The sequence below is a fragment of the Phoenix dactylifera genome, chromosome 4 (assembly GCF_009389715.1).
Source record: "Phoenix dactylifera cultivar Barhee BC4 chromosome 4, palm_55x_up_171113_PBpolish2nd_filt_p, whole genome shotgun sequence".
In the NCBI taxonomy this organism is placed as follows: domain Eukaryota; kingdom Viridiplantae; phylum Streptophyta; class Magnoliopsida; order Arecales; family Arecaceae; genus Phoenix; species Phoenix dactylifera.
Window position 1 is genome coordinate 10,336,353 of NC_052395.1, and position 54,143 is coordinate 10,390,495.

The following is a 54,143-nucleotide window of genomic DNA, read 5'->3' on the forward strand; positions in this document are numbered from 1 at the left end:
GATTGCCACATTGTGAGAGAGAAACTTCAACTGGGAATAATTCGAACCCTTCATGTTTCAGGAAATCTACAGCTTGCTGATTTGTTAACAAAGGCGCTTGGAGCAAATCGGTTTCATGTTTTGATGCGCAAGATGGGTGTACACAGTCTATACACTCCATCTTGAGGGGGAATATTGAGAAACACTAGAACTTTGACTTACTTTCAGAACTTCGAGTTACTTCCGAAACTCAAGAACTTCAAGAACTCTACTGCTAACTACCTTATGAAGGATTTTAGCATGTTATAATGCGCAGCGGAAGCTAGGGATTTTAAAAATTTCTTAATAAAGTCCCTATGCATGAAACCCTTTTAAGCCTAGATCACCTTAATGATTACAATCAAATGATATAAAATAAATGCAGAATTAGTAGAATACCTCAAACGCTAATCCAAAGTGTACAATCTCCACGAGGCGTCCAAGTGTCCGCCCTCCAATGGTGATCCACACGAAAACTTGATCAAGACTTAGCTCCAAAGACTTTTGATCCTTAATGCAGAATTCTTCTAAAGAACTCTAATGGCTTGCTTTCCTTCCTTTCTATTTTCCTTTAGCTTTCTAAAATCACTTCTAATCCTTTTGTCCTAAAGAAGACCACCTTGTCTTGGCTTAGGACACACTAGAAGCAATGCTAGAAAGAAAAAACTAATGTAAGAAAGAAAGAAGAGAAGAAGTGGGGTGGAATTGGAATGATTGAAACCCATGGAGTGCTAACCTATTTATAATAGGTGTAGGGATGCATCTCAAGGGATGCATCCCATCCACACATCCTTTCATGAAAGGACATCATCTAAAGGGTCATATCAAATAAGAGGAGGTGCAGATCAAGTGAGGAGGTTGTATCAAATGATATGTCCTTTCATTGGTGCCATATTTTGACCAAGTCAACATCACATGCTAATCACATGTCCATCACGCCTCACCTCTTGATCTTTCATGATGATGATCCAAGGGCTCCAATGCAAGGCGCCATTTACTTGACCCATTATGTCTTCATCCAATGGTGGGATTAAGATCCCAATGGTCAATTATGATAGCCATCCTCTAACCCAATCCAATTGGGTTAAACCAACTCTCCATTATGTCTTCATCCAACGGTAGATCAAGATCTAACGGTCTAGATTGAATGATTTATTAAATCTAATCCAATTAGACTCAAACCAAGCCAATTAGGTGCCAACTCTTGGCTAACCCATATTAGAAGATGATCTAATCAAATTAGATCAATTAAGAATCAGATTCGAATCCAATTCGAATCAAGAGCTAAGGGTTTGCAACACCTGCTAGAATGTCTATCTTGCAAACATGATCTAATCCAATTAGACCCTTAATAAGTTTTTCTTGTGTGTGACCCATTGGGTTCCATACTTAGCCAGCAATAGGTGTGAGTGCAAGTTGAGCTAACTTGATTAGAACTCTTCTAATCGATTTAAGTCCAAACTGTGCGAACCCAAACTTAATAATTAGAATCCTTTCTAATTGGTGATCGAATTAAACTCTTTAATTCGATCAAACCTATAAGACAAGATTGACGTCTAGCAACGTGTCATGTCTACCCGAAAAATATGAAATTTGGTGGAAATACCAAAAATACCCTTCAGTGGCAAGTTACCGTGCAATTCAATCCTTTAATCAAACTGCATCCCAAATATGTATATGAGTATGAATATATGTCAAACTCAATTTCATATTCATATTTTTCTCAATCTTTTAATGATAATTCAAATAATGAAACATTAGAAACTCTTTCTAATTTTTATTCTGCTTTGATCAAAGGCTTCCTGAATTATCATATGATTAGAATAAATAGGATGCTATCTTCTCTTACTAGAAGTGATTAATTCCTTGTTGACCTACTCATAATCTTCGTACACAATTCACCATATCCAGAAGACCTCGTACATAACTTATTGTCATGAATGAGTGTAAACCAAAATATGGGTTCATGTGCACAAGATACCATGGTGATCTCAGGTCATAGAATCAGTTGCACAACTCCCACTAAGAGAATCATCTTTTGACATGTAAGTAAGACTTCATAAGATTCTCTTTGTAAGTCAATTCAGTGAACTCATTCCTCTAATGAGCACCCACATCTTTGTATTAGTATCTCCACACAAATGATTGTGAGATCAATCATCCTCTGCATCGAGCATACATAAGACATGCCAGTCTTTCCGGGTAATCATTTATCCCCGACTCAATGTACCAATGACTGGGAATATATAAGATTAGGATTTTAGGATTTTAAGTCTCACTAGTATGATCTCATCATAGTCTTAAAACCATTGCCCTAATCTAAGGAGTTTATCATAAATATAATCAACAGCATATGATAAAACATAACGCCTTTATTCATATTTAAATGTCATGTACATGATTTGGACAAATCAAAAGAAAAAACCTTTCGCAATACATATTGCGATTGGCTTGTAGGGCATCTACTCTTTCACCTTAACCATTCTAACTGATTTTAGTTAGTTCGTTATCTTCTCTGTTGGTCGGTTATTCAGTCAATGTAATGTTATAAATAAGGTGTCTCATGTAAGAAGAACTCAACGAGAATAAAGAGAGTTTTCTTCAAGCTTCCTCTGTTCTCTCAACAGTTCTCCTATTGTTTCTTTTATAATTACTCTAATTTTTTCCTCACTGACACCATGAATGCCTTCTTATTAGGTGGGTATCTTGGATGAGGATGGTTTGCATTCATCTGGATCTACAATGTTATCACCCACTTCCCTCTCGATCCCCATTCTCAAGTTTGTCATGCTCTACGCTTCAAGTGGCAAGACTTGGAAGAACTTCTCTAAAGCAAAGTCAAAATTCTTCTCTTCCGGCTAACCTTCCCTTGTTTGGTATTCTCCACCAGAACAACTTGCATCGTTGTTGAATTGTCTCACAGGCACCCTTTTACCTCAAAGAAGGATGGGAAAATGGCTCGGAGCTCCCTGCGCGGACCCCAGCCCCTGGACATCTCAAATTTTTTTTTTTTGGTACATTGGCTGCTCACATTAATCTCGTGTGAGCACAACCAGTAGAGATAAGAGAAAGAAGACAGCTCATTCATGGTGAAGGAACAAGACTTCATCTGCCCCAAAAGCTGAAGCCTCGGGCCTTTCAGTGACCAGAGAAGTCGTCTCCGTTGGTTCTCGTGAGTCCATTGCAAAGTTACCACCATCTAGGGTATCAGATCCGACTCCAACAAGAGAGGTGTTATAACATGTAAGGGGGAATAATGAAACAAAAAAAGAAAAAAAAAACACATAATATTTATGGGTTTAACACTCAATTATATATATATATGTATATATTGCTTTTCTAGAATTTGTAAATTCAAGGGGATCTGCAGCAAAGTTTCCATTTGGAGCCTATTTGCGATGCAAAGCTATCTTTAAGATTCAGGAATCTTATCACGTTATACAAACTTGAACGATATATGACACGGGCGATTTCCGAATTAGATAGGCTTCATCATATCGCAGGCAGGTCTCGAGTAGAATATTAGTTCACTTCGTGGCAATTCCTAAATCACAGTTTAAAATTGTAAGCGAACGTGACTTTTTCATGGAGTGGGCCAATCACTGCGTTGGCGCAAAGGTTACTACCATGGTTTTATAGAATCTTAGTCTGTTATCCACTCGGCATGGAATCTCTTCATTCATAAATTATAGAAAGGAAATTTCTTTGCCTATCAAATACTTCCCATTGGCTCAATCACTTCTCTCTCTTTTTTTTTTTGGTAAATCTCATTCACTTCTCTAATAGCAATGTCAAGAAATTCTCATGGTTCTCTTGGGTGTTGAAGAGTGGACATGTTCGAGTAGATAAATATGAGCTTACACAATATACACACAAAGGATATCGCTTTTCTCCGATAATCCTAAACCCCTTGTAAGTACCCTAGTCCATGGTGTGAAGACCCGATTTGATTCAAAGCCCTTGATATATACCAAAATTTGATTGGTTTTATTTGTTTTCTTTTTCCGTCTTAGATTTTGGTAGGTGAGCCTTCTTTTGGTTTTTGATTCACTGGGTTGTGGAATATTATATTGGAATTAGGTTAGTCAAAAAATAGGCCAAGGTAAATTTAAGTTGTGATTAGGTTAGGTAGGATTTTGATGGGTTTTTTTAATAAGCAAGCAATGAGCGACAAGGACTAGCCTTCCTCCAAGAACGCTTTGCTCTCAAAATCTTTTAGTGAAGGATATGCTGGACTTTATACAAAGTTGTGGCAAGAATACTGATGGAACGTATGAAGCCCTTCCTCTCTGGCGTTATCTGTCAGGAGCAAGGTGCTTTTGTGAGAGGTAGGGGGTATTTCCGATAACGTCATGGTGGCCCAAGAGATGATGTGGGATCTTCAATGGGCCTCGAAGCGGCAAAGCCTGATGGCTGTCAAGCTGGACATGGAACAAGCTTATGATAGAATCAGGTGGAGTTTTCTTAGGCTAGCTTTGGAGAGTCTGAGTTTTCATGAGACCTGGATTGGTTGGGTTCTGGGGTGTGTCCGGGGACCGAGGTTTTCTATCTTGGTCAACAGCTCTCCATCCCCATTTTTCAGATCTACTATGGGGCTTCGGCAGGGATGCCCGTTGTCTCCGTACTTGTTCATCATTTGTTCTAATGTCTTGTCTCGATCGTTGCGGGCTGCGTGCGCAGCCGGAGAGCTGGAGGCTTACATCCCAGATCCAAGGGCCTAGCCGATATCACATTTACTTTTTGTCGATGACAGCCTCCTCCTGACTCGGGCTCACGTAGCGGATGCTCAGGCTATCAGGAGGATTTTGGCCACCTACTGCACTGTATTCGGTCAGAGATTGAATACCCAGAAATCCGCCATCTCCTTCAGCCCGAGTACGTCACTCGGGGTTCGACGGAGGATTCGGAGGATTCTGGAGATGCTCGAGCAGGACGGGACCTGGACCTACCTAGGTGTTCTGATCTCAGGTAGGAGATTGCGAGTTTCCGAGTGTACCGGGCTGGTGCAACGGGTCCAGAGCAGGCTAGAGGGTTGGCAGGCAGCGTCTCTGTCTATGATGGGTAGAGTAACGCTGATTCGATATATATTGGGCTCATGCCCTTCTATCTCATGGCAAATAGGTGGTGCCAAGGTCAGTTCTACTGAAGATCAAGCGACTTCTTCGTGACTTCTTATGGGGCTCACATAAAGGGGGCCGTGGGGTGCACCTGGTGGCATGGAAGAGTATCTACCTCCCTCTCAGGGAGGGTGGTCTAGGGGTGTTGTCTCTCTTGGAGAGACGAAAGCTGCTCCTCGACCAGATCCAGGATCAGGATGGGCGATCTTTTCCGCATTCTTAGGCAGGAGTACGAGCCTGGTTCGGATTGTGCCTGGATCTGGCGATTGGTACTCCATCCAAAGGTCGCGTTGTTCCTCTGGAAGGTGGTCTGGGACCGTCTTCCTACGAGAGCTATACTTGGAGGTCAAGGAGTGAGGATCCCATTGGAGTGTGGGGTTTGCGGAGTGGTCGAGATGGTGGACCATGCCCTGTTTTGGTGCACATGGGCTAGGGGTACTTGGCGTCTGGCAGGGGTCCCACAGGTCGTGTGGAGTTGTAGGGACCTGTTCTTACAGGCCATGCATCAGGGCTCGGAGTCCCCAGTGCTTCATCAGGGGGCGGTTCGAGCGAGCTGCACTGCCTACCAGATCTGGCTAGCCGGGAATGCTCGTACTTTTGGCGAACGACGTATGTCGCCGAGACTTGTGGTTGAGAGTGCCCGCGTTCAGACGGCAGAGCTGTGTCACACCATCCCTGTCGGAGGGACCTTGATAGCTCGAGACATTTGGGGTTCCCGCTCTGCTTCGGCATTATTCCGTACGGTGTTTTTCACCTAAGAGCCCCCACCTCCGAGCTTTTTCAAGGTCAATTTTGATGGATCAGTCCTGGATGGTGGCACGAGGGGCGGCACGGGTTTTGTTATTTAGGACCCGTCTACCAGGGTTGTGGCTGCTGGTGGTAGTCAGTTATTTGACACTTCAGTTCCGAGTGCGGAGCTGAGAGCAGCTTGGGCGGGCCTTCGCCATGCCCGGTGCGTGTTACAGGCCAAGTCCATCATCCTGGAGGGAGATTCAGCCACCGTTATCAGTTGGATCCGGGGGGATCCAAGGGGTGGCGGTAGTGACCATCCCTTGTTCCGTGATATTTGGGCTATGGTGAGGGATGGATGGACCTTTCAGGCTAAGCATATTTACCGTGAAGCCAATGGTGCTGCGGATTGGGTGGCTGCGTATGTAGCTTGTCACTTCGGAGGCACCTTATGGACTGGTGATGGGGAGCTGCCCTTGGCGCTCCGAGGTATCCTATTTTTTGACTTTATTGGGTGTATCCGTACCCGTCAGGTATGATCCATCCGTATTAGCAAAAAAAAAAAAAAAGAGGATATGCTGGACTTTTGAATAGGGCTTTAATGCATGGACTGGATCTAATCTCTTGTCTCTTGTCCTCTTTTGCTTTTATCTCTTCCTTCTTCTTTTGTTTCTTGTATTTCCCTTTCTTATTTTATGCCCTTTCTTATGTCAGTTATCAATGAAATATGACTTGCCACTGGTTTGCTCACAAAAAACTTGCAACATAGGGCGGCTCGGTCAGATCAGATCATCAGAGAGGGGCGCAATCCAAATTTGATTTATATCTAAATTAGATTAAAATATCAAATCCAAATCTAACCTAATTCTGCTCAAGTTGGACAATTGGTAATAATACTAATTTTATCAAACCATCATATGTTTCGGATCAAATTGGATCAAAAGTAATCTAAACACAGCATTATATATATATACACACCAGTTATTTGATTATATCTTAATTATATTATGAAATAAATATTAGTATGCAGATACCATCAACAACATGATCTATATTTCATTTGATTGATAAATGTGTATAGTTATAACCAACAAGAAAAATTATTGTCGGTATATACTGCAAAAAAAGATTGAATTTTTATAGAGTTTTTTGTATGCATACCCTCCAAAATATATAAAATTATATGAATACTCTCGTAAAATTGCTGTTTGTACATATATCATGATAAAATACTTATTTTATATACATACCCTATTTTTTCTTTTCTATATATACTCATACCATCTAATGTTGTTAAAAAATAAACAATTTAAATTTGAAATGATTAAAATATTCATATAGGTAGACGCATAAAAAAAAACTTTATAAGGATGCACATGCAAATAGCAACTTTGTAAGGGTATTCATATAATTACGTATATTTAAGAGGATATACACTTAAAAAATATAATAAAAAATGATCAAAATTTAGTAAAGATAATTCGACTATTTTTAATAAAAAAAGGGTAAAAAATTAATATTGTCATGTCACATAATCTCATGTTAATATCAACTCTTATAGAATGAATTATGTTGCTTTTACGAAATTCTCGCCTAAAAAACAAACAACTCAACATTTACAAATCACTAAAAAATATTTTACTAATTTAAGCATCTATAATTAATTTAAATTTGATATACTTTAATCTTTTAAAAATAATGAAGGATATATAAATATCATAGATTCAATAATGATAATTATATCAAAATCAAATAGAGAGTAGGACTACCAAAATGATTACCTAATATTCCAACTTGGCCGAGTCATGTGGCTTAATCTTTTTTTGACTTGTCCATCTAACTGAATCATAAAAGACTTAGCAAGTTCTAGCCGAGTTTTTTTTAATGAATTTTTTAAATGTATGTCCTTCTAAATATGAAAAATTGCATAAATATTCTCATAAAATTGCTATTTGCGTATATATTTTATAACTCTTTTTTTTGCATATCTACTTATAAGGATATTTTAGTCATTTTAGTTTTAGGCTGTTTTTTTTTTAATGATATGAGCTGGTATTGGTATATATAAAAAAAGATATATATGTAAATAATAATTTATGATGATATTTATATAATTTTATATATGTAGAAGGATATACATAAATTATATATATATATATATATATATATATATATATATATATATATATATATATATAGTTTTAAGGTATATACGGTGCCGGTTTTAGATCTGTCCTAGTGGATCCGAGTTTGGGTATGGAATTTAGTTATCCACATTCAATTAATATTCAAAATGAGTTATGTCTCAATCTAAGCTTCATTCAAATAATTTCGGATGAGATTGTATCGCATCATCTTCAACTCGATTACAAATCAAAACCAGTCAATGTGGCTCTGTAAATATTTTTTTTTATAAAAAAAAATTTATAATCTGATCTGAATTTAAACTGGACTAGATAGCGCTTCCACCATGTGTGTCCAAGAGAGAAGCATTCGATCTACATATTTAATCGATGTCTGCATATTTTGAATCTAAACTGTGCCGATAGTAGCAAAGCCCCGTTCTAACTGTCCCGGCGTATCAACCTGTTTTTGGCCGACTCAAAAAGCAGTTCTCATAAGTAAACTCGGCAGACATTAACAACCCTTTCTCCTCCCGACCGCCCACACGCCGCCTACTCTCGCCTCTCGGCTCCATCCGACTTCGCTGCCTCCTCTCGGCTCCAACGCACTCGGCGAGCGAAGGCACGGAGGAAAGCAAGAAGCAAGAAGCAAGAACGAAGCAAAGAGGCCAAGTAGTTTTACAAGCCCTAATCCCTCGCAGCGATCCTCTCGTCCAAATTCCAAGTATATGATCTCTCTCCTCTCTCTCTCTCTCTCCTTATTTCAGTCCCTTTATAATCCGAGCGCATTGAATTCATCAAGTATGGACGATTTGCGTCTTTCCATTCTGAGTTGATGGTCGCGTATCTGAGAGTTTCTTGAATTGGATTGAATGCGTCGTCTAATTATTGGTATAGCAATTGGATTTGAATCCTAGGTTTTTGGAGTCCTAAATTTTGCATAAGTAGGTTGGCAGTTCTTTTACAATAAGAAGCTATTTTTCGAGTCTGTTCTGATGTTTCTTTTATATGTATTTGATGAATTATGTGAATTTCTGATCATAATTGTTGGGGCTATTTTTCACAATCTAGAAGGTTCATCATGACATCATCGATCAACTTAATAGGTCCACCATTGGGTAAGCAAATTGGTGCATGCAAGGAAAGATCATAATCATCCCGATCCAACTGTTGGAATGATTGAGACATCTATGTCTAATTTGTAGTATAATGGGTCAGCAAGAAGGAGATGATAGCTGTTAGTGGTGTGAAACGGATTTACAGATCTGACTTCCATGAGGATGAAATATTTAACAAAAATAGATTTGCTAAAGAGAGAGAACATGAGAGAGAGCGCGCGCGCACGCACAGAGAGAGAGAGAGAGAGAGAGAGAGAGAGGTTACATTTAAGACTTTTTGAAACATATCTATGAAACTAATTATGAAAATATATATTGAAGAAAAAAAATCATACTCCCATCTGGTAACCTACTTACATTGGTGGCATTATGGACCGGGAACAGTATGCAGGCTTAAATGAAAAAGCTGTTGCTTAAAATAGATCATCACTGAGTAGCGGGAATACACATAATCCTAAAACTCCATGCAAATTTTGGATGACAACATCAACCCACCAGGACCCATCCAATTAAAAGGTGACAAAGCAGAGCCTATTAGACGGTCTTTGATGGTCCCGTAGCCTATATAAAAAAGAAATGAGGCTGGTTTACGAAGAAGCAGAGGATGGAAACTGTAGGTGAAAAAAGATCAGTTAAGAAGGCATTTTCTTAGAGGTGCATCTGTGATGGACCATGAGAGAGTACTGCATGAAGGAGGGAAGATGCAGAAGAAAAGGCAGAACACTGGGATTTGAAAAGCAAGATAGTATGATACCCCTACTTGAGAAGGAGAGGATTGTGATCTAGCAAAGTATCGGTTATAATGTGGGGAGAGAGCTCAATCTGTGGGACCTCATCCACTTCAACAATAGTCAGCTTGTTGACATCGGTCCTGTTATTGTCCTCAGCCTTGTTGCCTTTGGCCTCTTCATCATACCCTCGGTATATTTGCTACATCAGGTTCACCACCGACTCCTGATTGCAGATAGCTTGTTCATTGGCAACCTCATCCATCACCATGCTGCAACTTGTCATAGATATAAACTGTTGTTTGCTGCCACTTAGCCTACTTAGCTGCCATGAATTGATTTATCAAACTTGCTGTTGTATGTGATCAGGCCATTGTTGCGCCATGGAAGGTTAACAATGTTGATACGATCACTTAAACTACTTGCTGATCATGCAGTGTGTGTGAATGCGGTAATATATTTTTTGCTCCATCAAAAGCTACATAGGATTATGATGTTTCCCCCCTGTGGTGTGCACTGCTGATTCCATCGCTAACCATGATGGGTATGGTTACCATCACTTCTCCACTCATCGTGCAAGGGTTCAGGTTGCTTTCTTGAACAAACAATACCATGCCATGTGATGCTTACACAACCATCAGCAATCTCTGATTGCACCATTGTGCTAATTGCTTCGCATATGTTTCATGTATGCATGCAACACCTGCATTGTTGTTATTCGAAAAATCATAGAAGTTCCAGTCAATTTGACCTTGTCATGCCATGCTATGTCAATATACTTGTTAATAATTACGTGTGCGTAGCTTGCATTACCTCCATGCTGCGCAAGTCACCCCAACTATAAACATGAGATAGATAACATGTAGCAAATCATTTTTTTACCTCACTTATTAAAATGAACTAAGAACCTCCTCATTTGTAGAGGGCTTTTGCACATCTAGTTGAGCCTCTTAGTAATGAGAGAGTTTCATATTAGCATATTCCTGAATATCAAGGAATAACTCTTCAAGAATCCTTGGTTCCGAAGAGGGTCTCCTCACAATGGCATTGATAAGAACTAGAGCAATTTAGTATTAAAAAAAATTCCATTAAAAGAATACCTTGATATTAAGGGATCAATCTTTCTGGACCATTAGTTCCTGCAGAATTGTGTCAAAGATCGTAACCTCTTAAGATCAATACAAATCCATACCCTCCCAACAGTGATAAATAAATGAATGAATGAATAAAAGCCAGAAATACTTCTGGGATACATAACTGCATCATTGAATAGCTCTCTGCTGAATACATTTGAGCTATGGCTATGTTTCATCTAGCTGAAAAGAAACACCATTATTCATCCCATAGTTTAGTATCCTTTGTATATCGGGGGAAGTTTGGAGGTTCTCCGACTTCACATTATGGTTTAACATGCTCCATGCAGTTGAGGGAAGTCACTATTTTCTAACCATGCATCTTAATTATCCATGCTCAATACTCTCATATCAACTACAATGTAGAGAGACTTGATTTATGCAATACTCGATACTCAGCTTCGAGGTAAAAAGAGGATAAGGACTCAGACTTTGATAAGCTCATAGACAGTGATAAGCTTACTTAACAAAATGGTATCCCTCACATGCGGTGGGAAAAACATTTAGGATTTGTTTGGTTCGCAGGAAAAGAAGAGGGAAAAGAGTGGTTAACGGGAAAACAAAGAAATGCTTCTTGTTTGGTTGGAGTTTTCAAAGGAGATAGATGGAAAAGTAACATTCCCATGGAAATAAAATTTTCATATTTCATGGAAAAAAAATCCATGGGGGACATGGAAAAGTTACTTTCCTACCAGTTAGAATTGAGGTCTTTTTTTTTCAAAAGTATCCTTAAGCCATCAAAATCTATGGACAAGTCTTTTTCTTTATCAAGGGTATAATAGGTATTTAATACAACTTTTTAAGGAAAGTAGATGCTCAACCAAATATAAGCCACTCTGGAATGTGCCACTTTCTCATGATCAACCAAATATGCCAAAACCATTTTCTCGGGCATCATATTCCCAGGAATCTTCTCAGAAAAAATATTCCAGTGAGTAAATATTCTTCTCGCGAACCCAATGGATCCTTATGGTTTATTTATCTTTGTATCTTTATGTCCATGACATCCTTGTGCAAGAATAGAGAGTGCTTTAAGTTTTTTATGTTTGCTAGGCATTTGTTGTTTGTGCACATACTGGCATGCCTTCTGTGTAGTTTAATTTATGAGATAGAGTTAGAGGATCTCAGCCATTTAATTGAAGGTATGTTTTAATTGAAGATGTAATTGATCAACTTCAATTGAAACCACAGGAGAGTCGTCACCCATAATTAGTAAACCTTGTATCGCCTTCTAGGCCTTGGATTACCATCTAAGAGTAATGTGCTTCATTCAATGCATTCTCAGTAAAAGAATTGACATTTGCATTTCACAAATATGAATAAATCATTTTCTATTTTGGTGGGCTGTGCCTATTTCTTTTTAGCCATCATCTTCTGTTTCCTTCTTATTTCTTTAGCATCTCCTATTAAAATTATTAAGTCATTGAGCTTGCCGTGCCTTAATGGTTTGCGCAGAAAGTTGAAAATTAGAGAATATATAAAAGTTAGAAATATTTCAAATAATTGAACTTTTGCTTTACTAGTCAAATTTATCGGCATTACAATGCCAGAATAGATGTTGCCTCTTTTCTTTCTTTCCTTTTTCCCACTTTTCTTGCAAAGGGTGTTGTTTGGGTTAGGCATGATTGTGTGTATGTGTTTTTTTCTTTTTGTGTGGGGGGTGGGGGGTGGAGTTGGGTTTCACATGTGCATATATGCACTTGTGTCTTGTCCAAGGTCTGCTGAACCGGCCCATACCAGCCGGTTCAGCCTGAACCGTACCGGTAACGGCTCCTACCGGTATGGTTCGGCTATACGAAATGGTTCCGGCCCAATAAGATCGGAACTACAGCGTTACTAGGCCGAAATCGGGTAGTACCAGCCGGAACCGGCCTGTACCGGCTGCGTACCGGACGGTTCCGTCTGGTTAGGCTAAGAACCAGTGCGAACCGATCGGTTCGCACCGATTTCATTTCCTATGGGCTTTTGGCGGCCCAAAGTCACAGCGCGCAGACGCTATGACTTTTTGAAAAGGCCATAGCGCGCACGCGCTGTGGTGCTGTGGCTATTTTGGCCACAGTGATTTCGTTCGGCTATAAAAGCCAAACGACCTCACAAGAAGGTCGAAGAAGGCCTTCCCAAAATTTATTCAGCAGAGGCGTACCAGAGGCAAAAGGTTGATTCAGATCTTGGAGAATATTCATTCAACAAAAGCCAGAGGCAAAAGGTTGATTCAGGCCAAGGCTAATTAAGGCGTGCTTTCTTTTTCCTATGTTCTTTCTTTCATTTTCTTTTAGAGGTTTAGAAAAAATAGCACCAAAATTGCAAAATAAGAGAAGATCATGCCAAATTGCAAATTAGATAAATTATATGTATTTTCTAAGGTAAAAAAAATTATCGTCCTCATAGAAATGGACTCATCAACGAAAAAGAACTCTGCAGAGCGTGATATTGGCTGGAAGCATGGGTGAATGCTCCAGAAAGGCACCAGTGGCAGTGCAACTATTAGCACCATAAGTTTAAGGGAGGAAGGGTAACCAGGTTGAAGCAGTACTTAGCTGGTAATTCTGGCGAAGTAGTTGCGTGCCCCACATGCCCAAAGAAGATTCGGCTGTTGATAAAGATGAACCTTGCTGATTACAAAGAAGCCAAATTGATGGCTGCCAGGAAACAGGCGGAGGTGGAACGCCGCAGAGCCATCTTCCTATCACGCCAGGGAGTCAGAAGAGGCCTCCTCTGAAGATGACGAGGAGGCACAGATCCAGGCTACCATGCAGGTGAGCCTGAATGATCAGTGGCAACAGGAGGTGATTAGGCATAGGGCTCGATTTGAGCCTTCGTTCTATGAGTTGGGCTCCGATTCTGCGAGAAGCAGGCCAGATCTAGGTTTACAGAGGACCTCTTCAGTCAGGAAGGGCGTCAGTAGAGGCGATGGCCAGATTGAATCTATCATGGGTGCTTTTGGTGGCCAAAAGAAGTCATTCAGAGGGATTCCACTAGAAGCTTCAATCCATGATTTAGATCCGCATGCCTTCTCCAGCAGAGAATCGAAGCAACGGAGGGTTGACTCAATACTGAAGAAAGATAAGAAGAAGAATATGTGGCGAGTTATTGGATCTTGGTTTCACTTCAATCACTTTCTAGCGAATGTGGCAGACAATACATACTACAGGTCTGCCATTTTCTCTATATAGATTGCCGGTCCTGGTATAGATTCTCCAGATCCGAAGGACATCTACGGTGAGCTTCTTGACAATAATAAGGAGGAGCTAGAGAATTGGATTGCCTCATATAAGAGCAAGTGGCCCACATATAGACTGAGTGTGATGTGTGATGGTTGGACCAGTCCTAGTAGGCGGAGGATCAACTTTCTGACATACTGTGATACAAATTTTTTTTTTGACAAATCGGTTAATGCTTTGGATCAGGTGCACGACTTCACGTACATCCTCAAACTTATGGAGGAGGTGATTGATCAAGTAGGAGAGAAGAATGTCGTACAAGTTGTCACTGATAATGGGTCGCAATATAAGGCTGCCGAAGAGATCTTGACGGAGCGGCGGCTTCATATTTTTTGGACTCCATGTGCTGCACATTGTATCGGCCTCATGTTGATGGACATTGAAAAAATTTGTAGGGTGCAGCATACGGTGGAGATTGCCTAAAGCATCACCAGGTATATTTATAACCATACTTGGGTTCTTTCATTGATGAGGAGGTTTGCGGGAGGAGAGATTTTGAGATTAGGAGTCACACGGTTTGCTACCAACTATGTTGCACTTGATAGCCTTCTCGATAAGAAAGCAACCATATGTCAGATGTTTGTCGGTATCGAGTGGCAGAATAGTAGATATTCATTTTACGGCACCGAAGAAAGCAGGATCGAAGACTTGGTGACGAGGCAGACATTCTAGCAGTGGGCCACTGCGATAATGAAGGCTATCAAACCATTATATGAAGTGCTGTGGACCATGGATAGCGAGAGATACCTTCAGATGGGCTTTCTATATCACATGATGGAGAGGGCAAAGGCTCAGATCATGGAGGCAGATGCCGCCCATGCCCATGAGTATATCCAGATCATTAAGCGGCGATGGGACTACCAAATGAGTAGAAACTTGAATCTAGCAGGTAAGCAATTACATTGAAAATTAGACTGCTCTTGTATTTGTATAATTTTACTAAGACGGATTTTTTTATGTGTAGCATACTATTGGAACCTCCGATTTCAGCACAACGTACCTAGAATTGGTATGGATGACGAACTTCTGGTGGCTCTGCGTAATGTCATTTACAAGATGGAGTCTGATCCAGAAATCGCGGCCCTATGTCTAGAAGAGGTAACTTAACTTTAGTGGTATATATAAGTATACCGGTATCTTCTATTATTAACATAGAGGAACGATGATTCTTTTTCACAGACCAAATTATTTAGAGAGGGCAGCCATATTTTAGACAACGAGCAGCTGTCGCGAGTAAGACAACTATGAATCCAGATATGTTACACATTTAGAGGACATTCATCTGGCGTTAGATGGTTACTAATATGGTACTACTATCTATTTTTTTCAATATTCTACAGCTGAATGGTGGATTCATTTTGGGATATCTGCGAAAAATCTTAAGCGGATAGCTATACGGATCCTCTCTTAGACGGTCGTCTTGAGTAGCTGTGAGCGCAATTGGTCCACTACAATCTACGGTTGAGGCTAAAGTGCATTCAGGAGGAAGTCGAGCTCAAGTATGCAGATCCGATCCATAGGGCTTTTGTTGATGATGACGATGATCCTATGATCGGCTAGCTTGTAGGCCAACTGTAAAAGTCGGAGCTTAACGAGCCAGAATCGCTTCGACGACCGGCCAGTTTCATAGCCAGCGAGGTTAGAGTCGATGCAGATCAATGGGCTGAGAGTAATACTCCACGCCTTCCCACAACTGATCAGCCGTAGCCATAGGGGAGCCTGTCACCTACTTTTTCCTCGTTCAAGAAATTCTCTCAGCGAGATGATTAAGAGAGGCTCACATGAGGACACTACGGTACCCGGTCGACTCAGTCAGGAGGGCGACAGAGCCAGGCAGAGAGGGACACGATGGGTAAGAAGGCAGTTGTCCAGCAAACCAAAAAAAAAAGAAAAGGGCCCAATGTAAAGCGTCGAGGAGGAGCATAGAAGGCTACAACGCCGCTTGGTTAGAGGGGTGGGTTGATATACCTTCTTATTATACTGATGATCCGGATATCTTTGAGAAGCATCGCCACTTGATCCGATTTTAGATATTCAAGAGTGATTTAAAAGTATATAATTGATTGTATCTTGATTTTAAAATATTTTATGTTTATTTCATGATTTGTATTATTTCAAAGAAATAAGATGCAGCATCTAGTTTAAACTGGGATCATAGAAACATTAGAAAGTATCCAAAAAATATCAAATTATACTTAAATTTGTAGAAAAAGTTTGAAAAGAGAGAAATCTCCCAAAAAAATAAAAAAAAGTTTGAAAAAGTTTGAAAAAAATTGCCAAACTGTACCGGTACCGGTTCGGCGATCCTTGGACTCTTGTCCACAAGTCTAGTAGAAAAACCTAAGTTATCATTTTGACTTCCTAACCTGAGATTCATGCATGATATTGCATGCAATGAATTGTTATTGATACATTAATTGAGAAGGAACTTGAGTCCTCGGAAGTCCGTCCCATTAGTTTTATAGTCATACTCTTATATATTGCAGCAAATTTGACACCAGATCTGAATACTGCTTTTATATATTATAGATGGATGCTTGACATTCAAGTTAACTTTGTAAAATTATAAAAGCTTCAGTTGTAAGTTCCAAGCGATCACATCACGATTTCCTTCACTTAAATTACTTGCTAAGTTGTGTTCTTGAATTTTAAAAAATGGGCAGCCTAGTGCACGAGGCTCCTACCACTGAGAGGTTTGGGGAGGGTTAGATATATGCAGCCTTACCCCCGTGTACGGCAAGATTTTTGTGTTTCAAACTCGGGACACTCATGTTATGTTATGATGGAACAACGTTACGGTCGCACCAAGGCTCACTCTCTGTTCTTTAAATTTGGGACTTCCAATTTCTTTTTGGATGTAGCACATATAGGTTCAATACTTTCAGCATCTGTTTTCCGAGCATAGGGGAAGGATAGAGCCACCCAAGGTAATTTATGCAGGTCCAAGAGATTGGGGAAGCACCATCAAGACTTGAACCCGAAACCCCCTTCCAAAGGTGAGGACAGGTGCACCACTAGAGTTCTGCTCAATCCACTGCTTTCAGCATGTAGTGTTTGGACTTCTTTAAAGTGTGCTAGGTAAACTATGTATTTTTAAAAATATTAAATGAGAGAACTTTGTGGTTCCTTTTCTATGATCATAATTTTAAAATTATCCATTTTCCATGTCATGACATGGTTTCATGCTCTTCATTTTTTGTAAAACATTTTTGGTAGAAATAAAAATATTATAGCAATAAAAGATGACTTGCTAAATTGAAGACTTCGAGAATATAAATGTTGCTGAAGATCTGGCAGAGACATGCTCTGAGATGCGTATTGTGACACTTGTCTTGCATGCGGAAAAGCTTACTTCTTCATTGCAATGAGCTATTTGTAAGATCACACAATTGTTGCTGTTGTAAGCGAGTGTATATTTATTTTTTGCTGCAAATCTTGCTGTAATTTGTCAAAGATTTCGCAATCCAGATGCTGGTGGTAAAAGATGTTTTGGGCATGAAAATAGTTAATGATTTTTTTGTTAAAAAAAAAAAGAAAAAAATGATTAAGCGCATTCTTTTGCACTCTGATAGTCTAATTTTCACTTGTATATAGAGAAGTTTCAAGAGTAAGCTTTAGAAATCGTCTGGTTCTTAGATGAGGTGCCAACTGGCTTGAGTTGGTAAACTCTCTTGTATTGATGCATGAGACGTGTTCAATCCCACTCTGACTCCGGTATTCAGCTAGGTTTCCACCCATCTTAGTTCTCAAAACAAAACAAATAAAAATAAGCAAAGGTGGACGTTTAGTTCTTTGACCAATATCACCACGATGCCACCTTAAGAAAGAAACATGAAGGAGGCTTTCTTTATGGGGTAAACATTTATCATTTTATCTGCTGGATAAGTTTGTTTTCTGTACAGAAGCTCGTCCATTCCCAGTTAATTGGTCAACAGAGTACTCCTAACACTCCCAATATACCGGGTTCCCTTTTGATGTTTGAGAAGACTCCAGTTAATAGCAATGCCAAAAATAATGACATTTTTATGATGCCAAGCTTATGTTATAAGATTTCTGGTATTAGCTCCCTATGGGACTTAAAGGGGTTCTTTCTACATGAATTTCTATTGACAGATATGGACTCTGAGCAATCAATTGCTTATAAATCTGTTGATGTTTCGGAGTACTGTATGTTGAAAGTCTCTTAAATTCCATCAGCAGTATTCAAACTTCCACTGACCACTGTTTATTTGTTTTTCTGTTATCTTATCTTTAATTAAACATGTTTCAGTTCATTTCGTAAGTTTATCTTCTAACGGGTGCAATTGATTAATGTGAATCAGGTAGAGGGTTATCGAACTACCCAAGTTTACAATTTAGTTACTATTTATGATAACATTAAAAACTATGGCATAGTTTTCCTTTACTCATCATACATTGCTCAAACCTTACATTCTTATGGATACAGCTATGCCATAGCCTTTGAACAATAGTTAGGTCGCATCACTGTTTGCAGTCTTCAGTTATTCTCAGATCTCAAGGAGAAATAAATGGTCCCCATCCCGAACTGTGCTAATGTCATCTATTTCTGCATTCTCATGGTTGACTACTTTTGTAGGATGGTAGCCGACAAACTTCTCACCTGCATATATAGCAAGATATGGATACAACCAATGGAGAATAAGACAACACAGAACAATTCGTGTTGGTGTACTCTAATCAATCCCAGTTCAAGGTTTAATATTATAGATTAGGTTTATTTTGTACTTTTTAATTCATGTAAATCAATATAGGCACCAAAATGGAAACTAACCAAACTTATCCAGTAGTATTTGCATATTTTCCAAGTTTCATCAAGTTTGTTTGTTAAAGTGAAAAATAAACGATACTTACCCCCAATTCTGAGGAGCTCCTCCAGAGAGTCAGGTAAATTTATTAGCTTTCCAATTGGTTCTCTTGCTGTTTTTGTGTTTTGAGAATGCATGTAAATGGTGACTCTTTTGTTGGTTGCTTTCATGGTATTTCTGTCAACTAAATGGTTGCCACTCTTTTCCCAAGAAATTGTCTTCATGTCAGCAACCTGCGAGTATCGAAAGCAGGGACACCATCCTCTGGTATCATGGTTGTTACCGATACTTCCATTTGTAGCTGCTCTCGTTTCAACAAATTCGATCTCGTGGTCTTTTGCAAGTCTTGTTCTGCTTTTTTCATTACTTGATAACAGGTCAATGGAACCGTTCTCTCCATGTTTCTCACCCAGAGCCTTTGGTGTCCACCTATTGGCATCAGGATTTTCCATAATAGCTCCCTGTTCAAGCAAGATTTTAATAATTTCACTATGGCCCTTCTGAACAGCTGCATGGAGGGCTGTTTGTCCATTTGCATCTGTTGAATGTGGATTAGCCCCAAGCCTTAGTAGTTCATGAATTGTGCCTGGATCATTGTTTTCTGCTGCCTTGCACATTATAGACCCTATATCCATCAGTTCAAGCATTGCTAGTTTGCTACCTTGATAATCATCTTGGTACCATGTAGAGGGATGCTCACTTCCTCTCACAGGCCCGCTGTCCTGCCATTTGTTGAAGGCTAGTCCTGGATCCCCACGCTGCACTCCAGTGCATAAGCTTTTGTGTAGTCTTAGCTTCTGTAAAATTGAGTGCAGAAGCATCAGCCTGATGTCTGCCAAAAATGAGAAAATTATTCGAGATCTTTACGTTGGTATAAACAGGTCAATTAAATCCTACATATACCTGGAAAAAATTGTTCATGATAACAGTTCCATCTTCCTTTTTTTCTCGAATAATATTCATGAATGCGGCCTTGTTAAGCCTTAGAATTTGTGAAAGTTCAGTGGTTTGAAAGGTGAATGGTTGTGGCCTCTCACATAGAACTCCTATCTCACCAAATATTTCCCCTGCAGTTGCCCTTCCATGAACCTGAGAAATACAAGTGCTGTAAGCCATATGCTGAGTACGTTGTGGTGCATATGCATGTTTATTGATGTATGAAGCTAAATAACTTACTTGTTCGGTTCCATCTATATATGATTTCATATCCTGCAGCAAATTCAATTATCAGCCATCTTAGTTGTCACTAATAAATATTGCAAAATTCTGTGTGAGAATCAGTTGTGATGTGATGGAAGAACCAGATTTGTACTAACCACTGCTCCTGATACCAGTATATAGAGATCTGATGGAGCTTCATTCTGCAGTATTACGTCTTCCTTGGGTGGAAAATACTCAGCTTGCATATCTGTAACCTATTTATTGGGGGATGGCAATTTTAGTGTACATACAATACTGGGATTGTGTCATATATTATTGGAATTGCTCAGTGCTGGATATTCTCAATCTTCAATCAGAGTTTAATGACTCACCAGTAGAGATATGAAGTCGAAGGAAACTCCATGGAAAAGATAGACCTTTTGAACAATGGGAAAGAATAGGTAGTGGGCTATGCTTGAACGAATAGCTTTTGGGAGACTATCCAGAGTCTCCTGTTGTTTCAACCCCTCTGTCTTGAACCTTAAGCATATGTGAGATAACATTTGTTCCTCTATGTGCTGGGGCAACTGATTTCTTGCTGCAAATTCAGAAGCAGCCTGGATTGTATCCCTCTGCAGCATCAAAATGAAGATTCAGAAATAGAGCTGAATGCTCTATTATATACATCATAGTAATGCAAAGTACTGTTTAATTTTGTAGCTCTACAAGATATCATTGTAAAGCAGTTAAAAAGAAAATGCGGCATTAATTCATTATCATACGAGAAGACTTATAAAAGTAGGTCTTCTGAGGAAGGAGTCACAAATAAAATAATGCTATTTCTTTTTCAACCATCCTAGGGAGGAGATACAGGTTTTCTATTAAAGTGATATTTGCACATCACATCTTAACGTTATGAATCCACTGACTCTATGTTATTTAGTAAATCAAAGAACTATTTCTTGTGGGTTGAGATGTCATAACCGTTTGTTGCTCATTTCTACTCTTAATCAGGTGAAAGGATATGTAAGAGAAGTAGAATATGAGACCTCTTGCAAAATGGGAGTGAAAATAGAACATACAAAGTTTCTGGTGCGGCTGGTCCAGTGAACAACAAGGTTCGTCATGTTTCCAATGAGGTAAGCTGTCAGTCCCAAATTGAACAGCATGTAGAAAATATCAAATAACATCTCTCTCGTGTTCTCAGCATGTAAGTCACCATAACCAGTTGTTGTTAGTGTTGTAATAGACCAGTATATTGCTGTTACATATCTAATCCACAGGCTTTCTTCCCTGAAGTCTGGCATCGCTGCACCTATCCAGGTTCTCTTTGGATCAGGATATCTATCAGCAATCATGTAGTTAAAACATCCAGCACAGTGAACCGCATAAAGTGTGACCTGCATCAAAAGACCATTATTATGCGATAAAATGATGTTTCTTTTAGAAAACAAGGGTAATGAAGAAAATGATGAAATCTTACGGAGACAAGTTTTGTGCACCGTGTCCAGAAGTAGTTGAACCGGATATCCTTCTCGAGTCTTGAGGATAAGAAAATTAGCCCTTTAAGTATTCTTCTTTCATAGAAAACATCTATTGTTTGAAAATACCCATATAGCAAGGTAAAGGACAAGATTCGGACCTTGCAAACAGTGAACTGACCCGACGGAGGCGCCAGAGTCGGAGCATATTGAGTAGCTTAAAAGCTAGGTCACTGCCATGTTTATTAAAGAGGAGGCTGATTGATTGAAATGGAACTGTCGAGCATACATCAAAGATGAACCATGATGATAGATACCTGTGGAGTTCAGATTGTGTGAAGCTAGTGTAGCTTCTAGAGTTTTGCACCATGCAGAATTCACATGGAATTTAGAGAGACCGGTAGGGTATCAATTATTAATATCGAAGCAGCAAGAGAATAGATGTAGTTCGAGTACTAACCTGACTGCAATTCTCTTGTGGTCATCAACGAGAAGATAAGTTTTGCGATCGAGGAAAGCAACAAAGAAGGTGAGGACAATATCGATTGCGAAAAAAATGTTTACTATGTTATCCACAAGACAGAGTGTGCCTGGCAAGTGTCTCAGAAATGCAAATTCAAACGGGCAGATCCAGGCCGAGTAGACAACCAGGAGAATCAGGAATATTTCCCAGACTCTGAAGAAAAGATGAAGGGAGAAAATGAAATAAGCTGGCTGGTTCTTCCATCCTTCATGTGTGAGAGATTTAGGAGTCATAGGGTGACTAACTTTTATATACCTGTAATGAGGATCATAAGGAGAAACAGTATATCTCCTCAGCTTGGTAGACTGGTTTATTGTCGCTCCAAGAGATGGCAGCAGATCACTGGAGAAGCTGTAGACACCATTTTCCATTTGGAATCCATCATGACAGAAGCGCTGTAAGCAGGACTTTACATAAGAGAGGGACATGGTTATAGTGTGATGCTTCTGAAGACTGATATGTATGGGTAAGGGGTTGTGGAGTTGTCTAATATATACTGAAGGTGGTGGAGTTGTCTAATATATGCTGAATGTGGCGGCGATTAGTATTTCTGTCTTATGAGCTGAATGTGATCAACTGGAGGCAGCAAAGTGCAGATAATGAGTTGAACAAAAGAAAAGTCTACAGCAAGAAAATAAATTAAAGGCAGGCCTTTGCTTTTGGCTGTGTCATAAGGAACAAGAAAGAATTCAGGCTGCATGTGTTCGATATGTGGAGGTACTGGAAGTGGCAGACATTCAATTTTTTCAGAAACAACTGCTGGTGATTTTGGACCGGCATTACTAGGAAGGTGGTGGTGGGAGTTCCATTAGTGCGTGTGGCTGGTGGGAGGGATTTTATCAATATGCCTCTGAAGCAAGAAGGGCATGTAATCTGAATTGACTGAAGTGTTGTCTTCAAAAGGGCAAAAGTAAACCAGGAGACCCCCTTATCAGGTTTAGCTATCTCAATTACATGCAATCGGCATGCACCGGTAGGAGTTCTTAGTGTTGAGGAGCAAGAGCATCCTGAAATAAACGGCAGAATTGGATCTTTTAGTCATGTACTTAAAATGCTAGCAGCGGATATGTGAATTCGAGCACGAAGCTGTGCTTTAGCAGTGATGTAACTACTGGTTGAATGAATGTGGCGACCTATTTCTAGTGGCTATTGGCTGGCTGTCTGATCTTTGATCAGACGGCTGAGATCATTATGCCGTATCATTCTCTGCCTTCCAAGAGAGGTATTTGATACTTCTCTGATGGATGTGCGTTGATTTTTCCCAAAGAATGAGTATAAGCTTGCCGAACTGACAGGTAAGAAGAGCTTTTCATGTAGATTACCACTTAATTTGCTTTTTAAGAGCATCACAGGGCCCTCGCCCTTGGGTCCTTATCTATTCCTGTGACTCGATGTTAGCCTAGGTGGGGGCTGAAAATGGATCATAAGAGTGATCTGGAAGACAATTCATCTTACTTGGAGCAATTCAGACTTCAAGTCCGTGGCCACCAACTTATTTATGTGAAGCCAGGTTGTGTCGGCAGATGATTGCAGCAGTGCCACCCGTGAGGACCCTCACTTGAGCTAGTACTGGAAGGTGGCTTCATCCATTATATGAGAGTTCAGATACTGTGGATGATTTGCAGCGCCAATTCTGGTAGTGGTGGGCGCCATGGATGCATGAATGGGTGTTTTCGAAAGATGGGATGTTGGCCTTCTGGGTCATGCTAAGGATGTAACGATTAGCAGCAAAAGCCGACCAAATGCAGCATAATTTGGGGCTCTTTTTCCACAGTCCACACGAGAGAAGCGGGATGACATTTTTAACTGTCGTTGGTTTCATGGAACTTTAGTCTTGTACTCTGTGACTAATCTCCCTCGCTGCATCAGCTTCCTGTGATTGGAAAGGGGCTAACTGAGGAGGGTTATTCTGAGGGTCTTGACTAAGTTTTGCTGTTTGACTTCATGGGATTATTAGCTTTCACGGGTGTTGGTGGTAACTGGGCTCCCCTGGTCCAGGAATTGGCTTGGCGTGGGGAAGGCTGAACCCCTGGCTTAGAAGGTTTCGCAGCTTTAATCATATGGCCTCACATGTCAATCCTGCAAAAAGCTAGTACCATTTCCCGTTGTTTTCGGGCGTTAGCATCACCACTGGTTGGGATTGGTTGGGAAGCTAATCCATAAACTGCAATAGCTGGTTGGAAAATGATTGAGCTCTTTCTTCCTGTCATCTAGTGTTAATTGACTAATATTGGGTGTGTTGAATCCACGTGAATTGTTCAAAAGAGAGAGAGAGCCTGGTCGAGATTTTTTGAAGATACATTTAATGTGCATATTTCCTTTTCATGTCCAATTGCTTGTATTCATTAATTCCTTCTTCTTTTTTGAGAAATATTCATTCTTTTCTTTGGTCAACTTAGAATTTTGAGAAAAATAGGTGAGAGTATAAAATTCAGAAAACAAGCTGTGGATGTCGAAGGAATCCACTCAAGACCAAATGCCTATGGATGGAGATTGAGGAAAAAAAAAAAAAGATTGGCGTGAAGATTATTGAGACCCCACTTTGGATGAGTTCAAGTTATGACCATAAAGATTTTTTTTTCCGCCATGTATGGCATTCTTTAAGTATTAAATTTGAGATTTTTGCACCATCTAAATATATGTTTCTTTTGTAAGGTAGCACTATCTAGAAAGAGAGACTTTGTTTAGTCAACCAGCTAGTTTATTCAAGCTATATATCACATTACTCAATGGGATATCGTGAACATGGTTTTCTTCTTAGTGACAATAAGGAGGGTGAGGATTTCAGGCCTGAGATAATAAATGTTAAGTTAATTCTCTTGCTGGGCAGCAAAAAGTCTTGAATGGTACATTTCCAAATTTTAGGACCCACATATTTAGAGTGCGTGGATTAGGTCTAGAGTGTTAGATGAAGCTATTACCCATTGGTCTCTCTGGATTTCTGAAAGCAGCAGGATGGTTTTTTCGTTTGATTTCAGCGACCCAAAGGATACCCGTGGCTGGTGATTGCTGAGACCGAGAGCACGGTGGTCCTGCGAATGAACTGGTACTGTGTCCATCACGTAAGTTCAGGTGGTCCCTTCTGTAGAAAAAGCCACATGGAACCTGCCCACATTTTCAAAGTCTCCATTAATGTTTGGATGTGGATTTATCTGGACCGGTGATTGGATGACATAGTGGCTCAGGATTCTCTTCAGTGCGCGAATTGCATCGTAAAGTGCTGTACTATATGGCCGTCATCAGAAGAGAAGATGGATAACTATCAGCAGCAGTATTTCATGTATGAGAGCAACCCTATCTCACTGTTTATGAAAGCTTACACTGCAGTGGACCCGTGCTCATGAATTAGCGTCTCAGCATAAAAATCAACGTGAAACATTCCACATTATGAAAGTCTCCATTGGTGTTGAGATGTGGATTTGTTTGGATAGGTGATTGGCCCTGGACACAAAGCTACAGTGATTCGGTTAATGTTCTGATGCTCCAAGGACTGCAGTCTGCCCCACAACGTTCAAACTCCAATCGCAGGAGCAATTTAAATACTCAAGATATAATATCATTTTTATCCCTTCGTTTATCTTGAGTATAATTTTCTTTTAAAAAAAAAAATTGTCCATGTCACTGTAATTTTCTATTTGTAGCTGAAAACCTTTTTATAGTTGGACTTTCAGGACCAAGTTGTCTTTCTATTGGCAATATCATTGGAAAAGGCAAAAAAAAAAAAAAAAATCGTTTTTATGTAGCACACATTACCTCTTTACTTGTCTTTCTTTTTTTTTTCCCTTTAATCACATATGCAATAATTCTATATGCATATACCCTCCTGAGGATGACGTCTGAGGCTGATTCCATATGCAATAATTAAGGATGACTTAGATGATTAGACTCAAAAATTAATAGCTTAAGCTTTTAAATGAAATTAGGTTCTGACAAGTATAACAAGTCCTATTATTAGGACTCTTCATATCCCAACGAGCGGTATCAGAGTTAACGACCATACTAGAATAATTTTTTATCTCAAAAATTAAAACCATATATATAATCTTATATGAATGAGTAGAGTATCATATATAGGGTCGAGCTGAAACACAAGAACGTGATCCATAAAATTAAGGTGAATTTCTATTTCTCAAGAAGCTAATAGTGTATGGTTGCATTTTTGCATATTCTATAATTTTTTTGACCTCTGTATTTTTGTAGGTAGGGTAGCCTTCACTCTCTATTTTTTATGGGGTAGGTGGTGTAAGCTGATCTTTTAGGTAACTCATTCTAGGTTCATTATTTGAAATAAGAAAAATGCTTCTGTGCACAGGAAAAGTTCATCACACCCACCCTGCTGACTTGGCTCCATAACCAACCAACCTCCTGCAATAATCCCCCTAGTTTTATCACTCCTATCTTGTCACATGGCAGGTGGATTGTTCTTGTACATCTAAGAGAAGCCTTTTTACAATAGTCTTTAACTGTTTGCAGAATCCCACTATATAAACTTTCTTGCATCTCTGTCTCTCTCTCTCTCTCTCTCTCTCTCTCTCTCACACACACACACACACACACACACACACACATACACACACGCACACGCACACGCACAACTTGTTAGGACCCATTGCGACCTAGCTTTCTGAGGCAGCCTAAGGATCAAAAGAGGAACCCAAAAGACTTGGAGAGAGCTGAAATAATTCCTCTGTAGATCCACCATGTCAAATTGCAATAACCACTTAATTGCAATAATCCGTCCTATATAGTCAATGCAATATTGAAAAGAGTGATAATAGTGATGTTAGGATCCAACACTGCAGAATCTACTGTTTTTGTATCAAAGTTATTTTTAAACGTTTGTCGCGAGATTTTTGGTTCAAATATTAGGTTGTGAACTTAAAAACTCCAGATCAAATTCAGATTAACATGAAACTTTGCGATATGAAGGAACCATGAAGGTAAATACTATACTAGTGCATGATCAAACGGATCGTTGTGTTAGGATATTTCATAATCCAAAATGATTTATTAGCGGGACTTTGTCTATCATTGTCCAATAAGAGAATTATGTTTATCAATGAAAAACTTGGGCTTACAAGTGTGATAATATTGCAAAGATGGAGGTAGATATGTATTAAATACAATCTGTTGAAGTTTTACCCTAGATCTTGTTGATAGGCCATAATGATATAAAGTTTTGGAATGAAGCGCTGCTTAGATAAATTTTACCAGATCAGTAACCATTTTTTTTTTTTGAAGATGTTTGAAATGTCAATGGAGAAATAGGAAAGTCGCACTTAAGCCCTACTAAAATTGCTTTCTTGTTCCATCTTAATTATTATTCGAGGACGGCTTACTCGATAGAAAAATATTTGGGTTCTTTGTGCTTGGAATAGCAAAGTTTTGAATTTTAGGAAGGATACATCGTATCATAGTTAGTGATTATCTTTGGTAACGAGATGACTAAATGACTGTGTTGATAATGTGATATGTCATTTATGGAGTAGATGAGGAAAGAATAATTAGCCAAGGTTGCATTTAGCATCATTATCACTTTTTCTTTTTAAAAAATCTTGAAATAGAAATTCTAGTTCTATTTTTTTTCATATTTATGGTAACAGAAAATATGTTTGATTTACTTTTTTTTTCCCTTTACAACAAGGACTGCCGACGAGAAAGAGGGAGGAGGGATGGGGCTAACGATATGGTCGAGCATAAGGTAGAGCTCAATGTCAAGCAGAGAGGTAGTCGAGGGAGCGGTTAAGAAAAAGAAAGTGGGGATGAGGTCGATGAGGCAGCAGTGATGAGGGATGACATTGAGCGAAGAGATAGCCGACGAGGCCAGAAAGCCAATATGGTTGGGTAGGGATGATGGGGCTGAGGGTGAGATTGGGTGGAAGACGAGAGACTAGGAGGTGAAGGATGAAAATCTATTTTTTAAAAAAAAATAGAAGTGAAAATTTTTCACTTTCATTTTTTAGAAATAGTGGAAGTTGTTTTTTTTAAAAAAAAATATTAACAGAAACAAGATAACCAAACATATTTTATGCATTAGATCCTGTATTTTTATATTTTTTTTAAAAAAAGGAAAACAAATAGCGCTAGACATGCCCTAACTTGCTAATTTTCAATGTACTTCCCTTCCTTTTGTTGCGGAGATTTGGTTATATTGTTTCTAACATTCTATCATCTCTTAAATGTATTAAGAAGATGATAAGTTTCAAAACACGCTGTTTTGAGTGGTTTTTATGTTTAAATGTGATAAAATTTCGCCCCTCTCTCCTTGTTTAGAAAAAATAAAGAAAATGTCCCATCTTTTTGCAGTAATATTCTCAGTTACATGGTGCCATCTTTTTGCAAGTAGGAAGTGGTCACATCCGCACTTATCCTTTCCTAGCGGAGCCAAAATCTTTCAAGATTTTGTAAACAGAAGGGTATAAACACCAAGATACAACACTTAGATCATTTATACAATACTATCTTTCTTGTTTTTTATTTTAAGGATGACTTGTAGAGTACTCTTTTAGATTGCATTCCATTATTCGAATCTCGGACGAAACAGAACAAGTCATCGGCATTCGCTTGGAGACCGTGGTTGGGAATTTCGGGGATCTCCACTGAGAAGAATTTATACGCGTCCAATTCCCTCTCCCACTAAGAAAATGCCAATGGAGAAATGGGGCTCGGATACTCTCACTCAACTTGGTAGGGTCTTCCCCCAGCAATGGTGGTCTTGATAGGACAAGACAAAAGGATGATGCCTGGATATCGGAAGGGGATCCTTGAATAAGTTTGGAGAGAAGTGGGGGACTTGACCCGCTTTTCCGAATTGGTCCCTGTCTCCCGTTCCTTCCAAAGGGAAGGGATGTTCCCCTGTGGGGGCAGCCAGGAGCCCTCTAAAATTGATTGATTTACCCGATAGCACGAGTCCATAATGTACGTGCGAAAGGATAAGCCGGAGCCGCAGACTAGATGACTTTTTATATAGCTTGTGGGCTGAAAATGCAAAGTCGCCTGTAAAGACAGAGACATGTTGTTTTCTGATTTTATTGGATGTATCTGTCCTCGCAATGTATGAAATGTGCGCTTTAGCCAAAAAAAATAAAAAAATAAACTAAAGCATGATAATAAAATTACTTTAGTTTTATTTAAAAATATAAATTTAAAATATAAAAATAATCATAATTGTCCTTGGATCGTCAAAAGGCAGGAGCTTGGGCCTGAACTTGTGCTATTTAACATCACTCTATCTCGCAGAAATGTGTCATGCTAACACATGTTAACCAAAATTTTATAGTATAAAGCTAGCTATGGTTTATAATTCATCAAAACATGCATCATGCTGTTACAATGAATTTTAAAGTCTAGCCAACTCTGACAGCTTGTGATAAATAAACGAGAAAAAAACAAAAAAAGAAGGGATGGAACCATTAACACTATCTCATTCTAATATTTAAAAAAATATTAGAAAATATATATTTAAAATATGAAAATAATCATAACTGTCATCGGATCGTCAAATGGCAGGAGGATTGAGCCTGAACTTGTGCTATCTAACATCACTCTATCTTGCAGAAATGTATCATGCTAACACATATTAACCGAAATTTTATGGCATAAAGCTAGCTATGATTTATAATTCATCAAAACATGCATCATGCTGTCACAATGAATTTTAAACTCTAGCCAACTCCAACAGCTTGTGAAGATTAAACGAAAAGAACAAAAACAAAGAAGGCATGGAGCCATTAACACTGTCTCATTCTAATATTTTAATAATGCTTCTGAAGTTGTAGATAAGCTATTCCACTACATAGTGTTATGGAGAGTCCATTGAAGCCTGCAATCGTTTGTGGAATGAAATCAATCAAAGTCTGATCCTCCTTTCCAGTTTCCATTCTGACCTTCCATCGACATTGTGTTTCCAAGTCTTACTGAGTGCCATCGTATAGAGCGAGCCGCGTCAAAGCTGCATCAACTCGGGCACGAGTGTAGTCCTACTCTGACTGCACTATTCTTCGTGCCTTCCCATTTTAGGTTTATCAGGCAGTAGAGGACATGGGAGGAGTCTTCAAAGGGGCTGAGAGGCCATTGTGGTGTCTTGATGGAGAGCCTTTTGTGAAAAAGCTTGATTCCTATCTTTTCATTTGTGTTCGAGCCACTAGCGAATGCAACCCATCTTATGTTGAATCGAGATATCGGTTTGCCATGACTGAAATGAAAGATCGAGGAATTGCCAGAAGGATGAAGGTAATACCAATATCTTGGCCAATGTACAACGACTGAAATCATCGATGCGCCGACCAAGAAAATTAAGCAAAATACGAACTATGATTCTGAGCATACTTAAATATCTGATAATTAATTAAATTTCTTGTGACAAAATTGTATTTAGAAGTTAGAAATATACCACACGGAGCACTTGCTTGCTTGGATAGTATCATCTAGGCAAGGGGTTAGAAATTTGATGAGGGTCAGAGCCAATCCTTAGGGCTGAAATTGGCTAAAGGGTAGAAAGTAGGAATTGGTCTTTCTTAAACTCAGAAAAATGGTGAAATAACAATGGCTAGGATGAGAACCAAAATATCAAAAAGAAACCAGAAATCTGAGAAAATTAAAATACAGCCTCGATGAAATAACGTGAGATATCAAAAAAAAAAAGAAAAGGGTTAGAACTTGTTTAGCATCATTTTTATCTACCATTTACTGCCACCATAGCCAGCCATCATCTCTACCACCACCATCGTCGCCACCATTTTTGTTTCCATTGCCACCATTGTTATGACTATCACCATTACTACTGCAAGGGCTGCCAGCGTCACAACCACCATGTCCGCCATATTGCTGCTGCCACCATGACCTCTGCCACACCATCACCACCACTAATATATCGCTAGCACCACTATATCAATAGAAGAATATTGTCTAAGCTATATATATATATATATATATATATATATATATATATATATATATATATATATATATATATATATATATATATATATTTGCACTTTTTTTGCTAAATTATATATCCGTTCAATTAGTTTCTCTTTAATGATGCATTGCGAGAGAGCTACGACTTTTTTTTCCTTTTCAGATAATCTGCGTCATTCTCATCTAATTTTATCCATTTATGCCCCATCTTCCTGCATCATGCTTTCGCTGCATTAGGTACAAGGTACAGAGTACATGATGGCCTTGCTATCACTTGGTCTTCCGGAAGTCTCGGTGGAGTTGGATTAAACAAGGTTATTGGCCCAGCAAGTAGGCATTTAGCTAGGTTTTGTTGGTTGTAGATGCAGGACTAGCAAGCTCATTGAACAACAACTATCATAACTTTGAAATTAAGCAACCTACCACATACGGGATGTCCTTAGATTTTATATGCCTGCTAGAACTCTGTGCTGATCATACAACTTAGGTGACAATTTTTGTAGTTTGCGAAGTCACGAAAGCTTGTTAGCCTAACGGTGCTTACTAATTTAGGCTCGAAAGCTGAATTAGATAGTTAATGGAGTGGAGCTCGGATTATGTTGATCAGTCTAGTGAATGATTGCAAGGTGTTTTATATCATGAAGACATTCTGAAGAACCCTTATAAATAGTCATTCTCCACTGAGTTGGATGCATCCAACTTGGGTGGATAATACTAATAACCAATTCTTTTCATAGACTACCTCCATCCTCTTTCATGCTTAACTGGATAAATCTCATTACTCTAGAATCCACAAAGCACAAACCAAAGAACAAAGTTAGCGGGGGAAAATAGTAAAAAGAAACGAGATAGTTGATAAATAACAAGGGACCGACTACCCACGGCTTAACCAAGCTATATCATATCCGCATATTACATATAAGAAGGACAAGACAGCCAAAATATATATTCATCGATAGCAGACTTCCTCTGCTACACACATCAAAAGATTAACTTGGTTTTGAAGTGAAGCAGATCATGACATACCACCTCAAACTTATCCTAGGAGGAGATCATTCATCGGCACTTAAAGAGCTAACGCAGACCTCTAAGCCAGAGCGAGGCCCAAAAGGACCACCATGCTGAGAAGAAGCCCAATGAAACCGGGCCCATTGGACCGAGCTGAACCAGACGCTCCCCAGACCCTCACGTCGTCCACCACCGGCCCGCACAGGGAGGTCCGGTCGGTACTCCTCGTGTTGTAGTAGACGCTGTAGAATGCAATGCGAGTCCTTTCGGCACGGGCTGTGAAAGTGAGGTTGGCAGGCTGATGCTTGGCATGGCCCGTTGGGGAGTAGTGGAAGTTCTGGGCCTGATCACCTGCAAAGGCCATTACAGCCAAGGGGGCTTGACAAGAGTCCCCGGCGTGTCCAAATGTGAAGCTGAGGTTGTATTGCTTCTGAGGGGTGGTCTCTACCATCTGGGAGATGATGCCTTCCTTACCCGAGAGGAGCTCGATGGCACGCTTACCCTGCGGGACGTCGAAGTGGTAGGAGTCGATGTAGCGGACGGCCCGGTTGGACTCGACGATCCAGCCGGGGAGGGAGGTGGTCTCCTCATCGAGGTTGGTGGGGAGGAGGACGCCGAGGGTGGCATTAGGGAACATCCATGGGCCTTCTTCGAAGTCACCATTGATTACAGCATTGTCTGAGGTGGGGTAAAAACAGGCCACACATTAGATTCCAAAGCCTCACCAGCAAAATGTTGTTAGCCAGGTCATGACCTACTCATCTGTTTAACTAACTCCGACCCATTTCGTTTCGAACTTTTTTTATCACAGCAGCGAACCATCGAATGGCAAACTGAAGTGCTTATTAGAGGGTCATTCTTTGCTTCGAAATATTTGGGCTATGATGAGTGATGGTATAACCTTTCAAGCGGAACATATTCTCAGAAAGACAAATGAGCTGTGGACTGGGTGGCTTCGTATGTGGCCAGTCACTCCAGAAGTATTTTATGGGTTAGAGAAAAAAAATTGTCTAAAGCACTCTAAATTTTGTTGTTTTTTTATTTTTTTATTTTTTTAATTTTTTCGGCTAAAGCAAAAAGGGAAGGAGGAGGAAGGGGCAAGCCCACTCCAGCGTAGCAGCCCCCACTGAGCTTTCATCTCGCCAGAAGAATGTTTGGTAAAAATGACTGTGTGTTAGATATGTTGGTCGGTTTTATTCATACCATCCTCATTCGTGGGCTCGGTTAATACTGTACTAAAACTAAATAAAAAAAAAAAAAAGAAAGAAAAGAAACTAAAGTGCTTTTTTTTTTGTTTAACTATTTCAGTCTATTGACTACTTTTGAAAGCGTGTGGGGACCAAATGCTGAACTCGGCGCTGTTTCCATGGCTTGTGGGGACCAAATGCTGAACTCGGCGCTGTTTCCATGGCTTGGCCCTCCTCCTCACCCTCCTCCACCAAGACAATGCGATAATATATAAGAGAGAGAGGGAGTGGGAATGCCAGTGACCTCACCTTCGAGTCTATCAGGGATGAAGAGCTTCTTAATGGCGATGTTGTCGATGATGGGCCCACAGGTGGGATCATCCTCCATCCCGGGATTCTTGAAAGCCAGCTTTGTCTCCGCACCGTCCTCCTGCTGCGCCTGGAACGCCCACGCGTAGGCGTCCCATCCTTCCACGTTGTACAGCGTCTGCAGGTCCACCGTCGACGCCGCCGACGTCGCCGCCCCCCACGCCGACACGTTCAGCTCCTCAAGCTGCGCGCATGTCCTCGCCGCGCTGAACGTCACCGCGTACGTCGACCCCTTCTCCAGCTCCACATTCTGAGACACCTCGGCCTCGTTCCCCAGCCTCACTGCATGCTTCCCTGCGGTCCGCCCCAACCACCGTCTCAGTTTTAACTCAATATCAGACTTTATTACTAGCCACCTGTTGACGATGGCTTCTAATTAATTATGGATCACCTTCGGGGACGACGAGGATCATGCGTCCCTGCAGCTGGCCGGACTCGACGAGCTCGACGGTGCCGTTGATGGCCCAGCTGGGGAGGGAGGTGGTGCCCACGCCGGCGGCCATGCTGGGGTTCGGGAACCCGCCGGTGGGTGGCGTCTCGAAATTTCCATTGTTAAGCAAGCCTGCATTAATGCATCAACTCCGTACTTCACATTCAAGTAGTTGGTTGGACAACTATGGATGCAAATTGGAGAAAAGAAATCATGCTTCGTCAACTGATTTGATACGTCGCAGCCAGGTTGCATCTTGATCATGTAAGCTTGAGTTGGGTTGGGACCAAGACTACATAGAAGAGTAGTCCGTCAAATTTCAAGATGTCCATTCGTTAGGTGACTAAAGGTTTAATCCTCTATCAAAAGCTCGATATGATCAGAACCAAATTTTGCCCTTCTTTTACGTTTGGTGGGGGGCACACGGCAATATGACAGGCCCGACCTCGCACCAACTCCACCTTCAAACCTGAGGGGTCCACACGTCAAAGCAGAGCAGCGACATTGCTGATATTTTGGTAAGATCTGTTGCAGTCTATTGTCCACTTCCTTGACTCACTCCATGACCCATTCTGGCGTCCACTTCCTCTTCCCATTCTTTGACCTCAAGTCTGCAACAACTCTTACTAAAACACCAGCATTTAATATTGCCTGACGAGGTGCAAGGTCTCTCTCTCTCTCTCTCTCTGTCTCTCTCTCTCTCTCTCTCTCTCGGCTAAGGCTGAGGTGGAGAAGATAAAAAAAATGGGTCCCCTAGAGGCAAGAACCTTGGATGGAAATGCATACCCTGGGCCAAAGATGTTTGCATGCATTAGTAATGCTTGACACCATGCAAATAAGTGAGGCACATGAACGTATTAAGTGCCATCACCCACGCACAAAGCGTTGAAACCTAAAGAGATTGGCTGGCAGCAGCTTACAGCTGGTCTCTGCTGCGGCACGGAAGGGGAAAGATTTTAATTCATGAATTCATATTCCAGAAGCCAACTAAAGGTCAAGCTAAAAGTTGTGGTTTAGATTCTCTAAGTTGTTTGCATACCACTGATATGAACAACTTCGAGATGTAACGACTCTCAAGACATTTCAGCAACAAGAGCATAAAAGCATGATATGTTCGCCGAAGTCGGTTCAAGAAAGCAGAGGCTTGCACGTTTGAGCTATTACTTACAACCAAATACGCCTAAAGGGGTTTTCGGATGTGTAGTATATATACCCCTGTAATCCTGCTGTGTAGCCAAAAGTTGCATATGGGCTTCATCTCCTGAACTGGATGCATTGAGGTGATCTAATCATCTAGGTTGCTGAATATATAGGAGAGACAAATCTACCAAAAAAATACAATTTTATATACAAAGTTTATAAAATGGACAAACATACGATGTCCAAAGGAAAGGTTCTGAAAAACAGAACACTTAAAGCCAGGGGAAGAATGAACTTTAACTACTTTAACACATTGGTCAAGAAAGTGCCCCTTCGGATGAAGGAATGGTGATGAAGGGGTTAGAAAGCCAACCCTTTTACTGGGAAATCACATCTTAATGGAATTCATGTAGCAAAAATATAGTAACAAATCTCAGCCCTGGATCAATTTATAAATGCAAGAGAAGCTAAAAAAAATCTCTCTCGTTCGTTGGCAATCTCCAGATCATCCATGGACCGATAACTTCGCACATTGTCATTGAGCCTATCACAAAGAAGGTTGTGCAGCACCAGAAGACACGCAGCTTGAATGCATACAAGCATCATGTGACCAATCTCTTCGCGACTCGTGCAGTCGGAGCACGAAAGAAGAGGCCTCATTTGACTGCTTGGGACCTACCCATTGGCAGCTTCCAGTGTGCGAAAGTATGACCTCCGTGCCAAGAGTAACACTCTAAAAATCTTAAAATATTCAATGCAAATCTAAACTAATCCCAGAAGAGAGCAAAGGACTACAAAAATGACCCTTGACAACTGGCTCCTTGAATGTCTAACAGTAGCCAGACTCAACAATTTTTTTTTTTTAAAGGTGGTGGAAAGCATGGTTCACATTGCCACTGATAAATTCCAAGAGAAAGAAAGAGAGGGTTGTTAAGTAATTTTATCTTAGCCTCTTGGCTTCAGTCCTTTTCAAGCTTTCATTTCAAGGATCTACTACGTTTCTTCCTCCTCAGCACATGACAAGAACTCAAAGAAATGTGTGAGGATTACCCACAGACATTTCAATCAACCACAGTTGAGAAAAACAAATTAAAGGAAGCCCCAAATCAAGCTTGTAGCACTTTCACTGACTCCTACTCTGTGCAAAACGACTCCACATTATACTTCTATTAATGAGTTAAAACCATCAACCAAATCAGTCATAAAAAGCCAGCACTGTATCACAGAATGGAGGGGAGAAAAAGAGAGAGAAAATGCATTTTAGAGTTCAAGAGAGGGAAAGAGAAGAACTCACCATCTTCTACAATGGCCGAAGCCCATTGAGTGAGAAAGAGCAGCAGCGCCCAAAGAGAAACCCAGGACCCTTCCATCTCTCCGGGCAAAGGGCGGGGATTGCGGCCGATTTCCTTCCCCTTTCCTCTTCTTCTTTGCTATCACTCTGTTGGACGCCCACTCACTGGCTCTTGGCTGTCTCCCTGCCGCTCTGCCTCTATTTATCGGCGATTCCCTTTCTTTTGTCTTTACGTTGAGTAAGAGGATTACTTAAGTGTACACTTATTTGATTACTTCGTTTATGGCATCGGCAAGCGTGAAGGGAAAATAATTAAAAGGAAAGCTTTGCGGCACCGGCATTCTTCCAAGTTTCACGTACTGTACCCTTCGGCGGTGACCACACCACTCTGACAAGGGTGCACAAACTGAGCCCCTACCTTTTTTTTCCCCCTTACTTTAACTTTTCTTTTCTCAGATTTTTTCTGAGGGGGTCCCGTTTTACTGTGAATTTGGGTACTTGTTCCCTGTTTATTTACCAAGATGACAGTTAAATATGTGTTAAAAAAAGCCGGCAACTCTGCTGCTTAATTATGTTTTCACACATGTCATGTTTCTTTCTGAAGTAATTTTGATAACCTTGCTTGGATTTAGGTGCTTCCGCATTTCTTTACCTTCCATTGTTATATAACATCTCATTTTTAATAAATTTAGTATTCAAATTAAAAATTAATGAAAAAAACAATACTATGCTAGCAATTATAATGAGAGTCATAACAGCTTGGCGAAGCTCTATAAAGAGTTTAGTATGTTTTCTCGAAGAAAAATATACTTAGGCTTTCTCAAGCCATTTATCCTTGCACCCTCCTTTCCTTCAAAGTTATCATTAACACCTTTAGTTTTCAATTTGAGTGGACCTTGATGATTATATATATATATATATATATATATGAGATCAATAGTGATCCAAACAAACATTCGTGTTATTATTTTTAATCAATCATCATTTTTTGTTATTAAAATAAATAATGATCATTGTATTCATTACTATTATGAACTAAAATTATCTCATTGTAATAGTCGATGACAATTTCAATAGACATTTTTAAAAACTATTGTTCATCGTGTTTTAGATTTCAATGTGCAAATTAAGAACGTAGCGGGGAGAATTAGCTTGGTCATAATATTCTATTATCATTAATATAACCTACCATCCAATAGAGTATTAATAATGCACCATAGCCATAGGCAATCCCTTCTTTCGGCCAGCCTTGGGTTCCACAAGTAATAATGCGCGTGCGGAAAGCACGAAAAGATTTTTCTTTTTCTTCTTTTACTTTGATAAATATGAACGTTTGGTTTAGAAGGTGGGCGCTTCACTCTCCCGTCCAAACCGATCCACTCCATGCCTGGATATGAGGCAAGCTAGATATAAAGATCCGGTGCGAACAAATGCGGCAAAATGGGTGTAAAAAATTTGGTTCGTGAAATAAAATAATTAGATGGCATTTTTTTTTCAATAAATACGGCAATTTATATAGTTCTAATTTGAGTACATCCTGTTCAGTTACGAGAAAGTAAAGAGTACAAAAAAGAGCGAATATCTTCTGTAGATATTCATAAAAAATCTCCGGAGTGCCGAGCGACGAAGGAGGCGACCCAGCTTGCTGCCCTGTTCGATTAGATGGCATCTTTCATAGCCCAACATACTGGAGGTTTTATGTGCGTTGACACTGTCTCTCAAAGTGCCTCACGTTATGTATCATTTACTATTTTTTGATTCTGTCGATTTATCCGAATAATAATAATAATAATAATAATAATAATAATAATAATAATAATAATAATAAATAAATAAATAAATAAATAAATAATAAAAGTAATCCCATGGTGGCGTGACTGTGGTACCAAGAACAGGGCCGCTTCCATGTGGCGTGGTCAAGAGTGCGCGTGTACGGGCCATGTGAGAGAAGGGAATGGATCAGATCGGGAAAAAGGTAACAAATCAATGATGGCCGATCATGTCACTAAAAATTTATCGAATAAAAGCTTGCCTCCAAAAAATAAAAATATTATATAATTTGTAGACTAAGCTATAGACGATTGATTGCATAAGGAGGTTATGAATTCGAATATTTGGTAGTATTATTTTTAAAATATCTATCAGCTAAATCTTGATATCATGATAAATTAGAGGTGATGGTAGTTTTTTTTAAAAAAAAAGAAGGCGGAAGAGGAAGGCCAGGGGAAGGATGGATAACACCGCGTTCGGAAATGGATGGTGACATGTTGGCCTCATCGGCAATGGACAACCACTGCATATCACGTTGCTCATCGTATTTTGCATCATGACAGTTGTTTTTTATTTTTAAAAAAAAAGAGTTGAAGAAGGGGAATGGGAAGGGGAGGATTGATAACTCTGAGCTCAAATCCTCTATGGTATTGGGGCGGGGGGGGGGGGGGGGGGGGGGGGGGGGGGGGGGGGGGGGGGGGGGGGATGGATCGTCCAGCCCACAACTAAAAGGCCGCTCAGTTTCGGTTCAATAAACGTCAACGCCAATCGGCTGAATCCTCACTTCGGCCTAGAGTCAGCTCGACTTCAGGACTCCGCCAAAAACTCCACCAACTTCAGATATTCGCCGACTCCTCCAACCAAGTTCAGGGTGCCTCCAGTATTCGCTGACCCGCCCCGACCAAGCTCGGGGTGCCTACCCCAATAGTACGCCCCGACCTTCGAGCTCGGGGCGCTCCACCGAGCATACCTCGGAACCTGGGAAGCCGGGCTACTCTCAGCACCCGTCAAGCCGACCTCGTCAAACGCATGATGCGACCTTCCAACGAGCTCGGCCTCGCCAACGACCACACCCATGTGCAAGCCTACGTCCATTTACGTAGTCGTATATCACAACACTACCGTACCACGTCTCCATAGCCGGCCTTCAACAGTCAGACGGCACCTTAACTACTCCGGCCATACCCTGCTGTGACTGTCAACACCATACCGTTCTCAAGAATGGGTAGTACTATATGCCACCAACCAGCCTGAGCTGCGCGCCATCCGGCTCAGAGCCACGCCCCCTCATGATGAGGGCCGACAGTGCCTCTGCCACCTGGGCCTCTCCACCAAGACTATAAAAAGCTCAGTCAGGTAACTTCTAAAGGACTTTTGGCTGGACCAAATTTATCCCACTCTAAGTTGATCGTCGGAGGGCCCTCACCGGAAACACCGGTGAGGCTTTGTGCAGGTCCACGGCCGTCGCGCAGGAGGTGGCTTCCGTCTTTTCCTTCCAACCACCAGCAGCTCCCTCGACTCGACCGGCGTGGTCACCGTCGGGCCAAATTTGAACGACAATATTTCTGGCGCTAGAGGAAGGGCCTGAGCTATGACCACAAGGATAATGAGCCAGGAGGCCCAAATGCGTCGAGCAGCCAAGAATCAGCGCCCGACTGCTCTCTCCAAAGTCCACCTCCTACATCGCATGTGCCGGCAGACCAAACTTCTCAAATCCAGCCAGAACAGTTTTATTTGCTCGCCTAGCAAGTCCAAACTCTGGCTGTGGTTATTCAAACCCTTCATCCGGCTGGAGTTTCATCAATCGCTGAATTCGACAGGAAAGTCGAGGAAGCGGGGCGACAAATCCAGATGCTTTGGGATCAGGTCGCAGAACTCCACAAGGAGCGCTATCGATCGAGGAGCAGGCCCCCTCAGAATTTTGGAAGACATGTCTCCCACCGAAGTTTTGAGGAGTATACTCCTCTCATGTCCTCCCGGACCGAGATCCTCACGGAAATTGAGGGTTGTGGCTACTTCCAATCTCCTCTGAAGATGCGACCATCCAAGTCACGAAAGCGTTTGGGAAAATACTGCCGCTTCTATAGGGATCACAGCCATGACACGAAGGATTGTTATTAGCCCTATAATAAGATCGAAGTGATTGTCCGCCAAGGCCTCCTGAGCCGGTTCGTCGGCGGATCAACCGACAGAGCGGAGTTTGATGGACAGACTTCGGGACCATCTGACGGACCCGACGACGGACTCCCCGGCGCGGGTATTATAAATACCCCGTCTATGAGTCTTATGCGTTGATGCCGCTTGGGCCCCGAGGGGCCGAGAAGAGGCCATATTTACCGGCCCGAGGCTGATGACCCCAAATGTAAATTACTCCCCCAAGAAAGGACCTTAGCTTCCTTTAGGTCAGGGCTTTCTTCCTCCAAACTGTAATTTAATGAAGTTATTCCCCAAAATTTTCCCAAGGCGTCTATGAAGTGTCCTAGGAAGCTCGGCGCACGTTTGGTGCTCTGGCAGCACGAGTTATATGTCAATAATTTTATAAAGTCGCCCCTGGAGCTTGCCTCGGGGCGCCTTGCAGAACTTAGCAAGAGTCCGAGGGTCTCGCAACTATAGGTTCTATTCATAAAGTCGCCTCTGGAACTTGCCTCGGGGTGCCCTGCAGGACTTAGCGAGAGCTCGAGGGTCTCGCAACTGCAGGTTCTATTCATAAAGTCGCCCCTAAAGCTTACCTCGGGGCATCCTGCAGGACTTAGCAAGAGCCCGAGGATTTCGCAACTGCAGGTTGTATTTATAAAGTCACCCCTGGAGCTTGCCTTGGGGCGCCCTGCAGGACTTAGCGAGAGCCCGAGGGTCTCGCAACTGCAGATTCTATTCATAAAGTCGCTCCTAGAGCTTGCCTCGGGGTGCCCTACAGGACTTAGCGAGAGCCCGAGGGTCTCGCAACTGCAGGTTCTATTTATAAAGTTGCCCCTGGAGCTTGCCTCGGGGCATCCTGTAGGACTTAGCGAAAGTCCAAGGGTCTCGCAACTGTAGGTTCTATTTATAAAATCGTCCTTGGAGCTTGCCTTGGGGCGCCCTGCATGACTTAGCGAGAGCCCGAGGGTCTCGCAACTGCAGGTTCTATTCATAAAGTCGCCCCTGGAGCTTGCCTCGAGGCGCCCTGCAGGACTTAGCGAGAGCCTGAGGGTCTCGCAACTGCAGGTTCTATTCATAAAGTCGCCCCTGGAGCTTGCCTCGGGGCGCCCTGCAGGACTTAGCGAGAGCCCGAGGGTCTCGCAATTGCATATTCTATTTATAAATTCGCCCCTGGAGCTTGCCTCAAGGCGCCCTGCAGGACTTAGCGAGAGCCTAAGGGTCTCGCAACTACAGATTCTATTTATAAAGTCACCCCTGGAGCTTGCCTTGGGGCGCCCTGCAAGACTTAGCGAGAGCCCGAGGGTTTCGCAACTGCAGATTCCATCTACAAAGTCGCCCCTCGAGCTCGGCACGGGATGCCCTGCGGCGTCAATGGGAAGCCAAGGAAGAGTACCCCCGTCCGCAGGATTCTACAAGCACGCCCCTGATCTGAGTGGGGGGTATCTACAAAGTCATCCCTTGAGCTCGGCTCGGGATGCCCTGCGGCATCAACGGGAAGCCAAGGAAGAGCTCCTCCATCCCCAGGATTCTACAAGCACGCCCCTGATCTGAGTGGGGGGCATCTACAAAGTAATCCCTTGAGCTTGGCTCGGGATGTCCTGCGGCGTCAACGGAGAGCCAAGAAAGAGCACCCCCGTCCGTAGGATTCCACGAACATGCCCCCTATCTTAGTAGGAGGGCAACTGCAGGATTTGTTTAAAACCTCGCTGCCCTCGAGTAGATGCTTATCCCCAAGCTCATTATTACTCCCGAGTTGACGTTGGCCCTCGAGCGGGCTTCTATCCTTAAGTTAATCTCCGGTTGGTTTCTTCCTTCTCCGATTTTGCTCTCCTGGGCAAGGCTTAAAGCGACTCGCACTATCAAATGAGGAGCTACGAGCTCGCCTCATATAAGGCTTATTTTCGAATCGGGGGAATGTACCACGCCTGAAGACTTCAGTAAGTGCTAAATGCAGCTCCTGCTATATAAGATGGGCCCATATCTAGGCTACGCAGTTCGGATCTTGATGTCCGAACATGGAGCGGAACAAACTCAAATACTTATTGATAGTATGTTGAAAGAGAAGAAACTTTATTGATAGTGAAGGCCGAAGACCGAATACAAAGGTGCCCAAGCTTGAGGTCAGGTTAGTTACAAAGAACCCAAACGACCAACTCCGCATAAATAAAATCAAAAATCAGTCAACGTGGACGACTTCCACGTTGGTATCAGTTACGACCTCCATCCCGGTTGCGACCTTGAGAGCGCCGTCTCCGCCTGCTTCAGAGGCGGCCTCAACCCCAACGCCGGCATCAGGAGTGACTATTGATTCCATCCCGTCGGTAGCTTCGGGAGCGATGTCCGGCCTAGCCTCGGCATTGGTCTCTGCAGCATGTTCGTCTGCCTCATCAGCTCCGTCTAGGTCTAGTTCAAGGCCACTGAGATCAACTCTAGGGCAGAACTACTGAACTTGGAGGCGACAATTGTCGAAACCTTGAACCATAGCAGCAACGGCCCCTTCCGCCAGTTCGGCGAGGTACTCCTTCGATTGACCGAACTTCTCGACGGTCTCACGGGCGGACGATTCCACTAGGCTCTCGAGCCGCCTCGAAAGCTAACCAAAGCGGCTTCAAGTTCGGAGATGCGGTTTGCAGAGGAGGAGCGAGCCCGGGAATGCTCGGCCTCCATATCTTGGTTATGAGCAAGCATGTCCTTTATTAGGGCTTCGGAAGCAAGCACCTTCTTCTTGGTCTTCCGAAGCCGCTGAGCGGCAGCTGCAGCTTTCTCCTCGGCCTCACGCCGCTGCTGCTCAACGGCGGCCGCTCGATCTTGGGCCTCCTACCACCGTTGCGCAGCAGCTGCCGCTCGGGCTTCGGCTTCTTGCTCTTGGAGCTTGGCGCGCTCCGTCCTCAGCCTGAGCGCCCTTAGCTCCTCTCGGTCGGCGAGTATGCTGGACATCAATACGTCGACCACGTGAAGAGACTGGCACGAAAAGATAAGAGTATCAACAAAAATTGAGCATTCACAAAGAAAAATGAACAAGGGATAGAAGGACGACATCACTCACCCGCACGCTCGCCAAGTAAATGTGATGAACGAGGTCGCCAAGGTCCTCCTCCATCAGTGCGCAGTCGCGCGGAAGCATGATGCTGCGCACGAGCCCGCGAGCTACATCTTCAGATTCGAGGGCCGAATTGCCCTCAGATGTGCGATGTTGATGCCACGGTTGTTCCCCGCCGGACTTAGGAAACATCGATTCAACTCTCGCCAAGGCTAGAACCTTGGAGAAGGTCGCAGCCTCGGCGCATAATGAGACCATGGGGGGGACTGAATTCCCGGGCCTACACCCCAGCTCGAAATTTGGTCCAATGGTTGGGTTATCGCAGCGGCCTCCGGGACTTGATCGGCAGATGCGACCGCCACTCGGTCGGAAAGATCCCTCCCAGTCATCGACTGGGGGACCTCGGCCTCTCCTGCAAGCCCCCAGCTAGGTCCGACCTGAGCAGGGGCGGCAACCTCAGGCTCTCCCCACTCGGTCTCAGGGCCGGGGGCAATTCTTGCCTTCTTCGGCCGCCCCTCAGGTCGGACCCCTTCAGGGGCAGCCCTCTTCTTCCTATATGCAGCCATCAGCGTCTTAGTATTGAAAATCATCCCTACAATGTCTGAAGACAAAAAGTCTTATTAGAATTCCAACATAAAAAGGAATGAAGAAAAAGCCAAATTACTCTTACTCTCGGGACGAGCTGGGCTCAAGCCAAGATTCACTAAGGCCTCCTCGCTGAGCAGGTCAGGGAGCCGAGGAGTTTCTTTCAGTCCGAGCAAACTATCTAAGGTCTTATGCTCGGACTGCGACAACTGCGGGAGCTTATTGTTCGCTGAAGCCAACGGAAAGCTCCAGGTCGGATTAAACCCCCACGACCGCTCGAAGGAGATAGAAAAAATTATCTTTTCAATCGTGGATGGAAGTGGGCATGCCCCCAAATAGCTTGTGGCCTCCTCGAGGAAAGAAGTACCACCACCCCTTATCCACAGGGTTGCCTTTTAATATAAAGCAACTTCTGAAGACATTCACTAAGGGGGACAGACCATGTGCTAGGCAAAGGGCAAGGAAGCCGATGATTAGTCTCCACGAGTTCGGGGCGAGCTGCGCAGGCACCAGGCCATACGTCGTCAGGAGCTCTCCCACAAATTCGTGTAGAGGGAACCTCAGCCCTGCTTGGAGTGTATCTACATGCACTCTGACCCAACCATTAGGTGGGTTGGTGACTCGTCCTCCGAGGTTCGAGAGCTCGAGAATGAACTCCGGAGGAATGAAGAGGTGGACTAAATTTATCCCACTCTAACTTGATCGTCGGAGGGCCTTCACCGGAAACACCGGTAAGGCTTTGTGCAGGTCCACGGCCGTCGCGCAAGAGGTGGCTTTCGTCTTCTCCTTCCAACCACCGACGGCTCCCTCGACTCCACCGGCGTGGTCACCCTCGGGCCAAATTTGAACCACAACAATATGTATTTTGCATCATCGAGGCCTGTCTAAGATTGGATAGATGACTTATCCTTGATCTCGAAAAGGGACCATTATTGCCTGCTATATTGTTGTGCCAAACATAATTGACATGCCAAATGACGGGCAATGTGATGCAATGTGGTGATAATTTTTTTTCTTCAAAATACACTTGATGCTTGTTTACAAAATGGAATCCTCGCATATTGAAAATGTTATGGTATATACGTTTAATCTTTTCCTTCTAATATGATTATAGGTGCTCCATTCCAGGCGGCAATGGACTTAGAATGTTAATCATCCTCTTTGCTCTCTCCTCTGATCTCCGTCTCGATATACCTTATTATGTAATGAGGGCTATGGTCCTTCCATATATAACCATGAGGAAATTGAGCCATTGGCATAGGTCACCATGAAGAACTACTTTGTGCACAATACTTCAATTGACCAACTTAAATGAAGGGGTCATTGGACCATTGTATTGCAATGAACAAGGCTAATTTGAATGAAAAGAGTATATGTTGCTTTGATCAGCGAACATGGGATTGATGCATACGAGTGAATATGTGATGGATGATTATGATCAAAGAAGAAGGAGAAATTGACGGGCGACAACAATCTCATCTTTAACCAAAAGCCCTATGTTAGAATTTTTAATTGCATTTCATCTTTCTTTATAATGACATAGATTGATAGTTAATCTGCTAATTCAGTAGGTGCATTTGTTATAAGATGCTACCTTTTTTTCCTAGTTTTTTTTTTTTTGATGCAGTGAATAGAAATGCTTACATACTGACCCTGTCAAATGTTTTTTTCCTCGTAGAGAAGAAATTCTTGCATAACATGTAAGGAAATACACAAGCATTACATGAAACCGTCAATTTTTGCTCCATAGGAGCTCCTTGAGAATGTTAGGTTACCTAATAATCATGGTTGTCAAGCAATTTTACTTAGAACAAGCACAATTATTACATGATTCCATGTTCAAACACTTTTGTATTGTTATCCTAGGAGCTCGTTTAGTTCACAGGGAAAGAAGGAGAAAAAATAAAAAGATGCCTCTTGTTTGGTTGGAGTTTTCAAATGAGAGAGACCGAAAAGTTGTATTCCTATAGAAATATGATTCCCACGTTTCATGAAAAAGTCTTTCCCATAAGAAACATAGAAAAATTACTTTTCTGTGAGCTGAAAATCGAAACATTTTTATTTTTTTCCAAAAAAACCCTTTTCAGGTTATTTTTATTCTATCACTGATTCACTGAGCATTAAAGACCTAATTTTTATTAAGAGAATAATAGGAATTATGTATAATTTTTTCAGGAAAGTGGATGGTCAACCAAACATAAGCACTCTGAAAATCTGTCATTTTTCTATGATCAACCAAACATGCCAAAAGTATTTTCTCAGGCATCTACTTCCCAAGAATCTACTTTCCAAGAATCATATTTCTATGAGAAAAAATACTTCTCACGAACCAAATGAGCCCTAGGTGTTTTTTTCTTTCTATCTTTCAGTGGCATGGAGAAATGTAGGGGTGTAAGGTAGGTAAATTGCTAGCTTACGTTGGTTCCAACTAGAGCTAAGTTGGTTAAGTTTATTAAGTAAACTATCAGAAATTAATAAAGGATTCTCTTTATCTAATAAACCCATTAATTGAAAAACCTTTGGAGGAGTAATATATGACTATTGGACTACCATAGATAATTTTGAAATGATTATTTAGTATTTTTTCTTTTTCTCTCAAGCGCCATAGTGTTACATTGGCTAATAAACAAGGTGCTACATACATTTATTAGCCCAGGCCTATCTTCCTCCCACAAGCTTAAGCTTTTGGGCTTTGAGTCCATAATAAGTGACGATAGAGCCAAATCCATTATGGGTAACTATCTTTATGAGTCATGCAAATCCCTCGCCGAGGTATACTAAGGTCGAGGAGGATCCAAGCAATAGATGGGCCCCCTCTCTCAAGCAGTGGCCAACCATGATAGAGTTGTGAGCGATGGGTGAGATTGTTATAGTCTCACCTTGATTAATAAACGTGGTACCACATAGGTTTTATTAGCTCGAGCTGATCCTTCCCCCACTAGCTTAAATTTTTGGGTTATGAGTCTGTGACACAAGCTACCCGTTAGTGTTTTTGCATTGCACATTATTTTTACTGATCACAAGCAACGGGTTTGGTGCAAAACATGATAAATTGTGGTTGTCTTTTGAGAATTGTGAATTTGGGATAGAAAAAATCCCGGCTAAAACTAAAATAAGGAAAGGCCTTGAACTTGAATTCTTGTGACTTGGCACCCTCGTAATAAATTGCCTGAGCATGCCCAAATTAGTGCCACCAATGTCCATTGAAATGAATCAAGCACCAACATTTGATGTGCTATATTACTAGCTTCAAAAATTTGAAATCATAATCAATGTTGCAAGATTTTTCATGGTACATCCTTGCTCACATGGAGAGGTGTTCCCTTGTGAGCATGCATTGCGTTTGCTCTTGCATTAAATATGTCAATAAATTCATGCCATGTATGTATTCTGCGCGATTAAACACCTGCATCATTTCAAATTGCAAGATAAAATATGCAGACGCTCATGCCATCATATCCTTCTTTGATTATACTTGAATTAGGTCAATTTCCATCTTCGCGTGCTTGGCCCTTGTCCTACATTTATGAGTGAATGCAATAACACACTACAATCATGACCAAGATTTTATGACACGGATGTCTCTTAATGGTAAATCCCCTCACAATTAAATGTTAACCATGGTTGTAATAATACTCGTGCAACACATCAATGGATTAATTTAATAATTTTTTCGAGGGAGGCCGGTGATAACGAATATATCAAATGATAATCACATCTTAACAATGCTATATGATTTTTATCACTATTTATATAATACAACCTAACCCAGGAACTAATATGAAAATATAAATAGTATAAAAATATAATTTTAATAGAATAGTAGTAAAAAATATTAATCAACATGTGTTAATTATATTGTATTATGACCACTATTGTGCAATACACCGGTCTCGTGATAACCAATCACAATATAATATAAGGTAACTAATTTTTCTCACATACGTACACAAGAAAGGACTAAAAAAAAGTATTTTGAATATATATCTTTGCAAATATAGTTTATTATATATTTATCCTCCAAAAAATATTAGCGATATATACCCTCAAATCATTTTATTATGGATACCTTACCTCTAAATTTAAGGTTAATGCTCTTCATAAATTACCGTTTTGAGTATGAAATTACTTTATTACTCTTTTGGATCAATGTCCTTAAAACATTTATATAAAAACAAAGCGCTTTTTGTTACAAATTGAATATTAGATTTTTAAGAGATATTAACTTAGAAAGATAATAGTGCCGAATAATATTCAAAATAATTATTTATCAACGTCATCAACCAAGAATCTAGCATGGGGGGTTATATATACGAAAATAGGATGATTTGAAAGGTATATATGCAGAAAGTAATTTTCAGAGGATGAGTATATGTAAATCATATGTACAAAGAGTTATAAGCAAAAAAATATATTAATATTGTATAGTGGTATTTTATATTATAATATCAATATTTTAAATATTATACTAGCGGTAAATAATGTTATGATATTATATTCTAATATTACTATTTCATTATACCGATAGCTATATATGATATTTCAATTTGCAACTAGAGCTCTCTATGATAATATTGTGTTATAATAATATTATTAAAGTACCATTGTAATTAATATGAAACATTAAATACAATAATATTACTATAGTAGAGTATCAACATTAGCAAACATTGTCCAAAACACTTTATTAATTTACAATAATATAATAAATATTTAATATTTATTATAGCAAATATAATATCATGTAATGTTATTGTTTTATATAATATTATCAATATTCTATTATAACTATATATAATTAGTTATATTATAGTTATAATATTTTATAATGCTCATGTAGCTTAATTGATGATATCAAACTAAATTCATCAGTTACATCTAAATGGGTGAAATGAGCATAGAGAATAGGTATAAGGCATTGAACATGGAGTAGCTTATGTCCGAAAAATAGGTATGAGAAGGTTTGATGGGACTAGCGGCACTAGCCTATTTGAAATTTAGATTTATTTTATAAAAAATATTCGGCTGAAACGAGGCCTTATACCTGGTGTCTTGCTTCAAGCAAACGCCAGCTGAAAGGCCAACCGTAATTTATAAAGCCTAAGCTTGGCTGCTCGGCTCCGGGCCGAGGCTGAGCCGCGAATTAGGTTGCGCCCCCCCTACTTTGAACTCGCCCTCGCCGCCTTATAAATAGAAGCTCCCAGACGAAAACAAACCGAGGGCGAGGGGAGAACAAGGAAGAAGGCAAGTGCAAGGCGGGCCTGGGCGTTCTTGCTCTCGCGGCTCGCCTTAGAAACGATGGAAACCGAAGCGCGGCCTCCCACCTCTCCTCGTCCTCCATCTTCTCCCCCTCCACTTCCCGCCGCCGCCGCCGTCGATCCATCTTCTCCCGCCGATCGCCCTCTCGATGCCGATATCGCTTCTCCGGCCCTTACCGGACACGGAGGCCTCCAAGAGGCGGTGGAGTCCTCCACAGACGATGCCCTCCCGGACGCCGAGATCTTTTTCGACGCCCTCGAAGACCAAGGTCCCCAGGAGGGGATGGCCGCCCGGTCCGATCCCGCTTTTCTTACCAACGAACTCCGAGATAAGATCGTGCGACAGGTCATCTCTATCCAAGTGTTGTTTTTGGTGTTCGTATAAAGATTTATATAGTTAGATAGTTGTCTATTTGTTCCTTTTCTTGGATTTTGCAATCCAAGAATCCAAGAAACAAGGATAATAAGACAGACGTTTAAGTTTAGGCACTTTATTGTTAAAGAAATCGTGTTCGTGCTCTAAAATGTTGTCCATTCTGTCGTTATCGATCAGTTCCTTTCTTTGCTTCTTTTTCTTGGATTCTTGATCCAAGAACTCGTGAAATAGGTCAGACTTTTTAGGTTTTGCTTACAACCTTACATGTTATGTGAAAGAATTCGTGGTTTCAGATATTACATATGGTTTTATTTCAAGAATTATGCAGGGTCAGAAAAAAAAAGCTGTTATATTACAGTATGATGGCTTTGTATTTGTTTGGGAATTTTCCATATCATCAAAGGAAAGTAGGGGATTAAGTGCACTGATGGTGATGCTAATTAGATATTAGGGTAATTCTTGAGTCTCTAAGTGATCGAGAAAGTGGCACTCTTTGTAATCAAGATAAAATAGAAAGTGGAAAATGGATAAGTTTTAATGAGTTGCAAGAAATGAACACTTCAATGAACAGCTACTTGTTGACCTTATTGCAATCTAGAGTATGTATAAATATTGGTTTGCATGGAAAAAGGAGCGTTTATGTCCAAGAAGTTTGGCCTGTGATTAGATGAGGTAAGAATAATCATGACCCTCTAGTATTTGTCAGGAAAATTTGACAAGATTTCATGTGATATTACTTCGCTGTCAACAATAATTTTTTTTTTTGGTTGAGCTATGGAAAAAATGTTAAACTGATGCACCTTTCTACATAAAGAAACAAATGAAATATCCTCATTTTTTTTATGAAAAACCTATACATAACCAAGTGTCCAACAATGTACTTTTTATATATCTAAGAAAATAGTTGTATTTTCTGGAAAAGGTGAGGAAAAATAGATATTACGGCGGTCCTGCGTGGAAATGGGCTAGAGAAGAGAGAGTCACGAGAAGAAGCCAATAACTATACAAATACCACAAGGAGGGTCATCTTAGGGAGACCCAAAAAATAAAGAGAGAAAAGAGAAGAGGTCTAGCCTTGTATGGTTTGGAGAGAAATGCTCCAGTTAAAGCTATCCTCCTTTTAAGAACCAATGTTATTCTTAACAAATGTTCTGTTTTTCTGATTCCATCTATGAATCAGCTCTTCTTCTGAATTCCTGTTACTACCAAAAAAATACTCCTTTCCCACATTTATTGGAATGGTTTCATCTAACTATCTTATAATATTGTTCCATCTAAACCAGCAAGCCTGCTGAAAGGAACAATGGACTTTAAGGACAGGGAAGGTAGCTGAAAATATTGCAAGCAGTGTGGCAAGGGACATGAAGGCATTGCACCTGTGTACCCTTTTGGCCCTTCTATGCAAGAAGTTTTTGGATTGTTACTGGTTCTCTTTGGCTAGGCACAAATGCCTTGCTCTTGTTGCCTTTGGAGTTGGTGGCATAGTGTCTTTGGAAGTGATTATATTCCAATTAAATCTCTCTCTTTTCTTTTTATTTATAACTTGGTGAGGAGGAGGGATCACGACAGGAGAGTTTTAAGATGTGGCTAGATATGGAATGATCTTGTAGATAAAATTAAGTGCTGTGTTGATGCTTAGTATAGTAATGACAGTTGGTTAACTTCTTATAGGAGAAGCTTTGATCTCTTTAGGTGGATTTATTGAAGGTTTGGCATTCTCCCTTGTTAGCTCTTTCTTGTTCTATTTGGTTCTGTTTTCATTTTATACAACCGTGGTATGAGAGACTTGTATTTCTATTATCTATATTACACAAAGTTCCTTTAGTGGAAAAGGTTAATAAGTTGCACTTAAAAATGACTTATACATGATTTGAGTTGGATTTGTCTAAGATGTACTTAAAAATTGGTCAAGCTTCAATTGGAAAATTAATGCAAGAAGCAGTTTGCTGGTTTTACTGCTTTAGGTTATAGGCTGGAAGAGGAACATATCGACATGATAATAAATTCTGTTGGGTTTTGGTCGGTCAACTGAAATGATTTTATTTTATAAATGCCAAGGTTTTAAGATTGTTTTGCTCCACGTTTTGGAGTTTTGTTCAAAAAAATTAGAATAAAATCTTAAAAAGGGAGGAAAAAGGTTATTTTGCATCATTCCATTTTATTTTGAGCTGCCTAGGATCATAAATAGTGTAGCATGAGTAGTTTGAAAAGTAAATTGTTGAAGCCAAATGCTTTGATTATATCGCAAGAACGTATCTGATGTATTGATGGTTAAATTCCAAATATCACCTACTTAAGCATAATCTAACTATATAAGAGTGTGAAATTAGTTATATGTTCCTGCACTTTTTTTTTTAACAATTATGCTTGCTTCACTTATTTAACATTTTTAATAAAGAAGCAAACAAGATGCATTTCATTATCTCTTGAAATCTAAAGTTTCTAGCATGGCTTCATGTTGGTTCAGTTGAATTCTGCCTAGTCTCTTCTTTGGTGTGCAACAAGGAGAGGAACTGCAAGAGAAGGGTCTTGACCGTTGAGTGACTAGCCATAGGGATGAGCTGTGTCCATTCCATCCCCCACCAGACAATTTTTAAAAGAAAACAAGCGAGGGACATTGTGGTGATCTCAACAGTCCCTTGTTGTCCTCCAAGACTCTGGGAAGTTAGAAAAGGCCTTTTATGAGTCCCCAAACAACAATAGGATAATTCGACAGTTTTGGTTGGTTCTGTCTGGTTGGCTGACACCAGGCAAAACTGCAAAATCAAAAAGTTCGGTCAATTTCAGATTGTTTTAGGCCAAATAGTTTATTATTGACATATGTGTTATTGGTTGGTAGACACCAATTTCTGTTTGCTTTCCCATCACTCCATTGGAAGTGCAACTTTTCCTTGGCAAACTGGACCAAACCCGAATTTATATAAAATTGCTTCTTACTTCAATCTAATACATACAGCTTTTTAGGGCTGTCAATGTGCCCAACCTAAATTCGGCTCCAGTTGAAGCAGAGACATGATCAGTGTGTTATTAAGATTCAGCCTGAACTTTAGCCATCCAATTTAACCTAAATCGTGTGATTTAGTTGAAAATTTTGATCTTTGGGTGGGTATGCTTTCGATTTTTGGTATCATTGTTAGGCCAAGTTGAGTTGAGGTTGGATATTCTATGGGTTGAAGGGTTTAGCTTAGCCTTCATCCAAGACAATCTGCCCAAATTGCACCCTTGTCCTTTATCACCAATGTGTCAAAGAGAATGGGACAGGTTAATGAGGTAATAATCATTCTCAGTACATCAAGAGTACTTCTGTTTGTTCTTTTGGAATCGAAACTGCTTTTGTACCACGGTGATACTGATAAAATGAGTTATTCTTGTCAAATAGAATGAGAACCATAAACATAGATCTGAAAATTCTGTATATCAAGGTAATTTTAGTTTCATAAGTAAGTTGAACCAATTGTACACTATAATGGTCAATTTTATGTGTTGCCTAAAACTCACTTCAACATGTAAATAATTGATTTTCTTTTTCTATAAACAACACCTGAAATTTAATGATAGGGTTTGCTTTTGTCTTACTGTAGCCATATTTTAAATGATTCAGTCCTTTTATACTAGTGACTTTTGTGTATTATTGTTTGGTGGTCTGTTAGGGGACTGGTAGTATTTTGGAGCCATCTTGATTTTCTAACTGAATGATGCACTTGAATAGTTTTGAGTCTCACAAATTGTTTTAAGTTAATTTAGTAAAAGTGGATAGTTTTGCAGGTTGAATACTACTTCAGTGATGAAAATCTTCCTACGGATAAGTTTTTGTTAAAATTTGTGAAGAGGGACAAGGAAGGATTTGGTAAGTACTATAGATGTCCCATGTGCATGCTTAACTCGTTTCTTTCAAGATTTTTTCCTAAGATTATATGACCGACTTAGATAAAGGTCTCTCTTTTAAATTCCAACTGATATGCATTCTCAGGCCTGAGATTGGTTGTTTGCAATACTGAAGCGCAATTATGTACACAAGAGCATGTGTGCATTTTATGTTATTTATTTTATTTTTTGAAATGGGTGCCTGAATTTTTTAATTTTGATACTTTCTTTTCCTTGTTAATTAGATGCATGCAGTAGTTTGTCTGAAGAAATCAATTTTCACCTGAAATAATTCTTATAATTGGTTAAATGTTTGCTTCTTAGAAATGATCTTTAGTATATGTGATCCCATTCCCCAACCCTCTGAGCACAATAGAGAAATCAGATATTGTTTCTAAAATCATTTTTGCAAGAGATTAGGTACTTGATTCATGCAACTAATGTGATGTCCCTTCTTTGTTTATGTGATAAGAGGCTTGATTTATCATGACATAGTTTTTAGCACCTGTTGTGTGCTTAGAGAAATCAGATTTGTGCCTTGTATGATTTGAGAGCTATATGTGTTTGTGGCTCCAATTTTCCTCCATTCTTTGAAGAGGCTAAAACTGAGATT

At 40.7% G+C, this 54,143-nt stretch overlaps 3 protein-coding genes and 1 long non-coding RNA gene across 8 annotated transcripts in view; 2 read left to right on the forward strand and 2 right to left on the reverse strand.

Annotated features, from left to right (window-relative positions):
• The first annotated feature begins 8,407 nt into the window (after positions 1-8,407).
• LOC103723647 lies at positions 8,408-21,451 on the forward strand. The gene is made up of 2 exons (XR_606676.4): positions 8,408-8,711; positions 21,168-21,451. It is a non-coding gene; the product is annotated as an uncharacterized LOC103723647 (long non-coding RNA).
• Positions 18,462-25,129, reverse strand: LOC103723646 (potassium channel KAT3-like). Of its 5 annotated transcripts, none has more exons than XM_026800187.2 (10): positions 22,095-25,129; positions 21,796-21,987; positions 21,637-21,694; positions 21,236-21,553; positions 20,546-20,785; positions 20,330-20,428; positions 20,190-20,222; positions 19,917-20,102; positions 19,060-19,810; positions 18,462-18,808 (listed from the first exon to the last, which is right to left on the reverse strand). In XM_026800187.2, exons 1-10 carry the CDS (start codon positions 22,583-22,585, stop codon positions 18,696-18,698), a joined length of 2,481 nt encoding a protein of 826 aa, XP_026655988.2. In that variant the 5' UTR covers positions 22,586-25,129; the 3' UTR covers positions 18,462-18,695. The 5 variants fall into 5 exon arrangements, with proteins under 5 accessions (XP_026655988.2, XP_026655990.2, XP_026655991.2 ...); XM_026800189.2 differs by lacking the exon at positions 18,462-18,808 and having other exon boundaries at positions 18,878-19,810; positions 22,095-22,310; positions 22,413-25,129; XM_026800190.2 differs by lacking the exon at positions 18,462-18,808 and having other exon boundaries at positions 18,878-19,810; positions 21,796-21,951; positions 22,095-22,310; positions 22,413-22,670.
• Positions 25,130-31,893: 6,764 nt separating this feature from the next.
• LOC103723648 lies at positions 31,894-36,741 on the reverse strand. The gene is made up of 4 exons (XM_008814619.4): positions 36,505-36,741; positions 34,032-34,202; positions 33,581-33,934; positions 31,894-32,762 (listed from the first exon to the last, which is right to left on the reverse strand). Exons 1-4 carry the CDS (start codon positions 36,578-36,580, stop codon positions 32,164-32,166), a joined length of 1,200 nt encoding a protein of 399 aa, XP_008812841.2. The 5' UTR covers positions 36,581-36,741; the 3' UTR covers positions 31,894-32,163.
• A 12,484-nt stretch (positions 36,742-49,225) lies between these two features.
• LOC103707370 (la-related protein 6A) overlaps positions 49,226-54,143 on the forward strand; it is a 22,715-nt gene continuing 17,797 nt past the window's right edge. The window contains exons 1-2 of the mRNA XM_008791822.4: positions 49,226-49,636; positions 53,432-53,513. Coding sequence (XP_008790044.1) covers positions 49,331-49,636; positions 53,432-53,513 — 388 coding nt within the window. The 5' untranslated portion in view covers positions 49,226-49,330. The remainder of the gene's footprint in view (positions 49,637-53,431; positions 53,514-54,143) is intronic.

What these genes read in the sequence shown, in the direction of transcription:
- LOC103723648 (XM_008814619.4), bottom strand. Translation starts at nt 36,580, where the DNA reads ATGGAAGGGTCCTGGGTTTCTCTTTGGGCGCTGCTGCTCTTTCTCACT. An exon ending in GATCCTCGTCGTCCCCGAAG is followed by an intron (nt 33,935 to 34,031) that starts GTGATCCATAAT and finishes GGCGGACCGCAG; the next exon opens with GGAAGCATGCAGTGAGGCTG. An exon ending in CATCCCTGATAGACTCGAAG is followed by an intron (nt 32,763 to 33,580) that starts GTGAGGTCACTG and finishes ACCCCACCTCAG; the next exon opens with ACAATGCTGTAATCAATGGT.
- LOC103723646 (XM_026800186.2), bottom strand. Translation starts at nt 22,585, where the DNA reads ATGTCCCTCTCTTATGTAAAGTCCTGCTTACAGCGCTTCTGTCATGAT. An exon ending in GTCAGTTCACTGTTTGCAAG is followed by an intron (nt 21,695 to 21,795) that starts GTCCGAATCTTG and finishes CTTATCCTCAAG; the next exon opens with ACTCGAGAAGGATATCCGGT. An exon ending in CCAGCCGCACCAGAAACTTT is followed by an intron (nt 20,786 to 21,235) that starts GTATGTTCTATT and finishes TTGATGCTGCAG; the next exon opens with AGGGATACAATCCAGGCTGC.